Source organism: Dendrobates tinctorius, unplaced genomic scaffold, assembly GCF_039654945.1.
Source record: "Dendrobates tinctorius isolate UK_male_01 unplaced genomic scaffold, ASM3965494v1 ptg000010l, whole genome shotgun sequence".
Taxonomy (NCBI): Eukaryota; Metazoa; Chordata; class Amphibia; order Anura; family Dendrobatidae; genus Dendrobates; species Dendrobates tinctorius.
The window spans coordinates 11,820,050-11,891,922 of NW_027361678.1; the positions used below are offsets into that span (position 1 = coordinate 11,820,050).

At 47.1% G+C, this 71,873-nt stretch overlaps 1 protein-coding gene across 1 annotated transcript; it reads left to right on the forward strand.

Annotated features, from left to right (window-relative positions):
• Positions 1-51,545: 51,545 nt before the first annotated feature.
• LOC141098943 (uncharacterized) lies at positions 51,546-58,480 on the forward strand. The gene is made up of 2 exons (XM_073586970.1): positions 51,546-51,874; positions 52,603-58,480. The coding sequence occupies exon 2, from the start codon at positions 52,615-52,617 to the stop codon at positions 53,686-53,688; it is 1,074 nt and encodes a 357-aa protein (XP_073443071.1). The 5' UTR covers positions 51,546-51,874; positions 52,603-52,614; the 3' UTR covers positions 53,689-58,480.
• The last annotated feature ends 13,393 nt before the right edge of the window (positions 58,481-71,873 follow it).

Below are 71,873 nucleotides of genomic sequence, written 5' to 3' on the forward strand. Positions count from 1 at the left end.
GCATCCAAAATATCCCCCTGCGGTAAATTGTTAGCGCAAGATTAGCTTGCTGTATTTTTGTCACATGGTGCCGGTGGTGGGATAACTAAGATAAGCCCCCACTGTGCCAGTGATAGCCGTGTGGCGGCAGTGCGTCACGTCCCGTCCGCTGACAAACCCGTGTCGGTGGTGGGATCGTGACCTATTGGTGGCACAGGGTCCGCTGTCCGTCACAATTTGGCGACAGCGGTCCGCCGTTCGTCACATATTGGTGGCAGCGGTGGGCTGTTAGTCACATATTGGTGGCAGCGGTGGGATGTTCGTCACACTCTATCTATCTCTATCTCTCTATCTGTCTATCTATATCTATCTATCTCTATCTCTCTATTTCTACATCTAACTCTATATCTATATATCTATATAGCATTATACAGTTGTGGCCAAAAGTATTGACACCCCTGCAATTATGTCAGATAATACTCAGTTTCTTCCTGAAAATGATTGCAAACACAAATTCTTTGGTATTATTATCTTCATTTAATTTGTCTTAAAAAAAAACACAAAAGAGAATGAAGCAAAACCTTGATTATTTCACACAAAACTCCAAAAATGGGCCAGACAAAAGTATTGGCACCCTCAGCCTAATATTTGGTTGCACAACCTTTAGCCAAAATAACTGCGACCAACTGCTTCCGGTAACCATCAATGAGTTTCTTACAATGCTCTGCTGGAATTTTAGACCATTCTTCTTTGGCAAACTGCTCCAGGTCCCTGATATTTGAAGGGTGCCTTCTCCAAACTGCCATTTTTAGATCTCTCCACAGGTGTTCTATGGGATTCAGGTCTGGACTCATTGCTGGCCACCTTAGAAGTCTCTAGTGCTTTCTCTCAAACCATTTTCTAGTGCTTTTTGAAGTGTGTTTTGGGTCATTGTCCTCCTGGAAGACCCATGACCTCTGAGGGAGACCCAGCTTTCTCACACTGGGCCCTACATTATGCTGCAAAATTTGTTGGCAGTCTTCAGACTTCATAATGCCATGCACACGGTCAAGCAGTCCAGTGCCAGAGGCAGCAAAGCAACCCCAAAACATCAGGGAACCTCCGCCATGTTTGACTGCAGGGACCGTGTTCTTTTCTTTGAATGCCTCTTTTTTTCTCCTGTAAACTCTATGTTGATGATTTGCCCAAAAAGCTCTACTTTTGTCTCATCTGACCAGAGAACATTCTTCCAAAACGTTTTAGGCTTTTTCAGGTAAGTTTTGGCAAACTCCAGCCTGGCTTTTTTATGTCTCGGGGTAAGAAGTGGGGTCTTCCTGGGTCTCCTACCATACAATCCCTTTTTATTCAGATGTCGACGGATAGTACGGGTTGACACTGTTGTACCCTCGGTCTGCAGGGCAGCTTGAACTTGTTTGGATGTTAGTCGAGGTTCTTTATCCAACATCCGCACAATCTTGCGTTGAAATCTCTTGTCAATTTTTCTTTTCTGTTCACATCTAGGGAGGTTAGCCACAGTGCCATGGGCTTTAAACTTCTTGATGACACTGCGCACGGTAGACACAGGAACATTCAGGTCTTTGGAGATGGACTTGTAGCCTTGAGATTGCTCATGCTTCCTCACAATTTGGTTTCTCAAGTCCTCAGACAGTTCTTTGGTCTTCTTTCTTTTCTCCATGCTCAATGTGGTACACACAAGGACACAGGACAGAGGTTGAGTCAACTTTAATCCATGTCAACTGGCTGCATGTGTGATTTAGTTATTGCCAACACCTGTTAGGTGCCACAGGTAAGTTACAGGTGCTGTTAATTACACAAATTAGAGAAGCATCACATGATTTTTCAAACAGTGCCAATACTTTTGTCCACCCTCTTTTTTATGTTTGGTGTGGAATTATATCCAATTTGGCTTTAGGACAACTCTTTTTGTGTTTTTTCATTTAAGACAAATTAAATGAAGATAATAATACCAAAGAATTTGTGTTTGCAATCATTTTCAGGAAGAAACTGAGTATTATCTGACAGAATTGCAGGGGTGTCAATACTTTTGGCCACAACTGTACCCTATGAAGGGGGCAGCATTATACCCTATGAGGGGGCAGCATTATACCCTATGAGAGGGCTATAGTCTATGAGGGGGCTGCATTATATTCTATGAGGGGGCTGCATTATATTCTATGAGGAGGCTGCATTATATTCTATGAGGAGGCTGCATTATACTATATGAGGGGGCTGCTTTATATTCTATGAGGGAGGCTACCCCAACTCCTGCTACATAATTAAGATTTGTACTACCTTATATTATACCCTGATATTAGTGTGTTTTACCACACAATTGGCGGTCTTGTATTTATCTCTATGTAGCTACAAAGTGGGCCCCAAGAATGATTTTCTCTGGTGGGCCCAAGGTGTTCCAGTCCGACGCTGGGTGAAACTGTTGGGGGTGGGAAGAAAAAGGCTATCTAATTCAATCAGTCATGATGGCGGCACCCACTCCGTTGACGCTGGCAACCATTAATGTTGCCAGTATAAAGTCAGAAGCGGCAAGGTACATGGCCTTTCATTTTCTCGGCCAACTTGATGCCGACATTTTGTTTTTGCAGGAGACCAGGTTGACTGACCTATCAACCATGCGTAAAGCAAGGCGGGAGTGGAGGCATGGGCCGTCCTACTGGTCTCTTGCGGCCGAGCCATATAGCGGGGTGGAGGTCCTTTTTAAGACTGCAGTGGTTGAATGCACACGATTAATCGAATTAAAAATGGGGAGATGCTTGATCCTAGATGTCTCCATGGGGGGACAGGAGCTTCGGCTCATTAACATCTACGGTCCCCAATCCAAGTGGGACCGGAAATGTCTCTTCATGAAGATCAAACCTTTCTTATTTTCGAGTCGGCAGGTGGTCTTTGGAGGGGATTTCAACAATGTCACGAGACCCTGTGATAGAGGAGGTTCTGGGGACCGGCTGGCTTACGATTGCGTCGTGCTAAACAGAATAGTAAGTGAGGGACGCCTGGTGGATGTCCACATCCGGCACAACACAGGCAACACGGGATTCACCTTTTTTAGAGGTAGTCAGTGCAGGTCTAGGATAGATAGGTTTTACTTGAAGGAGGAGGCCATCTCCTCGCCGTTGTCGGTTGTGGAGGTGGAGTTCTCTGATCACTGTTTGATTATGTTTTCTCTGAACGTTACAGAGACTCCTAGGATGGCAAGAGGTTATTGGAAGCTGAATTCGTCACTCCTTGAGGAAGAAGCTGTAAGACGGTCCTTTGAAGATTTTCTTCAGAGCCAGGTACCGCTGCTGGGTCTAAGTAACACTAAGTCAGAGTGGTGGGAGATGTTCAAACATCGGGTGGCGAGATTCTTCCGGCAACTCTCGAACCTCAGAAGCCAGAACAGGGATCGTCTGTATCAGAGCCTGAGGAGGAGACTCGAGCTTCTTGTCTCGACTGGAGGTAGCCGCAAGGAGATCTCCGGTGTGAAGTCCTTGCTGAAGAGGTGTCAGTACGATAGGCACGCATCTTTGGTTTTTGAGAGGGACTGCGGGAAGTACTACTCGCCCGACCCTTACAGAAGCTGCAAGATGTCAGTGAATAGTAAGATAGTGATGGGGCTGATAGACAGTACGGGATCCCTGAAGAGGTCCAGATCAGGGATCTTTTAGGTCGTCAGTTCATACTACTCGCACCTCTTGGGAAGGAGGGAACTGGATTGTGACAGGATGTCGGCTTTCCTGGCTGAAGCTGTTCCTGAGTCAGTGGCTGACTTCTCGCTGGATGTTTTGGCAGAAGCGATCAAAGAAGAGGAAGTGAGACTGGTGATCAATGGGCTCAGGCCCAAAAAATCACCAGGTCCGGACAGCTTAACATCCGAGTTCTTTAGGACCTTTAGGGACTCCTTGGTCACCCTCTTGACTCAGGTGTTTAATGAGTGTCTCTCCTCGGGAACTCTGCCGAGATCATTAAGGAGGTCAGCTTTGATCATTTTGTCAAAGGGTAAGGATCCGTCATGCATTGAGAATTGGCGTCCCACAACACTTCTCAATGTGGACAGGAAGGTTTTGGCTAAGATACTTTTCAACAGGTTGGTGAAGTTTGCACCGCGGCTCCTTTCGGAGGCTCAGAACTGTTGCGTTCCTGGCCGTAGCACTTTCAGTGCTGTTCTAGGTGTCCAAGAGGCCGTGGAGCAAGGCAGAGCGGGCCTTTGGAAGGGGTTCCTGCTGACCCTGGATCAGGCAAAGGCTTTTGATCGGGTCGACCACGAGTACCTCTGGTACACTCTTTTGAGGTACAGTCTGCCTGGGGGATTTGTGGACTGGCTTAAGACCTTGTACGCTGGGGCTGAGACTTTCCCTCTGGTAAACGGGTGGATTGGACAACCTTTCGAGGTAGGATCTGGTGTCCGCCAGGGCTGCCCTCTTAGCCCTTTGCTTTACGCGTTTGCGATCGATCCCTTTCTCAGAAGGGTCGATTGTGGACCGTTGGCGGGGGTGAGGATGGGCATGGTGGCTCCAGAGGCTATCCTGAAGGTAGTGGCCTATGCGGACGATGTCACCATTATTGTTTCTTCGCGAGAGGAGGCGATGGTGGTGATATCAGAAATGGAGAGCTACTCGGAGGCTTCCGGGTCCAAGGTCAACTAGAACAAGTGTGAGAGTCTCTGGCTGGGAGGCGGGGATCCCAAATTTGATCTTCCAGACACCCTCCCCGAATCCCAAGAACATGTCAAAGTCATAGGCATCGAATTTGGCCAGAGTGATTACCCCACGAAAAACTGGGAAGGCAGAATCAAAGGTGTCGCTCAAAGAGTGGACCAATGGAAGGGTTGGTCTTTGACCCTGAGGGAAAGGGTTGGCCTGTGCAAAGCTTTCCTGCTCCCCTTGCTAATCTACCTGGGCAGCGTCTGTGTCTTGCCAGAGCCTCTCTGGACTCAGGTCTACAGTCAGTTCTTTCAGATGTTATGGGGGAATAGACTGAACCTAGTCAAGCGGCAGGTCACTTACTGCACAAGGAGACTAGGGGGGTTGAATATGGTGAACCCCGTGGCGTTCCTAGTGAACACCTTTTTGAAGGTCAACGTTGCAAACCTCTGGAAAGAGAGGGCTCCTCCGTGAGTATTCTCCTGCAAGGGATGGTTTCAGCCTTTCTTCCAGGAATGGGAGATGGGGAAGATTGAAGGATCTTTGCAAACCGCACGGACATCTCCCGGCTTATGTTACCCCGGTTCTGAAGATGATGCGCCGGTGGGGTCTGGGAATGTGTGAGGTGAGGTCCCTCCTGAGGAAACTCCTCGATATGTGGGTCTTGCTTTCGCATTTTCAGAGTCCATTGGTCCTCATGGACTGCCCAAGTCGGGATCTAGAGGCTGGGTTGAGTTTGCTAAATTCTAATAGGATCCCCAAGAAGTACTGGGACTTGACTTGGCGCTGCTTCCAAGGTAAGTTGTATGTGAGGGACAATCTGAAGTACAGGAGTTCTGAGCACAGGAATTGCCCCCGTGAGGCTTGTGCTAACATGCTGGAAAGCATGGAGCACGTCCTGCTGCATTGTCCCTTTAAAGCAGAGGTGTACAACAGGGTGGGAGCTTCCATTGGTTGGCCGCAGCTGGCTACTCTGTCCTATGCCGAGTGAGTCTATGGAGCGTTCGGACACCTTGGGAGAAGAGACCGAGTCACTTAATTTATAGTCAGCGCAGTGGTCAGGTACTTTACGTGGAACGCATGAGTTTTAGTTTTGACGCAGAGTAAAATCCTTCATGCAGACGAAGTTTATAGCAGCATCCTAGGTGCCCTGGTGAAGGTCCGTTCTCTGGAGTATAAAGGACTGGGTGCCCAGAGGGCGGGCCCATCTCTGGAGGGGTTTCTCCTTCGGGGTGCCTTAGTCTGTTAGTACTCCTATATCCTGGTGGTGGGCTGATATCTTTTCACTCTAGTGTTTTGTTTTGAATTTCTGTCTCCTGAATAGAAGGTTTGCAGGCATCGAACTTGAGCCTTAAGCGGTGAGTATGTAGGTTATGTTCTGTAATGTTGTTTTTTGTATATATTGTATATAGCGTAATGTATGTCTTGTATATATTGTATATATTGTGTATAATAGAGGGTCTTAGTTAGGTTGGGTGGGGGATTTGGGGGGATGGGGGTGTTTCAACAGCGGTGATAAGAGACTGATCTGGCCTGGCGAAAAACTTTGGAGCCTGATCCTAGCTCGGAGAATTCCTGAACTTTGTGGCCATAGCTGGATCAGGGGTGGCGAGATAGAGTAGATGTGTGTTTATATATAGTTAAAAAAAATCCCCCAAAAAATACAAAAAAACACAAAAAAACATAAAAAAATAAAAAATAATAAATTTTGTTAATTTTTGTATATTATGTTGGTAATTAGGTTTGTTGTAGTGTGAATGTGGTGGTGTAAGGGGGAGGCTGTGAGGTAACCAGTGGGTATTACCGTATTTTTCCGACCATAAGACGCACCTTTTTTCCCAAAAAATTTTGGGGGAAGGTGGGGTGTGCGTCTTATGGTCGCAATACACGGTCTAACCTGGTGGCTGGTGGCAGCGGGCGGGGCTCTGCGGTGCGGTGGTGGCAGCGGGCGGCGCTCTGGGGTGCGGTGGTGGCAACGGGCTGTGCTCCGGTGCAGGGGCGGCAGCTCCGCCGGCATTTCTTCGCAGCCCGGAGGCCCCCGCAGTTCCCTTGCTGGCCGCCGCCATGTTGCGGTGGCCTCCGGGAGCATGGACGCAGGGAAGATGGCCGCCGGTCCGGGGACGGCGCATGCTCAGCTTCAGATCTCGTCCCGAGATCTCGGGGGACGAGATCTCGTTGCCGAGATTTGAATCTCGTCCCCCGAGATCTCGGGACGAGATCTGATCCCGCGCATGCTCCGTCCCCAGACCGGCGGCCATCTTTCCGGCGTCCATGCTCCCGGAGGCCACCGCAACATGGCGGCGGCCAGCAAGGGAACTGTGGGGGACTCCGGGCTGCGAAGAAATGCCGGCGAAGCCGCGGTCCCTACACCGGAGCACAGCCCGCTGCCACCACCGCACCGCAGAGCGCCGCCCGCTGCCACCACCGCAGAGCCCACCTGCCCCAGCACTGCTGCCCCTGCCCCAGCGCAGCTGCCCCTGCCCCAGCACAACTGCCCCTGCCTCAGCACAGCTGCCACCACCGCAGAGCCCACCTGCCCCAGCACAGCTGCCCCTGCCTCAGCACTGCTGCCCCAGCACAGCTGCCCCTGCCCCAGCACTGCTGCCCCTGCCCCATCACAGCGGCCACCACCGCAGAGCCCACCTGCCCCAGCACAGCTGCCCCTGCCTCAGCACTGCTGCCCCAGCCCCAGCACAGCTGCCCCTGCCTCAGCACTGCTGCCCCTGCCCCAGCACAGCTGCCCCTGCCCCAGCACAGCTGCCCCTGCCTCAGCACAGCTGCCCCAGCACTGCTGCCCCTGCCCCAGCACAGCTGCCCCTGCCTCAGCACAGCTGCCCCAGCCCCAGCACAGCTGCCCCTACACAACCAACCTGCCCCAGCACAGAGCCGCCACCGCACGAGCCTGGACCACTGAATTACCCCTGTGACTACTTCTCCACCTGTGCCGGATCCCTTCTCAGGTAAGCTGAATTCGGACTGTAAGACGGACCCCCATTTGACACATTATTTTTTTTTCCCTATTTTCCTACTGAAAATTGGGGTGCGTCTTATGGGCCGGTGCGTCTTATAGTCCGAAAAATACGGCAGTTGTGTTTTGATGTCATGTATAATATTTGGGTTAGTGTCATATGTTTATATTGTATATAGTGTATATAATATTGTATATAGGATGGGTAAATGTAGTTTGGGGTTGTATATAATAGTATGAATGAAGCTGGGTCAGGGGTTTTACATGATTTTATATTTATTATTTTAAGGGGGTGCTTAATTATGGTAATTTTGTTCCATTTTCATTTTTAGTTTTAATTTCTTGTTTCTTTAATTTTATTTTCATTTTTCCTGTTTTGTAGGTCGAAAACTTTCCTAAATATTGTTTCCATTTCTGGTTTATTTCTTTGTGTTTTGTGTCTGATTTTGTCATATTGTTTTCTGATTGGAGTTTTGTTCTTATGTTTGTTCTGTTGTGTTTTATTTTGTAATGTCGTGAAGGATTTTATAATAATAAAAAAGACCTACAATCTAATACTCCCCTGTTATCAGCCATTACTGAGGAGAGGTGACTGTAGGACAGGAGACTACAATCTAAGGGCCTCATCACACATAGCGAGATCGCTGCTGAGTCACAAGTTTTGTGACGCAACAGCGATCAGCGACCGGCCCCCCTGCCGGTATCGCTGATCGCTCTTGGAAAACCCTGGACATTTCTTTGATCGCTGGTCTCCCACTGGCCCTCACGCATCGCTACGTGTGACAGGCGGGAGACCAGCGATCAGCTGGTAAATAAGGTAAACGCAGGGTTTCTAAGCACCGTGCGGTGCTTAGAAACCCTCTGTGTACCTTAGTTACCAGCGCGCTGATGCAGGGAGCTGGTAACTAAGGTACACATCGGGTTTCTAAGTGACGCACACCCCTTAAAAACTCGATGTGTACCTTAGTTACCAGCTCCCTGCATCAGCGCGCTGGTAACGTACACAGCAATGCCGCACGCTCGATCCTGACACATTGATTCCTTGTCGGGATCGCTGGTGAGTCGCTATGTGTGACGGTACCCTTATACTCCCTGTTATCAGTCATTACTGAGGAGAGGCAGTCTGTAGGACAGGTGACTAGACCAATATGGGATGAGAAATTTATGGCCAGGAAGAAATATGCTGCTAATGAATTATTTTGAGAACCCTGCTATTAGAAATGGAAAGGAATAATAAAAACAACAAACTCTGAATGAAAATAGAGGAGCAAGAGCAGCCAACTACAAACTAAAATGTGTCTATACAAGCTGTGGAACACAGCATCCAGGAGGACCAGGCTTGCGCTTTCCCTGCCAGACAGATAAGACTTAACTGCGCTCCAGCAGCACACTGACATTTGGCTTTACAGGGACTTACAAAAAGCGCCCTCCAATCTAAGTACAGACAATCTTTGAGCACGTAACTGATGAAGGTCTGCACTGACCGAAACGTTTTGTTTGGTACTAATAATAATAATAATTATAATAATAATAATAATCTTTATTTATATAGCGCCAACATATTCCGCAGCGCTTTACAGTTTAACAGTTTCAAAACACAAGTCATAAGTAACAACGCTAACAATACAATAATTAAAGCAAAATAAGACGAAATAAGACGACCCTGCTCGTGAGAGCGTACAATCTACAATGAGGTGAGGGAGATACAGAGTACAGGTGTGTATTTACAATGGTGTATTTACAATGAAGGTCCAGCCATCTTGCAGGAGTGAAGGATGGATGGAGATAGTGAATGGGCTACGCATGCACACTTACACAGAGAATGACTTTGATTAGTGAATGTGATAGGCCGCTCTGAACAGGTGTGTTTTGAGGGAGCGCCTAAAACTATGCAAATTGTGGATAGTCCTGATTTCTTGGAGTAGAGCATTCCAGAGGATAGGAGCAGCACGGGAGAAGTCTTGGAGTCGGGAGTGGGAGGTACGGATTAGTGGAGAGGTTAGTCGAAAGTCGTTTGCAGAGCGCAGCGATCGGCTAGGCCGATAGACAGAAATGAGAGAAGAGATGTAAGGGGGTGCCGCACTGTGGAGAGCTTTGTGGGTGAGAACAAGTACTTTGAATTGGATCCTATAATGAATGGGCAGCCAATGTAAGGACTGGCGAAGAGCGGACACGTCCGAGTACCGATTACCCAGATGGACGATCCTGGCTGCTGCATTGAGTATGGACTGGAGAGGGGATAGTCGAGTGACGGGGAGGTCAATTAATAGAGCGTTGCAGTAATCCAGGCGAGAGTGGATCAATGCAACAGTGAGGGTTTTTGTTGTTTCCATAGTGAGAAAAGGGCAGATTCTAGAGATGTTCTTTAGGTGTAAGCGGCAAGAGCGGGCAAGGGATTGTATATGGGATGTAAAGGAGAGATTGGTGTCAAACATAACACCCAGACAGCGCACCTGCTGCCGGGGTGTTATTGTGGTACCACCCACGGAGAAGGAAATGTCAGATTTAGGGAGGTTAGTAGACGGCGGGAGCAGAAGAAGTTCAGTTTTGGAGAGGTTGAGTTTCAGATAGAGAGCGGACATGATATTGGAGACTGCGGACAGACAGTCACTGGCGTTCTGTAGTACAGCGGGGGTAAGGTCGGGGGAAGACGTGTATAGTTGTGTGTCATCAGCATAAAGATGGTACTGAAAGCCAAATCTGCTGATGGTCTGTCCAATTGGGGCCGTGTAGAGAGAGAAAAGAAGGGGGCCAAGGACTGAGCCCTGAGGTACCCCGACAGCAAGAGGAAGAGGAGATGACGTGGAGCCAGAGAACAAAACACTGAAGGAGCAGTCAGAGAGATAGGAAGAGAACCAGGAGAGTGCAGTGTCCTTAATGCCTAGTGACTGGAGCCTAGAGAGTAGGAGATGGTAGTCAACAGTATCGAAAGCTGCAGATAGGTCAAGAAGAATGAGCAGAGAGTGGTCACCGTTACGTTTTGCTGTCAGAAGGTCATTGGTCACTTTGATGAGTGCAGTTTCAGTCGAATGTAGGGGGCGGAAGCCGGACTGTGAAGGGTCTAGAAGGGAGTGAATGGAGAGGTAACGGGTAAGGCGGGAGTAAACTAGGCATTCCAAAAGTTTAGAGATGAAGGGGAGATTGGAGACTGGTCTGTAGTTGTTTGTGCAGGATGGGTCGAGAGCAGGTTTCTTTAGTAGTGGAGTAACGATGGCGTGTTTGAAGGAGGATGGGAAAATGCCCGAGGAGAGGGAGAGATTAAAGATTGTAGTTAGGTGGGTTGTGACGACTGGAGAGAGAGACTGGAGGAGATGTGAGGGAATGGGGTCGGTAGTGCATGTAGTCGGACGAGAAGAAGAGAGGAGTCTGGAGACTTCTTCTTCTGTTATGGGATCAAATGTGGAGAGTGAGCCAGGGGAGATGTAGGAAGGGATGGGAGTCACAGCACTTGGTGGTTGGGAGCAGATTTCTTGACGGATATTATCTATTTTTTCTGTAAAGTGGGAGGCCAGGTCATCAGCACAAATGTCTGTGATAGGGGCTTGTGCTTTTGGCCTGAGGAGGGAGTGAAAAGTGTCAAAAAGTTTCTTGGGGTTGTTGGCTAGTGAGGAGATCAGGGTGGTGAAGTACGTCTGTTTGGCAAGGTGAAGGGCAGCGTTAAAGGTTCTTAACATAAATTTGAAGTGGATGAAGTCTTCTGGTGTGCGGGTTTTTCTCCATAGGCGTTCAGCACTCCTGGAGCATCACTGGAGAAGTTGAGTTTGCGATGTGAGCCAGGGCTCTTTTACTCTGTGTTTGGAGGTTCTGAGGGTGAGGGGAGCTACTTGGTCAAGGGTGCTTCTAAGAGTGTCATTGTAGTGATGAACAGCCAGATTAGGACAGGAAAGAGAGGAGATTGGGGACAGAGATGAGTGTAGGGAATCTGAACGTGTCTGAGGGTTAATAGCTTGTAGATTTCTGACTGTGTGGTAGGTAGGAATGAGCTGGGGTGGGCGAGGATTTGTGAGCGTGAAGGAGAGAATGTTGTGGTCAGAGAGTGGAAGCGGTGAGTTGTTTAGGTGGGAGATTGAACAGAGCCGGCAGAAGACCAGATCAAGGGTGTTACCGTCCTTATGTGTCTCAGAGGTTGAAAGCTGTGAGAGGCCTAGAGAGGTGGTTAGTGATAGAAGCTGGGATGCAGATGTGGAATTAGGGCTGTTAATGGGGATGTTGAAGTCTCCCAGGATGAGGGTTGATAGTTCTGAGGACATGAAGTGTGGCAGCCAGGCTGAAAAGTGGTCAAGGAAGAGGGTGGGTGAGCCTGGGGGCCGGTATATGACCGCTACCCTGAGGGAGAGGGGACGGAAGAGCCTGATGGTGTGGACCTCAAAAGAAGGGAATAAGAGTGATGGGACTGGGGGGATGACCTGGAAAGTGCATTGTGGGGACAGGAGTATGCCAACTCCACCACCAGGTCTGTTTGTGGGTCTCGGGGAGTGAGAGAATTGTAAGCCACCGTAGGAAATGGCAGCAGGAGAGACAGTGTCAGAATCCTGAATCCAGGTTTCAGTGAGGGCCAACAGATTAAGAGAGTTGTTCAGAAAGTAGTTGTGTAGGAAAGGAAGCTTGTTACAAGCAGACCGTGGATTCCAGAGGGCACAATTAAAAGATTGAGATGAGGGAGTGCAAGTAATGTTAATCAGATTATTGTGGTTTCGATATGAGGTAGGGTAGGGGTCGAGGTTGGGGGATGGTGGACCAGGGTTGGGGGAGATGTCCCCTGAAATCAGTACTACAAATGGTACTACAAATAAACTGTTCCATTTAAGCATTTAAGTTGAGTGCCAGGTTTTCATTATACTATACAAATGCACAGAGCATGGTAAACAAGGAGAATTGGAGTTACTAACACAGGAAGAGAGATATGGTGTCATAAGCATCACTGAAACTTGATGGGATGATACACGTGACTGAAGGCTACATCTTATTTATTAGAAACAGGATTAACCAGAGGGGAGAAGGTGTTCCGTTGTATGTTAGGAAAACATATATATCTCCACAGATCTCCAAGCTTCAGAGACTGGTAGCTCTATAGAAATTGGGTAAGAATACAAGGAGAGAAGAACAGAAAGGACACTATTGTAGGTGTTTACTATAGGCCACTTGGACAGAGTGAAGATATGGATGAAATCTACATCAGATGTCTCTGTTTTCAAAAAAGTTTGAAATAGTGATCATGGGAGATTTTAACTATCCAGATATTTGTTGGGAATCTCTCTTAGGCAAAGGTACTGGGTCCAGAAAATTCTTATCTTCTCTTGCTGACAAGTTTACCTTTCAAAAGGTAGCAAACAAAAGGAAAAAAGGGGGGAAAATACAGCAGCTAAACAGATTATTCTCTCAGACCAAGTGGTATATATTCAGCCGAGATCCCCACAGACTATTTAATACTTCTTTAGGACAGTCAAAAAACTGAACAAAGCATACCACAAAAAACATATGACCATAAGTCCTGTTGTGAAATTGTATATTTTATTAATAATTAATAAAAACAAAGTTTTTATAAAAAGCAAAGCAGCAATGTCAACATAATGTTATAATCACTACATAAGCAGAGGGGGCAGTGCTGTCCACTAATAATGGACCATGCCTAATACAATGAACACTTAGCTGGAATTAAAGTGCAACACAGGTGTGTACAATATTAAAAGTGAAAAAAGTAAATAATTATTGCCACAAAAAATATATTTGCCATTATTTACTTGAAAAAATTAAGCCGATAAAGTGCAATTATAAGTGCAGTAAACATCAAAGACCAGCAGGTGTCTCAGTATGGGGTATATCAATCAAACTACCCGCAAACAGCAATCTGTATACATGTATAGGCTGGACCTTTCTAGGCTCAGGATTAGTATAAAAACCCACAGCATAAAATTCAGAGTATCATTAATATATAGAGTTATAACTTACAGGTTACAAAAACTCCTGGACGCCTGGGCAGCTATCCTGTATGGGCGCACCTTCACGGTGGTAACGGACCACAACCCTCTGAGCTGGTTGCACACAGTGTCCGGAACCAATGGAAGGTTGCTTCGCTGGAGCCTTGCCCTTCAACAGTATGACTTTACTGTACAACACAAAAAGGGCAGTGAACATGGAAATGCCGATGGGTTGTCCCGCCGCGGCGAACCCGCTGAGGTGCGCATGGCCGATTACCGAGAGGTAATGCCTCCATAGCGCCCTCTAAAAGGGAGGTGTAATGTAAAATGTCTATAAAGTATGATGTTTCTAGAACCTTCTAGAATTCTCCCATTTCACACTACTGAGGACATTGTCCACTGTCAGTTGGCAGCACTTCCCCCCTCCCTTACAGCCCCCTCCTTTTGCCCCCCTTAGCAGCTGTCTGTGTGTGTGCTTTCTGACGGCATCTGAAACCTGATACCGGGCATTTCCTCTCGAAGCACAGCTAGGGGGAAAAGATCTTTGTTCTGGCCGAGGCTGGATGCCAGTATATGGGAAGTATTAAAACAAGTCATATTACAAAAACCATACAACGCAGAGATATAATAACCATATCACTGCATAGGCAACGAAAGCAGCTTACCAATCTCTAATTTTCCTAATCCTATTCCCTCCAGAAACTGAGATATGGATTGCTCCCAAACGGAGTGTCCTAAGTATGGCATGCTTGGTGTCTTCGGATTCTATTCGGTAAATCACAAACAATGATGCCCTATGTGTGTTCATACGGGTTTTTCTCATTTAGATATAGTTATTCTAAGTTTTGTAGCCAAATCATAACTTGGAGAGAGGGAGGTTGGACCTCTCCAAACCGCCCATTTTGTGAGGTCACAGACTCTAGGCTATAGGTATTCCCTACCAAATTCCAGTCAGCTCAGCTGGAGTCCTCCTGCCAGAGAGACATGCTGATGAGTGGGGATGTTTGGTTAAGCGCCCCTCCCCCAGCCACATGGTCTGTCTAACACCAACTACGCACATGTGAGTGTTACTTTCTGTTCTTTCATCCACTTTGTTTTATTTTTGTATTTGTACATATGTAATGTCTCAATTTATTACAACTTTTGTATTTGTAATCACTGCCCAACTTTGGGGAATAAATCGTAAAATTATCAGTTTGACTCCATGCTCTAAGAAACGAACTATGCGCCTTTTTTAGATAATCGCTACTAATTTGGGGTTTGCCGCGGACCCTCTTAATTAACTCTTTAAGTAAAGTGTGGCTGGTGGCAGCGTGGTGTGCGCGGCTGGCGAGGCTAGCTGGCAGTACAGAAGGGTCTTATATTCCTGAATGAGTGGTTGAGGCCACAGCATTGATAATTCCCTTACTGCTGTAGTCTAGTTGCCCGTGCACAACAAGCAGCCTGTCCGGCGACTAATTATCCTAGGTGCAGTTCCCTGACTGACCTGAGGGTAAGGGGGCGCCGGAGAGCTGCGATTTCCAAAGTGGAACTGAGAAAGTGGGATATACATAAATCCCCGCAGTTCTTGGAAGGTTGTTAGCAGTGGAGGGGGCAACCAAAATACCCCCCTGCGACAAATTGTTAGAGCAAGATTAGCTTGCTGTATTTTTGTCACATGGTGCCAGTGGTGGGATAACTAAGATAAGCCCCCACTGTGCCTGTGATAACCGTGTGCCGGCAGTGCGTCGCATCCCTCCGTCCGCTGACCTACTGGTGCCAGTGGTGGGATCGTGACCTATTGGTGGCACAGTGTCCTCTGTCCGTCACAAGTTGGCGACAGCGGTCCGCCGTTTCTCACATATTGGTGGCAGCGGTGGGCTGTTCCTCACAGGTATCAATAAAAACATCAGCTTGGTGCACAAAAAATAAGTCCTTACCCAGTCCCAGATCATAAAAAATGGATATGCTACGGGTCTTGGAAAATGGCGCCATTTTTGACGGGGGACAAATTTTGAATTTATTTTTCACCTCTTAAATGAAAAAAAGAGCCTATACATGTGTGGTATTTACAAACTCATAATGACCTGGAGAATCATAATGGTAGGTCAGTTTTAGCATTTAGTGAACATGTAAAAAAAGAAAAAAAACACACCTAAAAAACAAATGTGGAATTACACTTTTTCTTGCAATTTCACCACCCTTTCAAATTTTTTCCTGATTTCCAGTACATTATATGGTAAACTTAATGGTGTTGTTCAAAAGTACATCTTGTCCCGCTAAAAAACAAGCCTTAACATCGCCATATTGATGGAAAGATAAAAAAGAAACAAGAATGAGGAGAAAGCCGGCACAATTCAAACTGTGTGTGTTACAGAGAGTCCTCGGATGGGAAGGTTATTGGAATAAGCTGTAAGATGGTCCTTTGAAGAATCTCTTCAGAGCCAAGTACTGTTGCTGAGCCTAAGGCCTCTTTCACACTTCAGTTTTTTACAAACAGTCACAATCCGCCAGGTTTTGAAAAAAACGGATCCGCAATTTTCTTTTGAGGATCCGTTTTTTTCCCCCATTGACTTCCATTAATGGCTGATTGTGACGGATTGCCGTCCGTTGCATCCGTTTTTTTTGAGGATCCGCCAAAAGTTGCTGTCCGTCACCATCCTCAAAGATTTCAAAACGGAGCTTGCAATGTTTTTTTCTCTGGCGGATCCTCCAGACACTGATTTAACCCGAAATTCTTTCTGGGTGCCGGCCAAAAAAAAATATTCTCTCTCTCTCTCTCTCTCTCCTTTTCCAGGCTGCGATTCCTTTAAAATTCTTCATTTGTCGGATCCGTCAAAAAAACGGACGGGTGGCATCCATTGTCATCAGTACTAAAACGGATCAGCCATCCGTTCTTTTGGCAGATTTTGACTGATGCAAAAAACTGAAGTGTGAAAGAGGCCTTAGTAACACTAAGTCAGAGTGGTGGGAGATGTTCAAACATCGGGTGGCGAGATTATTCCGGCAACTCTCGAACCTCAGAAGCCTGAACAGCGATCGCTTGTATGAGAGCCTGAGAGCATCTTGTCTCGACTGGAGGTAGCCAGTGTGAAGTCCTTGCTGAAGAGGTGTCAGTATGATAGGCCCACATCATGCATCTTTGTTTTTTGAGAGGGACTATGGGAAGTACAACTCACTCCACACTTAAAGAAGCTGTAAAATGTCAGTGACAGTGCAGATAGACAGTACAGGATGCCTGAGAAGGTCCAGATCAGGGATCTTGGAGGTCGTCAGTTCATACTATTTGCCCAAGGGAGCGCCACATGTCACACCCCGACCACACTGAAGTGCAGCACGTCACACCCCGACCACATGAGCATCATAGCCAACAAATAAAGCAGCCCTCTGTAGCACTATAGCATGCAAATATGAAATATATGAAATTTGAATTGCATTACTGCTCTAGAAAATATGAAAAATTGAGAATACTTAGAGCACAAATTGACCAGTTCATGTGTCCCCAACAGCCAAAATTAGGCACACCAGAGGCTGAATCGCTTTAACAGTGGAAAACCCCCCACAAGTGACCCCATTTTGGAAACAAGACCCCTCAAGGAATATATGTAGGCAGGTGATGAACACCTTGTACCCCCAGGTGCTTCACAGAATTGTACAACGTTGATCTTTTGAAAATGAAAAAAAAAAATCCTACAAAACTTTTATTTTAGCCCCAATTTTTTTAAATTTTCACAAGTATAGCAAGAGAAATGGGACCCAAAATTTGTTCAATTTCTCCTGAGTACAACATTACCCCATATGTGGTGGAAAACTGCTTTTGAGGCACAGTGTACAGCTCAGAAGTGCCATATTTAAGTTCAGATTTTGCTGGAATGGTTTGAGGGTGCCATGTCATATTGGCAAAGCCCCTGAGGCGCTAGAACAGCAGAACCTCCCATATATGACCTCATTTTACCAACTACACTACCCAATGAATTAATCTAGGGGTACAGTGATCATATTAATACCATGTGTGCCTCACAGATTTTTATACTGGCGATGAATAAAGAATAATAACATTTATGAACCGGGGTGTTCGGTCCCCCCCTCCCCCCGATTCTTCTCAGCAGGGATTTATGTAAATCCCGCTTTCCAATTTCCAGTTTGGACTTTGCAGCTCTCCTGCACCCCCTTACCCTCGGGTCAGTCAGGGTACTGCAACTAGGAAAAGTAGTCGCCGGACGGGCCGCCTCATCGTTTTGGGCTAATGGGAAGGTTGCAGTGAGGGAGATGACTAATCCCAGTCCTAGGCGGGATGTACACTTCTCAAACTCCATCCATCACTGCCAGGGTCTCCCCCAAAAACCCCGAACACCCTTCGCAGCCACCAGCTCCTGCTCCTAGTATATGGGGCAGTAGTCAACTCAATCAGTAGCGAATTTAGCCTCAGAGGATGTTAACATACGTTATAGAACAAGGAGAAACGAAGCTAGTAATTTTATAGATTTTACTCCAAAAGGTAGGCAGTGTTTATAATATCTTTTTATACCTTTTGTAAAGGGAGACAATGGAAATATGTACAAACGATTACAAAATAACAGGGATTAAAAGGAGAAAAACACTTACAGTTGCTTAAGTCATTTCATAGCAGACCATGCGGTGCGGGGGAGGGGCCATATATCACAGTGCATCACAGAGCCTCTCTGTATCAGGGTTCCAGGGCAAAGACAGCTGCAAAATGAGCTCCCACTATCTTTTACCCCCTGGTCGAGACATCACTGAGGGGGCGGAGTTATGGAAGCACTCCTCTTTTCAGAAATGCCTAATAAAGTCATCGTGGGGAGGGAACCTCGTATAGCGACGAACCAAGTATCATCTTACTCAGCATGACGTTGGCGTTCATCTAAGTCCAAACACGAAGTGCCTGTATGAACTGACTAAATAGGAATCCATTTCTTGGATTCCGCTGAAGCAGGAGTCTAGAAAAATACAGGGTGGGTAGCTCTACCGGATATACATATTTGGAATGTGCTATCATACTTATAACACCAACTAGGGTCAAGATATGCCCTAATATTTAGATCTTAAATCAACTCTTTCTTAGACAAAAGAGCATGTTTCCCCAACTGCCTTGAGCCAGCTTAGGGCCAAAAACTAGTATCACTTTACACAGAATGTGGAGCTAAAAGGAGCTGGGAGGGGAGGTGGTCAAAAATCCCACAGCGTGTGTCTTGCACAGACCTAATGGATGTAGCAGAGCTCAGTGTGTGTGAAAATGGAAAGTTCTAGAAGAGTACTTTGAATGTGAGCATATTCGTAGTGTCATTACACCACTAAAATGTTGTTTTAGCCCCAAGTTTTTAATTTTTTTAAGAGCTACTAGGACAAATGAACCTTAGTTTGTTGTAAAAATTTCACATTTCACCAATAGCATCATATCATAGTGCAGATTTTACTGTTATGGTTTGAGGGTGCCATGACCCACTTGGCGAGCAACTTAGGTGCCAGAACAGCAAAACTCGTCATAAGTTACCCCACTTTACAACATTCACCAATTGATTAATTAATCTAGGGTTGCAATGATGATATTGACACTACAAGTGTGTCACAGAATTTTATACCATTTGCCAGTAAAGAAAAAATAATTACTGTATTTTTCGGACTACACAACACACTTTTTCCTCCATAATTTTGGAGGAAAAAGGGGGGTGTCTTACTGTCCAGATGTACCTTATATATATATGTCCCCTGTGACTGTGGATGAGAGAGGAGCTGGCTCCAGGAGGCAGGCACACCTGTGCCCGCTGTTAAAGAAAATTAATATTCACTACTCCCCACGCCCATAGTCCCTCCCACCTGTATGCCCTGAAGCCAGCGCCGAGAGGTGGAAGGGACTATGGGAGTTGAGAGCAGTGCATATTTATTATCTATAAGGCCGGGATCACACTACCGTGTGTGATGTGAAAAACTCGCATCAATACCCGGCACTGCCGCCGGCACTCGGGACCGGAGCTGCGGCTGCATGTATTTCTATGCAGCCGCTGCTCCGGTCCTGAGTGCTTGCGGCAGTGCTGGGTATTGATGCGAGAGACTCGCGCGAGTTTTTCGCATCACGCACGGTAGTGTGGTCCCGGCCTAATAGTGGGCACATGTGATCGCCCACCAGCTGCATTAGCCGGCAGCTGCAGCTAACAGTGTGCCAGCTATTAAAGAAAATGAATATTCACTCTTGTCCATGCCCATAATCCCAGGCGTGGAGAGTTGTGAATATTATGGCAGCTGACCTCAGCGTGTGAGGGCGCATGGCAATGATGTCATGCGCCGCTTACACGCTGCAGAAAGCTGCCGGCATCAGAACAGTATGCCGCTGTGATGGAAGGTGAGTAGAATTGTTGTTTTTATGTGTGCAGTGTGATGGGGCCATGTATATCAGGATGGGGGCCACGAATACCAGGATGGGCATGGTGGCAATGTTTACCAGGATGGAGATGGTGGCCATGTATATCAGGATGGAGATGGTGGCCACGTATACCAGGATGGAGATGGGAGTCTAGGGCTATGTATACCAGAATGGTGGATGGAGGCCATGTATACAGGATGGTGGCCATGTATACCAGTATGGTGGATGAGGGCCACGTATACCTGGATGGTGGTTGAGTGCCATGTATACCTGGATGGGGATGGGGGCCATTTATACAAGAATGGGAGATGTGGGCCATGTGTACCAGGATGGGGGATTGGGGGCCATGTATACCAGCATGAGGATGGGGTCATGTATTCCAGCATGGTGGATGAGGGCCATGTATACCAGGATGGTGGATGAGGGCCATGTATACCTGGATGGGGATGGGGGCCATTTATACAAGGATGGGGATGGTGGCAAGACAATGTATCCCAGGATAAGGGACCATGTATACTAGGATGGGGAACCATTTATACCAGGAAGGGAGGGCAGTATACCTGGATGGGTACATATATATCAGCATAGGGGGCATATACATACCAGGATGGGGGATATTACCCCAATAGCAGAGACATCAGCAGCTCTCCCCCTCTTAAGTGTGTATTGACCACATTTTTTGCTTCAATTTTTTTTCTATTTTCCTCCTCTAAAACCTATGTGCATCTTATGGTCTGGTGCATCTAATAGTCCTAAAAATATGGTACATTTTTACCACAAAAAAAATTTAGCCCCAGATTTTACATTTTCACAAGAATGGGTAAAAATAGCTCCAAAATTTGTCTCACAATTTCTGCTGAATATAGAAATACCCCATATGGGGATGTACAGTATATTGCTTAGCCACACGGCGAGACTTTGGAGAGATGTGGTGCTATTTGCCTCCTGGAGCATGCAGATTTTCCTAGAATTTGCTGACTCCATATACAGAGACCCAAAATGCTAGAAGAGCAAAATCCTCCCTCAAGTGATCCCATTTTGGAAATTATACCCCTTTGGGAATACATATACAGGTGTAGTGATGATTTTGACTCCATGTGTGTTTTCCATAGACAAGCAGCTGTGGATGTTACTGAGTAAATTGCAAACTGCCATTGTAGTGCCCAGTACGTTGTAGTCACCAGTATAGTGTGCCCAGGTCAGGCTTTTAGAGACACGCACCCGTAAATTAGGCTGGCTCTCATCGCTACAGAAATGCCAAACATGTGTTTTCTGTCTCCAACATTTGATTCATAATCCTGATTATCTGCTTGTTAATGTTTACAGTGCTTTTTGGCTCCATCTAGTGACCAGAGTCATAACCACAGTGTTATTTTACTTTCACTTTGCTTACTTTTCCCTCCACTGCAGTGCATTCTGGTAAGGTTGCAATGCATCCTGGTAGCCCTTGCAAAGGATTATGGTTAGTTCAGTACTCCATTTTTCTTCTGCCTGCATTCAGGAAGCATCTCATTTCTCTTCTCCCCTTGTGATAGCATCGCTGGTATGTATTTATGCTTCCTGTATCTAATTCCTGTCTCATATTAGCCTGGTTAATTAGTTCTTCCCCTGGTTAGCTATTAGTGCAGATGTTGATTTATAATGTATTATGTATATATGAATCCCTGATGAACCCAGTATTGATTGTATGCATATATGTTTTTTTATTGTAGTTTCACAGCACCAATATACAACCACATTCAATAAATCAATAAAGCACATATTCAACCTACAGTCTCCTTATTGGACCCCGGTATAGCGGTTTAGCTGCATGTATAAGCTACATGAATTCGGCTTCATTTAGTGAGGACAGAACAGTGAAACAGCGACCATCCAGCTAGTGGGAACTCAGAGAAAGGACAGCCTTCCATCCTACAGGGGCCAGTGAAACAGCGACCATCCAGCTAGTGGGAATTCAGAGAGAAGAGTCTTCCATCCTGCAGGGGCCAGTGAAACAGTGGCCATCCAGCTCGTGGAATTCAGGGAAAAGACAGCCTTCCATCCAGCTTGCAGAACTAGTGAAACTGCAGTCATCCACCTAGTGAGATTTGTCACCGGCTACACAGAGACTAACACAACACAGCTACAGCAATCTCTGCACAGACAAGCATCTCCCCAAGACACAATGTCTCACAAATCGCACAGGACAAAATCTGTTACTTGCTTCTCCTCAAAGCCTGTATCCATTAGCAGCGCGGTCGCCATTGCCCGCGCAAATGCTGAAGCCGCCAAAATGCGAGTAAGCTTTGCTGTAGAAGAGGTGGAACTTAAATTAGAGAAAGCACGCTTAGAAGACCAAGAGAGAAAGTCTTGCATAGAGAGAGAGAAGTCACAAACAGAGTTAGAGAAGTCATGTTTAGAGAGAGATGAGCAAGAGAGAAAGACGCAGTTAGAGAGGGCACGTGTGGATGCCGCTGTGGAGAGTCTAGCAGTAAAAAGAGAAGTTGCCGCAGCCCTAGCTGAAGCAGAATCGCTAGAAGCCGCGCACAACCATGAGCCGAATAGCCGAAGCAGTATGTCAAGTCTGAAGTTGCCACTGCAAGACTCGCCACAACACACATCTCAGTACTGTATGTTAATGAACTTCCTGATCCAAACTATAACCAAGAACACGACACATCCAGTGAAGCGAGTGAAAGTCATCATGAGGCTCAGCTCCAGGAAAACGTGGAGAAAAACAAATCTGCTAATGACTACCTTGCCCCTCACTGGGTAACCAACGTGAATCACCTTGCTGACACACCTCACGTCAGACCGAAGCAATATGACACCGGCTGGCGGCACCCTGAGGATACTAACATGTATGAACGCAGCTCACATCACTATCAGGGTGACCCATCACCAGTATACTCTGCTGACAAATGGTTCACAACAGAATTTGCTAAGTTCTTCACACAACGTGATCTGGTTGCCAAGGGACTGATAAAATTCACTGACCACACTGAAGGTTACAGAGCTTGGAAAGCTTCCTTCCAAAATGTCGCTAGAGACTTTGGGCTACAACACAGGGAAGAGATAGACCTCTTAGTCAAATACCTAGGAGAAGAGTCAGTCAAACACGCAGTAAGGATCAGAGACATTAATATAAACCATCCTCAAACTGGCCTCAAAGAGATCTGGAAGAGGCTGGATGAGTGTTACGGCTCAACAGAGGTAATAGAGAGAGCCTTGTTCAAAAGAATCAATGACTTTCCTAAAATATCTAACAAAGGTCTCCAGAAACTTGCTGAACTAAGTGACCTGCTAAAGGAAGTCCTATTTGCCAAATGTGAAGGTGACCTGCAAGGACTTACATTCCTTGACACAGCCAGAGATGTTAACCCTATAGTCCTAAAGTTGCTCTACAATCTACAGGAGAGGTGGCTCACACATGGTTCCACGTACAAATACAAACACAGAGTTCCATTCCCTCCCTTCTCCGTTTTTGTAGACTTTATACACGAACAAGTGACAATGAGAAATGATCCCAGCTTTGACTTTGCAATGTCATACGCCGCACCGCCACCAGCTGCAAATACACGCAGAACATTTGTGGCAGTGCACAAGACTTGTTTCTTCTCCAAGTTCCAATTACAGGTCTGCTGGCTGCTCCCAATCAGAGACAAAGGTACAAGAACCTGACAAGTAGTGCCCGCTCCATCAGAAGCCTCTTCCCCCTTGAAATGCAGAGTTTTCATGGGAAAATCTATGCCAGATCGCAGAAGCTTCCTGAAAGAGAGCGGTATCTGCTACAAGTGCTGCTCATCCACCACTCATCTCGCCAAGGATTGTAAAGGTACCGTCACATTTAGCGATGCACCAGCGATCCCGACCACGATATGACCAGGTCAGGATCGCTGGTGCATCGCTAAATAGTCGCTAGTGAGCTGCCAAACAGGCAGATCTCACCAGCGATGCAGCAGCGGTCGGCGGTCGTTACTTACCTGTCAGACGCAGCGATGAAGACGTCCTCCCGCCCGCGTCCACACGTCGCTCGTCGGCGCGAGCAGGAAGTCCAGCAGGAAGTGGCTGATGAAAAAACGGCCCTGGACGATCTCGCGCGATCAGCGATAGCCAGCGGGGGAGCCGGTCGGAGGTAAGTATCACACTTTGCGATATCGCTAGCAATATCGCTGCTGCGTCACAAAATCGGTGACGCTTAAGCGATATCGCTAGCGATCTCGCTTAGTGTGACGGGGCCTTTAGGTCAGTGTAAAATGCACAGAGTGTGGCACCACAGATCATAACACTGCTCTATACCCTGGCCCAGCTCCATGGAGTGCACAAAACACGCCAGCTGATAGCATGGCGGGGAGGATAGGAACACTGATGCAGCTATGCCAGAGATCAGTTCACAATGTACTGAAGTCTGTAAAGGGACAATAGACAGTAGGTCCGGTTCAAAAATATGCATCGTCAGAGTGTACCCAAAGGGTCATAGAAACAAAGCTGTAAGACTATATGCTATCTTGGATGATCAAAGTAATCGATCCTTGGCTAGATCAACATTCTTTGACATATTCAACATCAAAAGGCCAAGCACCGCCTACTCATTAAAGACGTGCAGGTACTGTGACAATAGCAGGTAGGAAAGCCATCGACTACCAAATTGAGTCCTTAGACAATTCTGCCTACCACTACCTACAATCATCAAGTGTAATTAGATCCCAGACAATAGATCTGAAATACCTACGCCAGATGTGGCAGTCCATCACGCTCACTTGAAACACATAGCACACCTTATACCGGAACTCGACCATCAGGCACAGATGATACTGCTGTTGGGAAGAGATATCCTACAGGTTCATAAAGTGAGAAGCCATATCAATGGACTCCACAATGCTCCCTATGCCCAAAAGCTAGACCTAGGATGGGTCATAATAGGAAACGTATGCTTGGGACGTATGCACGCCCCATCTTCTGTGACAAGTATGCTAACAAATACATTGGAGAAAGGTTGCCCATCTCTGTTTCAACCTTGCAACGAGTTCCCATGTTAAGGAACTACCACACAGCATCCAACTGCCCAATCATTTAATAGACTTTCCTCACATCAGCAGTATGGTGTCAGGAAGCTATGAGGATCAGTTGGGGTGCACAGTCTTCCAGAGAACTATGCAAGACAACCAAGTGGCAATGTCGGTAGGGGACAAGTTGTTCTTAAAGGTAATGGACAAGAGACTTGTAAAGGATGAGACCAACAGCTGGGTCGCACCTCTTCCCTTCAGAACCCACAGACTACGTCTACCGAACAATAGAAATCAAGCATTAAAACATTTCTCCTCTCTCAAACATAATCTACATAGGAAACTAGCTCCCACTCTCAAAGACTCTGAAGAATGCTGGTTCCTACCCATGATTGGAGTATACCATGCTAAGAAACCGGGCGAAGTTAGAGTGGTGTTTGACTCTAGTGCTAAGTTTGATGATCTCTCCCTGAATGATGCTTTACTGACAGAACCAGACCTCAATAACAAACTGCTGGGAGTACTTATGTGCTTCCGTAAGGATTCCATTGCCTTCATCGCTAACATCCAGCAAATGTTCCCTTGTTTCCTAGTGAAAGAGAGACAGGAACTTCCTAAGATTCTTCTGGTACAGAGACAATGATCCTACTAAAGAGGTCACAGAGTAACGCATGAGTGCACATCTTTGGCAATAGTCCTTCACCTGCAGTCGCCATTTATGAACTCAAAAGGTCAGCTCAAGAAGGAGAAACAGAATATGGATCAGATATAGGACAATTCATAGAAAAGGACTTTTATGTTGATGACTGTCTGAAAGCCATGCCTTCAAATGAGACTGCCATCAGTCTTCTCAAGAGAGCCCAAGAGATGCTTGCTTGCTCTAAACTCAGGCTTCACAAAATAGCCTCAAACAGCCAAGAACTTATGAAAGCATTCCCTTCACAAGACTTGTGTAACGGTCTCAGAGACTTGGACCTAGAGTCAGACCTCACACCAATGCAACGCAGCCTCGGGCTTCTCTGGAATCTACAGTCAGACACTTTTACCTTTCAGGTCAGCCAGGAAGAAAAGCCTTTCACACGCAGAGGTGTCCTGTCTACCATCAACAGCCTGTATGATCCCTTGGGTTTTGCAGCTCCTGTTACTATACAAGGCAAGACGTCGCGTTAGCAGAGTTCATCGCATCCAAGATGGATATCGACCTGACACAGGCCAAGTTCTACTCAGACAGCAAAGTAGTCTTGGGATACATCCACAATGAAACTAGACGATTCTACATTTATGTCAACCACAGAGTGCTACGAATTAGGAGATCACTTCATCCAAAACAGTGGCATTACATTCCCACGGACCAAAATCCTGCAGATCATGCAACTAGAGCAGTTGACGCAAGTTGACTGGGAAGCACAACATGGCTCTCAGGACCAAAACTATTATACACTGAGGAACGTTGACCAGACACCTTTGAACTAGTGGGAGAGGACTCAGATGCTGAAATCCACCCTTAGGTGTCTACACTTCATACATTGACTCCAGCTACTCTCCTCACCCAGAAAACAGGACTATCCAGTGCCACTCCAGGAGGATTCAATGCTAAGGACCTCTACAAGCGCCAATGGAGACAGGTACAAAGTCTTGCAAACACATTCTGGGACAGGTGGCGCAAACAGTACTTTTCTACCCTGCAACCACAGACGAAGTGGCAATCTACCAGACCTAATTTAGGCAATCGAGACCTTGTCCTTGTGAAAGACTGTCAAGCCCATCGGAACCAGTGGCCACTTGGTCTAGTAACCGCAACATTCCCGAGTAAGAATGGCAACGTCCACAAAGTTGAACTGAGGATGGCCAAAGGGAATGAATTTAAGACATTCTCCAGACCAGTAACTGAGCTAGTCCTTTTGTTGTTTTCGGAGAAAAAGAATAGTGACATCCGTTTGATGCCAGACGGGGAGTGTTCTATCTCCAACATTTGATTCATAATCCTGATTATCTGCTTGTTAATGTTTACAGTGTTTTTTGGCTCCATCTAGTGACCAGAGTCACAACCACAGTGTTATTTTACATTTTTCACCCCGCTGCAGTGAATTCAGGTAAGGTTGCAATGCATCCTGGTAGCTCTTGCAAAGGATTATGGTTAGTTCAGCCCCCATTTCCTTCCAGTTCTCCATTTTCCTTCTACCTGCATTCAGGAAGCATCTCATTTTTCTTCTTCCCTTGTGATAGCATCGCTGTTATTTATTTATGCTTCCTGTATCTAATTCCTGTCTCATATTAGCCTGGTTAATTAGTTCTTCCCCTGGTTAGCTATTAGTGCAGATGTTGATTTATAATGTATTATGTATATATGAATCCCTGATGAACCCAGTATTGATTGTATGCATATATGTTTTTGTTTATAGTTTCACTGCGCCAATATACCACCACGCTCAATAAAGCACAGATTCAACCTACAGTCTCCTTATTGTACCCCGGTATAGTGGTTTAGCTACATGAATTCTGCCTAATTTAGTGAGGACAGAACAATGTAGATGCTAAATGTGGTTTAGGCACACTGGGGAGGGAGGGTGCGTTTCGATTTTGGAGCAAAATTTTCTGGATTTCTTTTGAGGTGCAAGGAGTCATAGCGCTTTTCCAAAGCCTTTGCGCTACTAGCAATGGGGGTGCCCTTGCTTTTTTTGTGGATTGAGTTGAAGCTTTTATTGGAAACATTTAACATAACATTTGGGATCACATTTATGCTGACCTCTATGCCAAGCACTTACAGGTGCTTCTCACAAAATTAGATTATCATCAAAAAGTTAGTTTATTTCAGTTCCTCAATACAAAAAGTGAAACTCATATATTATATAGTCATTGAACAGAGTGATCTGTTTCAGGTGTTTATTTCTGTTACTGTTGATGATGACTTACAGTGAATGAAAACCCAAAAGTCATTATCTCAGTAATTTAGAATACTTTTTAACACCTGCTTGAAAAATGATTTTAAAATCTGAAATGTTGGTCTACTGAAATGTATGTTCAGTAAATGCAATCAGTACTTGGTTGGGGCTCCTTTTCCATCAGTTACTGCATCAATGCGGCGTGGCATGGAGGCGATCAGCCTGTTGGCACTGCTGAGGTGTTATGGAAGCCCAGGTTGCTTTGAAAGCAGCCTTCAGATCGTCTGCATTGTTGGGTCTCATGTCTCATCTTCCTCTTGTGATATACTGCTGTAAAAGAGAAATAGCGCAATAGTGCATTATCAGGTGTGCAGATAACAACTGCAAGTAATACACTCACCAAATGGAGTTTTGTAACAGGCAATGGAGGATTCGCTGCTGCAGAACCACAGATCCACAAGGGACCAACATAGAAGATTCAGAATAGGAAAAATGTGGTCAGACAATCCGCACTGTGAATCACTAAAAGCTCGGATTATTAATACAGTGGTCTTTATTCTACGCATTTCAGAGTCTCACAGAACTCCTTCCTCAGGAAAAAAAAACCTGGTGTTTTTTTTCCTGAGGAAGGAGTTCTGTGAGACTCTGAAACGCGTAGAATAAAGACCACTGTATTAATAATCCAAATTTTTAGTGATTTGCAGCGCGGATTGTCTGACCACATTTTTCCTATTCTGAATCTTCCACTTGACAATACCCCATAGATTCTCCAGCACAGTGATACTGTTATTAGTGGCTGGCTGGCACTTTTCAGCCTGGGGGGCAATCACAAGGCAGTGGCCCTCCAGTTGCGGTGCTTTTGCCCTGCTTATCTCTGGCCGCTGCATTAAAGCAGCAGAGATAACAGGCTTTAATAACAGGCTGGTACATAGATATGGGAACAGAACGGAGCTTGCTGCATATATATATGGGAGCAGAACCAAGCTTGCTTCCTACATAGATACTGTAACAGAAGCAAGCTGACTACATAGACACAAGACCAAAACCAAGATTGCTATGTAGACAAGGAAACTGACTGGAGCTTACTACAGAGATATGGGAGCAGAACCAAGCTTACTACAGAGATATGGGAACAGAACGGAGCTTACTACAGGGATATGGGAGCAGAGCTGAGCTTACTACAGAGCTATGGGAGCAGAGCCGAGCTTACTACAGAGAGATGGAAGCAGAACAGAGCTTACTACAGAGATATGGGAGCAGAACCAAGCTTACTACAGAGATATGGGAACAGAACGGAACTTAGTACAGAGATATGGGAGCAGAGCTGAGTTTACTACAGAGCTATGGGAGCAGAGCCGAGCTTACTACAGAGATATGGGAGCAGAACAGAGCTTACTACTGAGATAAGGGAGCAGAACCGAGCTTACTGCAGAGATAAGGGAGCAGAATCAAGCTTGTGCCTACATAGATACTGTCACAGAAGCAAGCTGACTACAGAGATATGGAAGCAGAACCGAGCTTACTACAGAGATATGGGAAAAGAACAGAGCTTACTACAGACTTATGGGAAAAGAACGGAGCTTACTACAGAGCTATGGAAGCAGAACCAAGCTTACTACAGAAATAAAGGAGTAGAACCGAGCTTACTACAGAGATATGGGAGGAGAACAGAGCTTACTGCAGAGATAAGGGAGCAGAGCCAAGCTTACTGCAGAGATAAGGGAGCAGAACCGAGCTTACTACAGAGATATGGGAGCAGAACCGAGCTTACTACAGAGATATGGGAGCAGAACAGAGCTTACAACAGAAATATTGGAGCAGAACAGAGATTACTACAGAGATATTGGAGCAGAACTGAGCTTACTACAGAGATAGGGGAGCAGAACCGAGCTTACTACAGAATAGGGGAGCAGAACCGAGCTTACTACAGAGATATTGGAGCAGAACTGAGCTTACTAGAGATAAAAGAAAGCAGAACAGAGCTTACTATGTCTACAAGATACAGAAACAGAACCAAGCTTATGGCATACATATTGTACCAGACTCTAGATTACTACATCAATACAGTACCAGAACCAAGGTTACTGCTTAGATATGGTACTATAACTGAGCTTACTTACAAACAGACATACAACTCCTGAAACACAGACATGTAAACACAGTGCGGCAGGAGCATTGCCAGGGTCCTTAACCCCTTCCTGACATGAGACGTACTATCCCGTCCATGGGACCCGGACCCCTATGCCCCTATGCCCAAGTAAAAAATAAATAAATAAAAGTGTTAAAATAAATTTAAAAAAATCGCCAAATAAATTAGAAAAAAAAAAAAATATTCCCCCAAATAAATCCATTTTTTAGAAATAAAAAAACCCAAAACAATAAAAGTACACATATTAGGTATCGCCACGTCCGTAACGACCCGCCCTATAAAACTGTCCCATTAGTTAACCCCTTTAGTGAACCCCTTTAAAAATAAAAATAAAAAACGAAGCAAAAAATAATGATTTATTATCATACTGCCAAACAAAAAGTGTAATAACGCGCGATCAAAAAGACGAATATAAATATCCATAGTACCGCTGAAAACGGCATCTTGTCCCACAAAAAACGAGCTGCCACACAGCATCATCCGCAAAAAATAAAAAAGTTATAGCTCGCAGAATAAAGCGATGCAGAAATAATTATTTTTTATATAAAATAGTTTTCATTGCATAAAAGCGCCAAAACATAAAAAAATGACCTAAATGAGGTATCGCTGTAACCGTACTGACCCGAAGAATAAAACTGCTTTATCAATTTGATTGCACGCGGAACGGTGTAAACGCACCCCCCCAAAAGAAATTCATGAAACGCTGGTTTTTGTTCATTCTGCGTCCCAAAAATCGGAATAAAAAGCGATCAAAAAATGTCACGTGCCCGAAAATGGTACCAATAAAAACGTCAACTCGTCCCGCAAAAAATAAGACCTCACATGACTCAGTGGGTCAAAATACGGAAAAATTAGAGCTCTCAATATGTGGTGATGCAAAAACTATTTTTACAATAAAAAGCGTCTTTTAGCGTGTGACAGCCGCCAAACATAAAAACCGCCATAAATAGTAAATCAAACCCCCCGTTATCACCCCCTTAGTTAGGGAAAAATAATAAAATAAAAAAAATGTATTTATTTCCATTTTTCCATTAGGGTTAGGGTTAGGGCTAGGGTTAGGGTTAGGGCTAGGGCTGAGACTAGGGTTAGGGGTGTGTTGGGGTTCGGGTTGGAGTTAGAATTGGGGGTTTCCACTGTTTGGGCACAACAGGGGCTCTCCAAATGCAACATGGTGTCTGATCTCAATTCCAGCCAATTCTGAGTTGAAAAAGTCAAATGGTGCTCCTTCCCTTCCAAGCTCTGCCATGCGCCCAAACAGTGTTTTACCCCCACATGTAGGGTATCAGCCTACTCAGGTCAAATTGCAAAGCAATTTTTGGGGTCCAATTTCTCCTGTTACCCTTAGGAAAATAAAAAATTGGGGGCAAAAATATCATTTTTGTGGAAAAAAATGATTTTTTTATTTTCACGCCCGAGCGTTATAAACTTCTGTGAAGCACTTGGGGGTTCAAAGTGCTCACCACACATCTAGATAAGTTCCGTGGGGGGCCTAGTGTCGAAAACGGGGTCACTTGTGGGGAGTTTCAATAGATTAGGTACATCAGGGGCTCTCCAAACGCACATGACACCCGCAGACCATTCCATCAAAGTCTGCATTCCAAAATGTCACTGCTTCCCTTCCGAGCTCCGACGTGTGTCCATACAGTAGTTTTCTCCCACATATGGGGTGTCAACATACTCATGACAAATTGGACAACAACTTTTGGGGTCCAATTTCTCCTGTTACCCTTGGGAAAATGAAAAAATTGGGGACTAATTGATCATGTTTGTGGAAAAAATACGATTTTTTTATTTTCATGCCCGGGCATTATAAACTTCTGTGAAGCCCTTGGGGGTTCAAAGTGCTCACCTCACATCTAGATAAGTTCCTCAGGGGGTCTAGTTTTCAAAATGGGGTCATTTGTGGGGGGTTTCCACTGTTTAGGTACATTAGGGGCTCTCCAAAGGCAACATGACACCCGCAGCCCATTCCATCAAAGTCTGCATTCCAAAACGTCACTACTTCCCTTCCAAGCCCCGACGTGTGCCCATACAGTAGTTTTCTCCCACATATGGGGTATCAGCATACTCAGGACAAATTGGACAACAACTTTTGGGGTCCGATTTCTCCTGGTACCCTTGGGAAAATAAAAAAATGGTGACTAAAAGATCATGTTTGTGGAAAAAATACGAATTTTTTATTTTCACGCTCGGGCGTTATAAACTTCTGTGAAGCACTGGGGGGTTCAAAGTGCTCACCACACATCTAGATAAGTTCCTTGGGGGGTCTAGTTTACAAAATGGTGTCATTTGTGGGGGGTTTCCACTGTTTTCAGGGGTTTTCCAATCGCGACATGGTGTCCGATCTCAATTCCAGCCAAAAACGTCAAATGGCGTTGCTTCCCTTCCGAGCTCTGCCATGCGCCCAAATAGTGGTTTACCCCCACATGTGGGGTATCAGCGTACTCAGGACAAATTGCACAATAACTTTTAGGGTCCTGTTACCCTTGGAAAAATAAGAATTGAGGGTGAAAAGATCATTTTCATGGAAAAAATATGATTTTTTAATTGTACAGCTTTATGTTATAAACTTCTGTGAAGCCCTTGGGGGTTCAGTTTCCAAAATGGTGTCATTTGTGGGGGGTTTCCACTGTTTTGGTGCATCAGGGGTTTTCCAATCGCGACATGGTGTCCGATCTCAATTCCAGCCAAAAACGTCAAATGGCGCTGCTTCCCTTCCGAGCTCTGCCATGCGCCCAAATAGTGGTTTACCCCCACATGTGGAGTATCAGCATACTCAGGACAAATTGCACAATAACTTTTAGGGTCCTGTTACCCTTGGAAAAATAAGAATTGAGGGTGAAAAGATCATTTTTGTGGAAAAAATATGATTTTTTAATTGTACGGCTGTACTTCATAAACTTCTGTGAAGCCCTTGGGGGTTCAAAGTTCTCACCACACATCTAGATAAGTTCCTTAGGGGGTCTAGTTTCCAAAATGGTGTAATTTGTGGGGGGTTTCCACTGTTTTGGTACATCAGGGGTTTTCCAATCGCGACATGATGTCCGATCTCAATTCCAGCCAAAAACGTCAAATGGCGCTGCTTCCCTTCCGAGCTCTGCCATGCGCCCAAATAGTGGTTTACCCCCACATGTGGGGTATCAGCGTACTCAGGACAAATTGCACAATAACTTTTAGGGTCCTGTTACCCTTGGGAAAATAAAAATTGGGGTGAAAAGATCATTTTTGTGGAAAAAATATGATTTTTTAATTGTACCGCTGTACGTTATAAACTTCTGTAAAGCCCTTGTGGGTTCAAAGTTCTCACCACATATCTAGATAAGTTCCTTGGGGGGTCTAGTTTCCAAAATGGGGTCACTTGTAGGGGGTTTCCACTGTTTAGGTACATCAGGGACTCTCCAAACGTGACATGGCGTCCGATCTGAATTCCAGCCAATTTTGCATTGAAAAAGTCAAACGGCGCTCCTTCCATTCTGAGCTCTGCCATGCGCCGAAACAGTCGTTCCCCCCACATATCAGGTATCAGCGTACTCAGGACAAATTGCACAATAACTTTTGCAGTCCAATTTCTCCTGTTTCCCTTGGTAAAATAAAAAAAATGAATCTGAAGTATTTTTTTTGTGAAAAAAAGTTAGATGTTCATTTTTTTTTTAAATATTCAAAAAAATTCCTGTGACGCACCTAAAGGGTTAATAAACTTCTTGAATGTGGTTTTGAGCACCGTAAGGGGTGCAGTTTTTAGAATGGTGTCACTTTTGGGTATTTTCATATAGACCCCTCAAAGTGACCTCAAATGTGATGTGGTCCTAAAAATAAAATGGTGTTGTAAAAATGAGAAATCGCTGGTCAACTTTTAACCCTTATAGCTTCCTAACAAAAAAAAATTTTGGTTCCAAAATTGTGCTGATGTAAAGTAAACATGTGGGAAATGTTAGTTATCAAGTTTTTTGTGTGCTGTATCTCTGTGATTTAAGGGCATAAAAATTCAAAGTTGGAAAATTGTGAAATTTTCAAAATTTTCGCCAAATTTCTGTTTTTCTCGCAAATAAACGCAAGTTATTTGAATGAAATTTTAACACTAGCCTGAAATACAATATGTCATGAGAAAACAATGTCAGAATCACTGGGATCCATCGAAGCGTTCCAGAGTTATGACCTCATAAAGGTACAGTGGTCAGAATTGTAAAAATTGGCCCGGTCATGAACGTGCAAACCACCCTTGGGGGTGAAGGGGTTAAAAATCAAGGGCCCAAGCCCCAAAGTGCATGTCTCCCCATAAGACCAACCTTTAGCCATTTAAAATAGCATTTATATATAATTACAGTATACCACTGTTGCTACCCAAAAACACACAATGCAAAGGCCAATATGTTCAATATTACTACTATAAAAGGCCAAAACAATAAGGCTGCACAATGCCCACGACTATCATCACCACACCGCGAATACATAATATAATATGACCATTACCTCTACATAACATACATAATGACCGAAACACATTAAGCTGTTACTAAATAAATTAAAAAAAAAGCTACTAAAAAGTGCACTAGTCCCACCTTACAGGAACCGTATATTGGTAGATACCAGTCCTGCAGAACACACACATGATTACAGTCAGGGCTGCCACTAGGAATTTCGGGGCCCCATACTGGCAACATTTTCGAGCCCCCTTGATACTCCACCCAGGCTCCAACCCAGTTCCGCCTCCACACCTCAAGCCTTCCACAGTCCCACTGCCCGCTGTTGGAAAAACTCATCTTTTACACCACGTCCTCACCAATCTGATATTAACAGTTCCCAGAAAACATCAGATTACATACATAACCAGCAGTTTTTGTTTTGGCCAAAAGAATTTTTAAGCCACCACCACAACAGGGTAGGCTCTTTTGGCCAGGCCATATTGTACCCTTACCTATTAAACATTTCCTAAAATATCCAATACTCTTTTTAGGTTTATTTTTTATTTATTTTTCTTTAAGGGAATGAGTCACATATATTTTTTAGATTGACCATTAATACCACATACAAGGGACAACAACCATCACACCATGACCAGACCATATATTACCACCACATAGCGACCGAATAATATCACATACAGGGAGAAAAACTGCCACACCATAACCAGATCACATACTACCACCACATAGTGACCGAATGCTACAATACAGATCATTAATAAAAAAAAAACACAACACTAATGCCATTATACAAAGGAGCTTTGTATATAGTGTATAGTGTACAGGTAATACAGAGATCATCAGTGACATTATACACAGGAACTCTGTATATAGTGTCAGTGTACAGGTAATACAGTGCTCACCAGTGACTTTATACACAGGAGCTCTGTATATAGTGTATAGTGTACAGGTAATACAGCGATCACAAGTGACATTATACACAGGAGCTCTGTATATAGTGTCAGTATACAGGTACTCAGAGGTGTATCTAGGCTTTCTGGCACCCGAGGCAAGAATTTGGTTCGGCACCCCCCCCAAGTACATATGCGACTTGCACACTTAGCCATGTACCCACGAGCTGCTCTCCCTTGCTTTCAATGTTCAGTAAAAAACTGAAAGCAGGATGAGAAGCTCGTTGTCACAAGACCATAAGTATGAAAATCGCATATGAGTGAAGTGTCCGTGTGATGACTACTGGAACCTGCAGAGCTGAATCCTGACATTGCAGCTTCTGAATTCTCACAATGAATGCACCTGCACACTTTTAGGATCCTCCCTTGCCGATGTACAGTCATGTCAGCACAAGTAATGTGATTTATATACTTCTGGCCACATTCCGACTAGACGTGCCCGGCCTCGCTCAGTTCATTTTCATTGAGTGAGGCCACACACGTCTAGTCAGCATGTGACCGCATGTATGTAAATTACCGGCACGAGAGAATCCTAACAGCGTTCAGTGCGCACTGTGAGAATTCGGATGTCTGCAGTCAGTACAAACCTGGACAACCCCTTTAATATTCCTAACAAATAAAAACATGAGAATTAGTATCACAAATAACATTTACATCCAGGTACCTTATGGATGACGTTGTCTCTGGAGTCGTTCTCCTTTTCTTCTTCTTGTCCAGACCCCATGATGAGTTTTCTCATCCACAGCCGTCTCTGCAGACTTCCATCTTCTCCGCTCTTCTGCAGCAAATCTCCACACGATGCCCTTAAACACAGAAGTGTCATTATAATGCTCCTAAATAAAAAATACCTGCAATATACTGTGGCCTCACACTATTCCCCTCCCTCTTCATACTGTCTCCTCCAACATCCCTCTGTTCACCATACTGTCTCCTCATCTAGTTACCCCCTCACTCTCTATACTGTCTGTTCACACATACCCCCGACTCCCCATACTGTGTCTGCACACATTCACCCGTTCGCACCCCTTACTGTCTGCACCCATCCCCCATACTGTTTCCTCATATATACTCTTCATTTTGTGTCCTCAAATCTCCCCACACATTATGTACCCCCCATCCCCACTCCAAATCCCCCCACACATTATGTACCCCCACTCCAAATCCCCCCACACATTAACCTCCATCCCCACTCATTAACCCCTATCCCTACCCATTAACCTCATCCCCACACATTAACCCCCCCACACATTAACCCCCCCACACATAAACCCCATCCCCACTCATTAATCCCCCATACATTAACGCTCCTACACATTAACCCCCATCTCCACTCATTAACCCCCATCCCCACTCATTAACCCCCATCCCCACTCATTAACCCCCCCCACACATTAACCCCCCCACTCATTAACACCCGTCCCCACATTAACTCCCATCTCCACTCATTAACACCCATCCCCACATTAACCCCCATCTCCACTCATTAACACCCATCCCCACATTAACCCCCATCTCCACTCATTAACCCCCAAACATTAACCCCCCCACTCATTAACACCCATCCCCACATTAACCCCCATCTCCACTCATTAACCCCCCCCACTCATTACCACCCATCCCCACATTAAATCCCATCTCCCATCTTCGGTTGTTCTTCAGCTCCACAGTGGAGCAAACTTACCACCAGCGTTTTCTCTGGGCGCCGGGGAGTGACGTCAGCAGCATGATCACATGACATGATCACGCTGCTGACGTTGCTCTGACCCGGCAGTCAGAGCTTCAGTTGTACTGGCATCTGTATAGACGCCAAGTACAATTGCTGCCTGGGAGCCGGCGCGGCCTCCTTCTCTGCACCGGCTGTCAGCTTGACAGCCGTCACAGTGAACAGCCGACTCTCAGGCCGGGGGGCGACAAAACGCAGCCGCCGGGGGAGACACTGCGGACCGCTGCATTAGGCGGCCCGACTGCGCCCCCTGATGGCGGCGCCCGGGGCAACTGCCCCGGCTGCTCCCCCCTGGATACGCCTCTGCAGGTACTACAGTGATCACCAGTGACATTATACACAGGAACTCTTTATATAGTGTCAGTGTACAGGTAATACAGTGATCACCAGTGACATTATACACAGAAACTCTGTATATAGTGTATAGTGTACAGGTAATACAGCGATAACCAGTGACATTATTCACAGGAGCTCTGTATATAGTGTCAGTATACAGGTAATACAGTGATCACCAGTGACATTATACACAGGAGCTCTGTATATAGTGTACAGGTAATACAACGATCACCAGTGACATTATACACAGGAGCTCTGTATATAGTGTACAGGTAATACAACGATCACCAGTGACATTATACACAGGAGCTCTGAATATAGCGTACAGTATACAGGTAATACAGAGATCACCAGTGACATTATACACAGGAGCGCTGTCATTTTCAGCCCCACTCCAGCATTTTCAGCCCCGCTCCATCATTTGCAGGCCCCCTCCATCATTTCCAGCACCCCCTCCATAATTTGCAGCCCCCGCCATCATTATCAGCACCCCCTCCATCATTTGCAGCCCCCTCCATTATTTGCAGCCCTCTCCATCATTTCCAGCACCCCCTCCATCATTTGCAGGCCCCCTCCATCATTTCCAGCACCCAACCATCATTTGCAGCCCCCCTCCATCATTTCCAGTACCCCTTCCATCATTTGCAGCCCCCTCCATCATTTCCAGCACCCCCTCCATCATTTGCAGCCTCCCCTCCATCATTTCCAGCACCCCTCCATCATTTCCAGCACCCCCTCCATCATTTCCAGCACACCCTCCATCATTTCCAGGCCCCCTCCATCATTTCCAGCACCCCGTCCATCATTTGCAGGCCCCCCTCCACCATTTGCAGCCCCCCTCCACCATTTGCATCCCCCCTCCACCATATGCATCCCCCTCCACCATTTGCAGCCCCCCTCCATCATTTCTAGCACCCCCTCCATCATTTGCAGGCCCCCCTCCACCATTTGCAGCCCCCCTCCATCATTTTCAGCACCCTCTCCATCATTTCCAGCACCCCTCCATCATTGGCAGCCCCCTCCATCATTTGCAGCCCCCTCCATCATTTGCAGCCCCTCCATCATTTGCAGCCCCCTCCACCATTTGCATCCCCCCTCCACCATTTGCAGCCCCCCTCCATCATTTCCAGCACCCCCTCCATCATTTGCAGGCCCCCCTCCACCATTTGCAGCCCCCCTCCATCATTTTCAGCACCCTCTCCATCATTTCCAGCACCCCTCCATCATTGGCAGCCCTCTCCATAATTTGCAGCCCCCTCCATCATTTGCAGCCCCTCCATGATTTGCAGGCCCCCCTCCATCATTTGCAGCCCCTCCATCATTTGCAGGCCCCCCTCCATCATTGGCAGCCACTCCATCATTTGCAGGCCCCCCTCCATCATTTGCAGCCCCCCTTCACCATTTGCAGCCCCCGCCATCATTTTCAGCACCCCCTCCATCATTTCCAGCACCCCCTCCATCATTTGCAACCCCTCTCCATCATTTCCAGCACCCCTCCATCATTGGCAGCCCCCTCCATCATTTGCAGCCCCCTCCATTATTGGCAGCCCCTCCATCGTTTGCAGGCCCCCTCCATCATTTGCAGCCTCCCCTCCATCATTTCCAGCACCCCCTCCATCATTTGCAGCCCCCCTCCATCATTTCCAGCACCCTCTCCATCACTGGCAGCCCCGCTTTCATCATTTGCAGGCCCCCCTCCATCATTTGCAGCCCCCCTCCACCATTTGCATCCCCCTCCACCATTTGCAGCCCCCCTCCATCATTTCCAGCACCCCTCCATCATTTGCAGGCCCCCCTCCACCATTTGCAGCCCCCTCCATCATTTTCAGCACCCTCTCCATCATTTCCAGCACCCCCTCCATCATTGGCAGCCCCCTCCATCATTTGCAGCCCCTCCATCATTTGCAGGCCCCCCTCCATCATTTGCAGCCCCTCCATCATTTGCAGCCTCCCCTCCATCATTTCCAGCACCCCCTCCATCATTTGCAGGCCCCCGCCATCATTTCCAGCACCCTCTCCATCACTGGCAGCCCCGCTTTCATCATTTGCAGGCCCCCCTCCATCATTTCCAGCACCCCCTCCATCATTTGCAGCCCCCCTCCACCATTTGCATCCCCCCTCCACCATTTGCAGCCCCCTCCATCATTTTCAGCACCCTCTCCATCATTTCCAGCACCCCCTCCATCATTGGCAGCCCCCTCCATCATTTGCAGCCCCTCCATCATTTGCAGGCCCCCCTCCATCATTTGCAGCCCCTCCATCATTTGCAGCCTCCCCTCCATCATTTCCAGCACCCCCTCCATCATTTGCAGGCCCCCGCCATCATTTCCAGCACCCTCTCCATCACTGGCAGCCCCGCTTTCATCATTTGCAGGCCCCCCTCCATCATTTCCAGCACCCCCTCCATCATTTGCAGGCCCCCCTCCACCATTTGCAGCCCGCTCCATCATTTTCAGCACCCTCTCCATCATTTCCAGCACCCCTCCATCATTGGCAGCCCCCTCCATCATTTGCAGCCCCTCCATCATTTGCAGGCCCCCCTCCATCATTTGCAGCCCCTCCATCATTTGCAGGCCCCCCTCCATCATTTGCAGCCCTCTCCATCATTGGCAGCCTCCCCTCCATCATTTCCAGCACCCCCTCCATCATTTGCAGGCCCCCGCCATCATTTCCAGCACCCTCTCCATCACTGGCAGCCCCGCTTTCATCATTTGCAGGCCCCCCTCCATCATTTCCAGCACCCCCTCCATCATTTGCAGCCCCCCTCCACCATTTGCATCCCCCCTCCACCATTTGCAGCCCCCTCCATCATTTTCAGCACCCTCTCCATCATTTCCAGCACCCCCTCCATCATTGGCAGCCCCCTCCATCATTTGCAGCCCCTCCATCATTTGCAGGCCCCCCTCCATCATTTGCAGCCCCTCCATCATTTGCAGCCTCCCCTCCATCATTTCCAGCACCCCCTCCATCATTTGCAGGCCCCCGCCATCATTTCCAGCACCCTCTCCATCACTGGCAGCCCCGCTTTCATCATTTGCAGGCCCCCCTCCATCATTTCCAGCACCCCCTCCATCATTTGCAGGCCCCCCTCCACCATTTGCAGCCCGCTCCATCATTTTCAGCACCCTCTCCATCATTTCCAGCACCCCTCCATCATTGGCAGCCCCCTCCATCATTTGCAGCCCCTCCATCATTTGCAGGCCCCCCTCCATCATTTGCAGCCCCTCCATCATTTGCAGGCCCCCCTCCATCATTTGCAGCCCTCTCCATCATTGGCAGCCCCTCCATCATTTGCAGGCCCCCCTCCATCATTTGCAGCCCCCCTTCACCATTTGCAGCCCCCGCCATCATTTTCAGCACCCCTCCATCATTTCCAGCACTCCCTCCATCATTGGCAGCCCCCTCCATCATTTGCAGCCCCCTCCATCATTGGCAGCCCCTCCATCGTTTGCAGGCCCCCCTCCATCATTTGCAGCCTCCCCTCCATCATTTCCAGCACCCGCTCCATCATTTGCAGCCTCCCCTCCATCATTTCCAGCACCCTCTCCATCACTGGCAGCCCCGCTTTCATCATTTGCAGGCCCCCCTCCATCATTTGCAGGCCCCCTCCATCATTTCCTATAACCTGCAGTAACCACCGATCGACCAAACCGCTGCACGACCAGCTCTACCCTCGCCTACTGTATTATCACCCATCCCTTGAAGATTGTGAGCCCTCGCGGGCAGGGTCCTCTCTCCTCCTGTACCAGTTATGACTTGTATTGTTTAAGATTATTGTACTTGTTTTTATGTATACCCCTCCTCACATGTAAAGCGCCATGGAATAAATGGCGCTATAACAATAAATAATAATAATAATAATAATAATAATAATAATAATAATAATAATAATTTCCAGCACCCCCTCCATCCTTGGCAGCCCCCTCCATCATTTGCAGGCCCCCTCCATCATTTGCAGGCCCCCTCCATCATTTGCAGCCCCTCTCCATCCATCTTTGGCAATCCGCTCCATCATTTGCAGCCCCCTCCATCATTGGCAGCCCCTCCATCGTTTGCAGGCCCCCCTCCATCATTGGCAGCCCCCTCCATCATTTGCGGGCCCCCTCCATCATTTCCAGCACCCCCTCCATTATTGGCAGCCCCACTTTCATCATTTACAGGCCCCCCTCCATCATTTCCAGCCCCCCTCTGCCATTTGCAGCCCCCCTCCATCATTTGCAGCCCCCCTCACCCATTTAATTCATTTTATAAAGAAAAAAAAAATGTTTTTCATGCATAATAATAATCTTTATTTTTATATAGCGCTAACATATTCTGCAGTGCTTTACAGTTTTGCACACATTTTTTCATCACTGTCCCTGATGGGGGTCACAATCTAAATTCCCTATCACTATGTCTTTGGAGTGTGGGAGGAAACCGGAGTACCCAGAGGAAACCCACGCAAACACGGGGAGAACATACAAACTCCTTGCAGATGTTGTCCTTGGTGGGATTCGAACCCAGGACTCCAGCGCTGCAAGGCTAACCACTGAGCCACCGTGCTGCCCATATACTTACTTCACAAGTGATCCCCAGCAGGCACAGCTTCTCTTGTCATGGTAGACGCTGTACCTGGAAGGCGCCCATACATTGTATCATTTTCAGCAGGTAATCAGCTAGGCTGTATGGGCTGCTGAGAGGAACTGAAAAGAGCCTATACAGTCTAGCACAGTGGTCCCCAACCTTTTTTGCACCAGGGACCGGTTTCAAGCAAGACCATTCTTCCATGGCCCGGCAGGGCGGGGATGGAGGTGTGACAGGGGCGGGGCTTTGGTCATAAGGGGGCGGGGCTATGGACGCGGTTGTAGTGTAGCAGTGCATACTTATAATTAAATAACATAGGTTTTGAATGAGTGCTCCATCACCCCCATCCTTGCCTGCTCCATCACCCCATTCTTGCCTGCTCCATCACCCCATCACTGCCTTCTCCCCATAACTGCCATCTCTCCATCATTGCCTTCACCCCATCACTGCCGTCTCTCCATATTGCCTTCACCCCATCACTCCCTTCTCCCCATCATTGCCTTCACCCCATCACTGACGTCTCTCCATCACTCCCATCAATGCCTTCTCTCCATCAGCCCCATCATGGCCTTCTCCCATCACAGGCAATGAGAAAAAACTTTGTCCAGCTCCACGATGTAGTGAAAAATATTCTTTATTCACTCAATAGAAATGAGGTTTAAAAGCCAGCATGAGTTACAAGGCATGCGATCGATCTACGCGTTTCGAGTGGCTAGGCACTCTTAATCATGATACGCAGCTTTGTCCATGGGTAGATCTTATATACTCTATCCGGTCTACATCGTGGAGCTGGACAAAGTTTTTTCTCATTGCCTTGGATTGTGCGCTTTGACACAGTGGTCTCGTGCTCCGATGTTGGAATGCCGTATCTGGTGAGCTGGATTTGTATCCTGATTTATTCCTTCTCCCATCACCCCAGGCATCATGGCCTTCTCTCCCCATCACGGTCTTCTCCTCATGTCCCCATCTCCTCCAGGGCCAGGCTCCACCTACACAAACACAGACAAACACACACACACAGACATACATGTACACACACAGACAGACATACATACACACACCACCTCTCTCCTCTCACCTGTCCGCAGCATCGCCCGCGCTTCCTCGCTCTGACACAGCAGCGGCTGCTGAATGATGATGTCATTCAGCGGCGCGCTCCTCTCTGTGTCAGTCAGAGACAGGAAGCGCGGGCGGCGGGCAGGAAGCTGGACGGGTCCTTGCAGCTCCGCTCCTGCTATTCCCTATTGCAGGCAGCGGAGCTGCTTGGATCGCTCGCTGGCCGCCGCTACACATGAGGGCAGTTTAAGAATTGCTGCACGCCGCCCCAGTCCCCGCTACGCCACTGACCGCCCCTGGCTCCCCTTGTGTCCGCGGACCAGCTAGGGCACTGCAGCGGCCCGGTACTGGGCCGCGGACCGGCGGTTGGGGACCCCTGGTCTAGCACATTCACTACTGAGACAGCTAGAATGTATGGGCTGTAGTCAGGACCTGCAAGGAGCCCATACATTCTAGCTACAGCCATGTCACCTGACCAGAAGTCCAGGGAGGGCGGAGGGAGAGAGTCGGAGCTGCGCAGCTGTCAAGGTAAGACAGCTATGCACAGCTCAGAGAAAGCTGCCGGCCCCGGCGCCGACATGTGCGCCTGGGGGGAGCGGCCCGGGGGGCATTTGCCCCCCTGCTATCCGGCCCAGCCCGCACCTGACTGTTATTTTTACACCAGGTATTGGTACTTTTGGCAGTGTGGACAGGTACCAAGTCCTGCTGGAGAATGAAATTTCCATCACTGTTTCATGCCACTCATGACCAATAGACAAAGCCAGAAGCGTCTTACCTGGGCCAAGGAGAAAAAGAACTGGACTGTTGCTCAGTGGTCCAAGGTGTTGTTTTCAGATGAAAGTAAGTTTTGCATTTCATTTGGAAATCAAGGTCCCAGAGTCTGGAGGAAGAGTGGAGAGGCACACAATCACTGTCGTCACCAGGGTCCTCCTGTATCCTCTCACAGTACTGCTGTCACCAGTGCCCTCCTGTGTCCTGTCACAGTGTAGGAAGATTGCTCAAGCTTGTGTTGCTCCTTGTGTCTCCGGGACGGAACTGCGGGCCTGTCACCAGTGTATCCTGGGGAAGGACTTTCTGTCCAGAGCAAACCTGAGCACCTGACTGAAGGGGGTGGGTCAGAGATAAATAGAGGCAAGTGCACGAGGTCGGGGCTCTTGGCGGGAAGACCGCTTACCCAGAGGGAGAAGGTTGACTCCGTCTCCGCTGACCCTGACCAAGGATTCAGCCCGCTCTGCAGCCTATCCTCTGCACGCACTGACTGTGCTGCTCCAGACGCTAGGACCCTTCCGGCGTGTAACCGTGAGGGTCCAGATACACCAGTGCCCCTGACTATACCGGGCACGTGACGCAGTGCAAGGCCCCCTCACTACGCGGCTTCAGAAGGTGCAGCCATGGTTGTTGCTCCAGGACTCCGTACTCCATACTCTGTGTCACAGAGCTCCTCCTCCACGCTGTATACCAGGACCGAGTGATCTCGCCGGGGAAAACTAGTAACCGCCGCTTCAGTTCAGAGACTGTGTTACAACTTTATCCAGGACCGCTTCAACTACGTCTCGCGCCACCTTTGGCACCATTGTTAGATCTTCCATCCTCCTCCTTCCAGGACCCCCAGACTGATAAGTTAACTTGTTTAATACTGTTCATAATCTGCACCATATTTTGTTTACAATTTGTGTACCTCTTAACTGGTCAAACTCTTGTGCTCCTTGCGCAGAGTGTTTACTGTTGATTTCCTTTTTCTGCATAAAATACCGGTTAAATTTTGCTCTGCCTCCTGCTCGTCACTGCATCCCACGTTGCTGCTAAACCCTTACACTAGCATAGCGGTCACCAGTGCCCTCCTGTGATCTCTCACAGCACTGCTGTAACCAATGCCCTCATGTGTCCTCTCATAAGCACTGCTGTCACCAGTGCCCTCCTGTGTTCTCCTACAACACCGTTATTACTTTGCAACAGCTGTTGAAAAACATGAACGCTGATCTCGGATTGGCTGCTGTGGGCAATAACAGGCTTTCGGTCGCTGTACGTCTGTCATCGTCATTGGTCGTCGGCTGCCATTATATCAACTATGGACAGAAACATTAGCAGAGAATGAGTGGATCTGAGACACACGTGCTGAATGCCACTCCATTCAGATGAACTTTGACCCACTGTCATGATGGTCTGGGATACTGGGCGGACCCCAATAATCAGTATGTTAGCTCTTATCCTATGGGATAACTCCTGAAGTCACTGATCTATGATTCATATTGTCAGAATATGCCTTTAAGAGCAATGCTCCTGGCTACCTGACTGGATGTGCAAAAATGGGGCCCTGGCAGCAGACTTAGCTTATCACGAGGGCCACTAATCCCTGGAGTGCGACGACACAAGGGATTGGCAGAACACGAGAGCAACAGGACGCCCGCAGGGCACAGTCCTGGGGTGGTGTAATCATAGTGTATTCATACAGTATGAGCCCCCCGCAGTGAACAGTCCTGGGGTGGTGTAATCATAGTGTATCCGTACAGTGTGAACCCTCCGCAGTGCACAGTGAGGGCCAGGGCTGTAGTCATGGCCGAGGACATCGGGGCTTCTAGGCCCTGTCCTCCCATCATATGAAAATAATATGCATTAGTCAGCACACCTGTGACTTCAGCTCCAGCATCATCAGGTTCTCTTCTGTGCTACTGAAGGCTATCTACAAACAATTTCACATGAATTTAGACACAGTCCATTTGAACTTGAAACTGAACAACTTTACAGTTTTAATTTCTCAGCACATCCAAGTAATTCACAGCATCAGTCACATGCTCAACATTACACATTTCTTTCTCTTTCCCTGTACTTCTCTGTCACACAGCACGTTCCCGGGTCGGACCATACCATATGGTTCTTCAGTGTCCTTCCTGTATGGCTCTGCCACGGCTAGACACTCCTCTGTCTGTTTCACCCCAGACATCAGATCATCTGTTCCCGGAGTCAGTTGCCACATGGCGAGTGACCTGCCATTCTGTACCATCATAACTTCTCCCGTGGTACTTCCTATGGCCTCCAGTACATTACGGGGACCTACTGCCTTTAACGGTAACGGCAGCATCTTCTCTGCTTACACTCACTGTGGTTGAGGATTCCCTCAGTCGTTTCATCCCGGATCTGAGGGCATCAGCCCATGCGATAAACTGCCACATCATGGAGTCTCCTGCGTCCCTGTACTCTCTTGGCCTTTACTTCAGTTTTTGCACCACACTGCTATAGCCCACTGTTATGAGCTCATTTTCTGCTCCACCAGCTGGGAGTTCTCCTTCCGTTCTCCCTCTGGTGGTGACAGGAGGTAGTGATGTTGGCTTAATTGGTAATGGTCTGCCACCTGACGAGGAGGATAATGATTGGATCTCTGGAGTATCAGACTGGATATAAGACAGCCGACGCCCTATCCTGGTGCTGGTGATTCAGTCTGCTTCTCAGGTCTTGGACTTCTGCTCTGCTCCAGTCTTCTCAAGTTAAGTTTGTTTTTGCTAATGTTCACACTTGCTCTTGTTGGTCAAGTCAGTTTTTGTGTGGTCAGCCAGCCCGGCTGGGCTGTGCTGAATTTCAACTCTTATTTATCTGTATTTGCCAATTTGCCTTTTTGTCCTTTATTGGATTGGCCTCTTTTTTGCTCTGTCTAAGAATGTTTCAGAGTGCTGATATAGTGGGAGAAGTCTAGTGACTTCAGGGTTAATTTTGTTATCAGAAGTGTTGGACATTATTTTGGGTAGGGTTTTTTTGGCAGATTGCAGACAGTATCTTTCCTTTCCTGTCCTTTCAAGTTAGTTTGGCCTCATCGTTTGCTCAGCCTATTTTTCTGCCTTTGTTTGTATTTTCATCTTGCTTCACTGTCAATACATGTGGGGGGCTGTCTTTCCTTTGGGGTCTGCTCTGGGGGAGTTAGTTTTCCTCTTTTCTTACTTTAGGCTTATTTAGCTCTCCGGTTGTGATGAGGCGTCCAGGACCATTGTAGGCATGCTCCACGACTGCTGCTAGTTGTGTGTTAAGATCAGGGATCTGCAATCTGCATAGTTACCAACCTCTCAGGTTTTCTGAGACTTAGCGTGTGTTGCTTTTTTTCTCCTCAGTGACCCATTCATAACAGAATCACCAACCATACCGCAGATTCTAGGGTACTCAAAAGCAGGAAAAAAGAAAAAATTATTTAAAAAAAAAAAGGAGAATGAAAAAAAAAAAAAGTGTCAGAATTTTTTTTTATATATTTTTTCCTCTTTTTCTCTGGGGCCGTAGGAGGATTTTTTTTTCCCTCTCCTAATGGAGATTAAGCAACTGTCTGATCGTGTGGAGCAACTTGCTGCTGAAGTGCAGGGAATTTCTACCTACCTCATTCAGTCACATGTTGCTGAACCCAAGATCCCTACTCCTGATGTGTTTTCTGGGGATCGGTCTAAATTTCTGAATTTTAAGAATAATTGTAAATTATTTCTTGCCTTGAAGCCTAACTCATCGGGGAACTCTGTGCAGCAGGTTAAAATTGTCATCTCCTTGCTGCGCGGTGATCCCCAGGATTGGGCTTTTTCTCTGACACCTGAAAATCCTATTCTGACTAATGTGGATGCATTTTTTCAAGCCTTGGGGTTGTTGTATGATGAACCTAATGCCGTTGATCAAGCTGAGAGAAACCTGTTGGCATTAAACCAGGGTCAGGATCCTGCAGAGTTATACTGTCAAAAATTCTGAAAGTGGGCGGTCCTTACTACATGGAATGATGGTGCATTGGCAGCTCTTTCGGAAGGGTTTATCAGAGACTGTAAAAGATGTTATGGTGGGATTTCCTGCTCCCTCTGGTCTGGATGGCTCTATGTCATTAGCCATTCAAGTTGATCGGCGTTTACGTGAACGTAAAACTACACGGGAGGCACTGCCACCTTCTGAACAAATGTCTGAACCTATGCAATGTGATAGAGTTTTGTCTAGGGCGCAACGTCAGGAGTTTAGAAGGTGTAATAAGCTGTGTTTTTTCTGTGGAGACGCCTCTCATACTATTTCTGTCTGCCCTAAACGAGAGAAACGTTTTGCACACACATTTGCTGTGGGCAGTGTACAACCTAAGTTCCTTTTGGCAATTACTTTGATCTGCTCCTTGTCCACATTTTCCACTGAGGCTTTTGTGGATTCAGGAGCAGCTCTGAATCTGATGGATTTGGACTTTGCTAAACGCTGTGGTTTGTCCATGATGCCTCTGCAAATGCCTATTCCTTTGAGGGGTATTGATGCCACTCCTTTGGCAGAGAATAAACCTCAGTTTTGGACCCAGGTGATAATGCGAGTTGCCCCAGACCACCAAGAAAATTGTAAATTTTTGGTGCTGCATAATTTGCATGATACTATTGTTCTGGGTTTCCCCTGGTTGCAATCTCATAACCCAGTTTTGGATTGGAAATCTGTGTCTGTGGTGAGTTGGGGTTGTCAGTGTTTTCTTAGGGACGCTCCTGTTTTCTCCACCTCTCCTCAGTCTCATGATGTTCCTGATTATCTGGCTGATTTCTCTGATGTATTTAGTGAGAGTAAGTCTGCGTCTTTGCCTCCTCATAGGAGTTATGACTGTGCAATTGAGTTGATGCCTGGGTGTAAATTTCCCAAGGGTCGGCTTTTCAACTTATCTGTACCTGAACATGATGCTATGCGATCCTACTGTATATTAAGGAGTCGTTGGAGAAGGGTCATATTAGACTATCCTCGCCACCTTTAGGCGCTGGGTTTTTTTTGTGGCCAAGAAAAATGGTTCATTAACCCCTTAACGACCGCCGATATGCCTTTTAACGGCGGTAATTAAGGGTACTAAAACCACAGCGCCGTTAATTCACGGCGCTGTGATTTAAGTGAATAGCGCCCCCCAGTGTCGTATTTTCTCCGGGGTCTCGGCTGCCAGGGGTAGCCGAGACCCCAGAGAACATGAATCGGTCGGTTTTTACCGACCCCCGCTTTTGCGATCGCCGTTATTAACCCTATAACGGCGACCGCAAAAAAAAAAAGCATTTAATTTCTCTCTCCTCTGATGTGATCGCACATCAGAGGAGAGAGAAATAGGGTCCCCGATCCCCCCCGGTACCTCTCCGTGGCCCTCCGTCCCCTCCCGGTGGTCCCACGTCCTGCCGGCATCCTCTGATGGGCGCCGCCATCTTGAAAATGGCGGGCGCATGCGCAGTGCGCCCGCCGGGAATCTGCCGGCTCCGGCTGGCAGATTCCATTCATTATTTTGATCACTATGATAAACGATCATAGTGATCAAAATAAAAAAAATAGTACATAACCCCCCCGTTTATCACTCCCTTATACAGGCCAAAATAATGAAATAAAGAAAATATTTTTTTTTTCAGTTTTCCATTAGGGTTAGGGTTAGGATTAGGGTAGGGTTAGGGCTAGGGTTAGGGTAGGGTTAGGGCTAGGGTTAGGGTAGGGTTAGGACTAGGGTTAGGGTTAGGGTAGGGTTAGGGTTGGGCTAGGGTTAGGGTTAGGGTTGGGCTAGGGTTAGGGTTGGGCTAGGGTTAGGGCTAGGGTTAGGCCAGGGTTAGGGTTAGGGTTGTGCTAGGGCTAGGGTTAGGGCTCGGGTCACAACTAGGGTTAGAATTAGGGTTAGGGCGAACTAGAATTAGGGTTAGAATTAGGATTAGGGATTAGGGTTGGGATTAGGGTTAGGGTTGGGATTAGGGTTAGGGGTGTGTTGGGGTTAGGGTTGGAGCAAGAATTGAGGGGTTTCCACTATTTGCCAACTTTGGGGGTCTAAAAATTGGGGTCTAAAAAATCACTTTTGTGGAAATAAAAAAAGACTTTTTATTTTCACGGCTCTGCGTTTATAAACTTTTGTGAAGCGCTTGGGGGTTCAATGTGCTCACCACACATCTAGATAAGTTCATTAGGGGGTCTAATTTCCAAAATGGGGTCACTTGTGGGGGGTTTCCACTGTTTAGGCCCATCAGGGGCTCTGCAAGCGCATCATGATGCCCGCAGACCATTCCATCAAATCTGCATTCCAAAATGGCACTCCTTCCCTTCCGAGCTCTCCCATGCGCCCAAACAGTGGTTCCCCCCCACATATGGGGTATCGGCGTACTCAGGACAAATCGCATAACAACTGTGCGGGTTTGATTTCTCCTGTTACCCTTGTAAAAATAAAAATTTGGGGGCGAAAAGATCATTTTTGTGGAAAAAAAATGGATTTTTTATTTTCACGGCTCTACGTTATAAACTTCTGTGAAGCACTTGAAGGTTCAAAGTGCTCACCACACATCTAGTTAAGTTCCTTAATGGGTCTAGTTTCCAAAATGGTGTCACTTGTGGGGGGTTTCCACTGTTTAGGCCCATCAGGGGCTCTGCAAGCGCAACATGATGTCCGCAGACCATTCCATCAAAGTCTGCATTCCAAAATGGCACTCCTTCCCTTCTGAGCTCTCCCATGCGCCCAAACAGTGGTTCCCCCCCACATATGGGGTATCGGCGTACTCAGGACAAATCGCATAACAACTGTGCGGGTATGATTTCTCCTGTTACCCTTGTAAAAAATAAAATTTTGGGGGCGAAAAGATCATCTTTGTGGAAAAAAATAGATTTCTTATTTTCACGGCTCTACGTTATAAACTTCTGTGAAGCCCTTGGGGGTTCAAAGTGCTCACCACACATCTAGATAAGTTCCTTAATGGGTCTAGTTTCCAAAATGGGGTCACTTGTTGGAGGTTTCCACTGTTTAGGCACATTAAGGGCTCTCTGAACGCAACATGGCATCCGATCTCAATTCCAGCCAATTCTGCGTTGAAAAAGTCAAACGGCGCTCCATCCCTTGCGAGCTCTGCCGTGTGCTGAAATAGTGGTTTACCCCCACATATAGGGTATCGGCGTATTCAGGAGAAATTGTACAACAAATTTTGTGGTTGATTTTCTCTTTTAACACTTGTGAAAATAAAAAAAATTGGTTCTGAAGTAAATTTTTTGCAAAAAAAAGTTAAATATTAATTTTTTCCTTCCACATTGCTTTAGTTCCTGTGAAGCACTTAAAGGGTTAATAAACTTCTTGAATGTGGTTTTGAGCACCTTGAGGGGTCTAGTGTTTAGAATGGTGCCACTTTTGGGTATTTTCTGTCATGTACACCCCTCAAAATGACTTTAAATATGATGTGGTCCCTTAAAAAAAATTGTTTTGTAAATTTTGTTGTAAAAATGAGAAATCGCTGGTCAACTTTTAACCCTTATAACTTCCTAACAAAAAAAAATGTTGCTTCCAAAATTGTGCTGATGTAAAGTAGACATGTGGGAAATGTTATTTATTAAGAAATTTGTGTGACACATCTCTCTGATTTGAGGGCATAAAAATTTAAAGTTTTAAAATTGCAAAATTTTCAAAATTTTCGCCATATTTCCATTTTTTTCATAAATAAACACAAGACTTATCGAAGAAATTTTACCACTAATATGAAGTACAATATGTCACGAAAAAACAATCTTAGAATCAGCGGGATCCATTAAAGCGTTCCAGAGTTATAACCTCATAAAGGGACAGTGGTCAGAATTGTAAAAATTGGCCTGGTCATTAAGCTGCAAACTGGCTCTGTCGCTAAGGGGTTAAGACCGTGTATTGATGGGGGGCGGAGCCTGAACGTTGGTGGAGCAAGAAGCAGGAAACCTGAGCTCCCGGACAAATGCACCAAAAGGGGCTCTAATATCACCAGAGCCTTCTTTTTATACCATCCCCGCATTACAACCCAAACCAGGACCCCACTGGATCGCATAGACCCTGGGTGGCGAGTCACGTTCGGGATAAAGAAGGGATTCATCTAACTGAGGCCCTGCAGGCGGGAGATTGCCGGAGTGGCGGAAGGATATACTGCTAACAGCACCATCGCCTCGGGCAGAAGACTTCACCCCTGACCTAAGGCTGTCAGATAAGAGAGACCCCGGAGCTGACCCTCCCCTGCAGATAAGGTACCATTGCGAAATCCCCAGATCAGGACACACAAAATCGCTACTGTTCTCATAGCTGGGGGACGGCTACAGAGAGTGTGTATCACGCCGCAGCATTGAAAATAGTCCCGTCGGGCTTGCAGAAGACACGCGGCCCGGGACCTAGAATAGACGTGCAGCGGCGCGCTTCAGCCTCCTCCCCTCTCTGCAATCAGTGAGAGAGATCTGAGGGAATCAAGCGTCTCCGGGAGCTGAGGTAACGCTGAAATAACAGAAGCAAGGTGACGGAGTGTCTTGAGCAGGGGGGTCTGATTCAGGGGACAGAGGATCAGGAGAGCATGGTCATTCTCCCTAACTCCGTAGCAATAAAGGAGATAATCAATTAATCAAGTGGGGGCCTGAGACTGTCTGACCCGAGGGGTGCGAGGAGAGAAGGGAGTAATATAAGGAGCCTTAGATCTGTATTAAGCGCTCCCCCCCCACCAGTGCTGTCCCTACACCTTTCCTCCCCCCCTTATCTGCTTTCTAATTAACCCATGTTATACCTAGCTGAACGGATATAAGAGAGGATTTTCTGGAAAACCAGCAGAAAGTGGTTATAGACTGCCATCTAGTGACCAGAGCTAGAACGACATCTCTTTCCATTGTTTACCACTTATAAGATTAGGCATAAAATGGAACATTAGCTAAATTCATAGCCAGCGAGAGGAATTCTAATCTTCAAACTGCTCTATTCTTCTCTGCTTTAGATAACTGCAAAAATGGGGAGATCTAGCGTAAAAACGCAAAAGAGCATGCCCAAACCTACAAAATCCACTACGCAAACAGACATGGATGACTTTCTTAAAAAACAAACGGTTCCGTCAGATTCTCTTAAACCACCCAAGCTTCGTGATTTGACCTCATTAGAAGATTCAGATTCTGAACCGGAGAGTGACTCTGACACGGGCAGCACAGCGAGAGAGGCCTTAGTCACTCGTTCGTTCATCAAACGTATATTGTCTAAAGCTCTTGAGCCAATAGGACAAGAACTTGCAGAGATAAAACACGACCTAAAACTTCAAGGCCACAGACTTGAGACATTGGAAAATTCGCAAGTTGCCATGACACAAAGTTCCAACGCTGTACTAGACTCTTTAAAAGTCCATGAACTCCAACTACATACAATTCACACGGTGCTAGAAGATCATGAAAACAGAGAACGTCGTAACAACATAAGAGTTAAAGGCCTTTCTGAAACGGTGGCCTTTGAGGCGCTATGGAAAGCAACACAAGAGATATTCAAAGATCTACTTAATGAATCAGATCCACAGGAAATCGAACTGGTGAGAGTACACAGAGCATTGCGTCCGAGGCCTTCTCAAGGGGAAACTCCACGAGATGTGATCTGTCGCTTCCTCGATTATCGAGCAAAAGACTTAGTTCTTCGCAGAGCGCGGGAGGCGCAGGAGATCTCGTATGAAGGCTCACAAATTAAACTTTTCCAGGATTTATCGGCTAGCACTCTCAGGAAGCGGAGGATCTTGAAACCGTTCACTGAAGCATTGATAAAAAAAGGCATCCGTTTTAGATGGTTGTTCCCGTTTGGAGTACATATCACAAATGGAGACAAAGGTATCTCAGCAAGAACATCACAAGACATCAAAGAGGCATGTGAATCCTTGGGGATTGAGCTGGAGGCCTACCCGGACCTGGAGTCCTTCCATTCGGCGACCCTATTGCACCCGCTACCAGATGACCCGGCGTGGCAGATAGCCCTGACGCCAAAATCACAAAGGCTGAAAAGGAAGCTGACAAAGACCTCGCTTCCTAAGGACTCCAGAGACAATACTTGATCTTTGGGTTAGACCCAGATTTTGCAGTTAAGTTTTCTTGGTGTCTACCCCAGTTGGGGTATTGAGTATGGTTGAAGCAAATCTGATGGGGTTGGCGTGCTTTTCCAAATATGGGTAAGCACTGCTGCCACATCTATCCAATAATTCGTTGTAAGGTTTCAACCTAGATCTAGTTACAGCCCAAACTGGGCATTCTCCTAGAATGGAGCATTTCATATTTCATATTTAGTTTATAAGGTTGATTGGAATTTTCCTCAAGCTGGCACTCTATGAAACAATGTCAGTAGGTAACTATGGTACGTTGGCATATTGGTCAATGATATTGTGCAACATAATAACATGGATAATGTTAATATTGTGCTCTCCCCCTCTTCACCTTTTTGTTTTCTCTACCCTTTTCTTTCTTTCGTCTGGTCTACTTGTCCTAGACCCCCTCCCCACTCCCATAGGCACAGGGATTCGTCTCCGTCGTGAGCTGCAAGGATGCTACTGTGTACAGAAACATGATGGATTCGGATAAGGTACACACATTCATCTCTTTTAACGCACATGGGCTGAATTCTCCAAACACTAGACGCCACACATTACAACTATTCAAAAAACAGCAGGCAGCAGTATTGCTTATTCAGGAAACGCACTTCAAACCGGATAAATTGCCCTCCTTTGAAAGCTCGATATATGATAAATGGTTTCATGCGACAACCACCCAATCCGGTTCCAGAGGAGTGTCAATAGCAGTGGCAAGGGGAGTGCCCTTCCAGCTAAGAGAAACTATGGCGGACCCTCAGGGTCGTTACATCTTTGTCAAAGGTCTACTAAACGGTGCCCTTGTAACTTTGTGCAGTTTATACGCACCAAATAAAAAACTATTGAGATGGGTACTCTCAACACTGAGAAAAATTGATGGCTTTAGAGAGGGTGCATTGATAGTGGGTGGGGACTTGAATGTTGCATTAGAGCCTTTGCTAGACACGACCAAACAGAAAAGTTCGCTCTCACCTAAAGATCTTTACAGAATAAAGTCACAATTGGGATCTCTACAATTGATTGACACATGGAGATATCTAAACCCCTCTGATCGAGACTACACCTTCTACTCCCACCCTCATAAATCTTACCACCGTTTAGACTATATTTTTATATCCAGTAAAATGCTTGCCAATATACAACAGGCGAAAATAATCCCGAATATTTATTCCGATCACTCTTCGGTTTTGTTAAAATTATCATTATCTAAAGCCTTTCCCCGACATAGAGTATGGCGGCTCAATGAGTCAGTACTTGGAAGTACCGAGGTACAGACACGTATAAACAAAGTGCTTTCCCAATATTTTGAGCAAAATGCTTCACCAGAAATTTCCTCACAGATACTATGGGAAGCACATAAGTCAGTTGTCAGAGGGGAGTTGATATCTATCACTTCCTTTCTAAATAAACTTCAACAAAAAGAAATCCAGGATCTTTATGATAGTATATCACAGCTGGAGCTTACACATAAACATAAAATGGATCAACATAGCCTAGAGAAGCTAAAACAAAAAAGACAACAACTTAAAGACATATTAAACTTGAGATCTGCTAAGCTCTATGCAACATGGAAAAACAGAATGTACGTCCATGGAGACAAAGCATCCAAATTAATGTTATCACAACTAAGGAAGCGGCAGTCACGTACGCTGATTAACTCAATCAAGAATGAACAAGGGTTAAGCTCGCAAACTCCTGAACACATGGAGCGGGCATTCCTTGACTACTATAAGAAATTATATAATCTCCGTCCGGAAGATAACGCCGATTCCGCACTTAAAAGAAGCATGGACACTAGGTCCTTCCTAAGCACTTTAGATCTGCCTGTCTTGTCTGATTCCCAAAAACAATATCTCACTAGACCTTTTTCACTAGGGGAGTTGCAGTCCGCCCTGTCAAAGTGCCCGAAGGGGAAAGCGCCCGGTCCAGATGGATTCTCAGCACTTTACTATAAATCCTTCTCTGGCCTCCTACTCCCACATTTATTGAACGTTTGCAACGCAGTTTTACAAGGCCACCCATTGCCAAACCAAATGCTTACAGCCAGAATATCCCTAATACACAAAGAGGGGAAGGATCCTGAGCAATGTAGTAGCTATAGGCCAATCTCTCTCCTTAATGTGGACCTAAAAATCCTAGCAGGGCTGATGGCAAAAAGAATGGCCAAGTCATTGCCAAATTTGATTTCCTTAAATCAGACCGGGTTTGTGGGTGGAAGGGAGGGAAGGGATAATGTCCACAAAGTATTACACCTTCTTCAATACGCAAAAAATCGTAAACTCCCATTGATGCTTCTTGGAACAGATGCAGAGAAGGCCTTTGACAGGGTGGACTGGGTATACCTACGGGAAGTGCTGATCAAGTTTGAGATACCCGAAGCGTTTATAGCAGCCGTAATGGCAATGTACGATAAGCCCAAGGCACATATTAGGATTAACGATTTTACAACAGATGCATTTACTATAAAGAACGGAACAAGACAGGGCTGTCCCCTATCCCCGTTGTTATTTGTGCTAGCAATGGAACCTCTCTTAAAGGCCATACAAATACATGAGGGAATAGAGGGTATTCGTATCAATAAGACACACTATAAAATAGCGGCATTTGCGGACGATCTCTTAGTCTTGATGACTAATCCTTTGCTGGGACTCCCAACATTGATGGATCTCATAGATCAATATAGCAAAATTTCCAATTTTAAAGTAAATATGTCTAAGTCGGAAGCGCTAGACATACATATATCCCCGAATACCTTAGCTAAACTAAAAAGTACATACCCATTCACCTGGCCAAAACAATATATCAAATATTTAGGTGTGAAGATAGGAAGATCGGATAGAGACCTTTTTCAACAGAATATTCCCCCCCTAATTGCCTCAGTAGAAACCATCATGAAATCATGGAGGGACTCGTATGTGTCGTGGATGGGAAGGAAAAATTTACTGAAGAGCCTAATCTTACCCAAGTTCATATATATCTTCCAAATGCTCCCTATAACCATCCCCAAATCGTATCTTCTTAAAATTAATACATTATTCCGCAGATATGTTTGGAAAAAGCAGAAGCCCCGATTAGCATACAGGACATTAACATTAAACAAATCGAGGGGTGGGATGGGTGCACCAGACATAGTAAGGTACTACCAAGCGACAATGCTTACCAGAGTGGTAGACCTGTTGCGGTCTCCTAACAATAAGCAGTGGATTGAGGTGGAGGAAGCCCTAGCACCTTATCCCCTGAGATCCATCCTTTTGGCATATCCTTGTAAAAACATAAACAAAAATTTACCTAATATACACACCAAAGCTACCTTAAAATTATGGAAGGGATTGGTGAAAACTCTAGTTCCCCCTTTGTCCCCCTTACTCAAGTTGGCAGATATAATGCCACACGCATCTTATTCCCGAGACAATGGTCTAATCAAACCCGGTTCCCTGGCAAATGTAGCGGTTGATGAACTCTTAACGGACGGGGCACTCCCCTCCTTTCAGGAACTGAAGAAGCAACCAGGGCTTTCCAACTTGACCTTTATACAATTCGGCTCTATAAGAGACTCCTTGGCACAGTATCTTTTAGGAGCAGACGTTACCCGCCCACTGACTGCATTTGAGACTCTCTGTGCAACAAAGGATAAACCCAAAAAGATAATGTCGTCTATTTACCAGATTTTGAATATAACTGACTGTTGCCTCAAAAGAGCCTATATAACACATTGGGAAAAGGATTTGGGATACAAGTTTACCCCAAATCAAATATCACACATTTATAATTCTTCTCATGGCCCATCACAATGCGTTAGAACACAAGAGAATTCTTTTAAAATAGTCGCCAGATGGTATATTACACCACAGCAGAACACTTATTGGCAGACGGGGTCTTCTACTAGATGCTGGAGATACTGTGACTCGGAGGGAACATACTTACATATGTGGTGGTCCTGTCCACCCCTGCTGCAGTTCTGGCGACTAGTAGAGGATTATATCGGGGAAATTGTGGGCAAAAAGCATACATTGACACCGGAGATAGTGCTCTTAAATTTTCTGTCACCGACTGGACATAAGAATACTGCTCTGTTGACTCAACACATTCTTTCAGCAGCGAAACTTTTGATACCTATGAACTGGAAGACAACTACCACTCCATCTATATCCCAATTGCAAGAGAAGGTAGATATGCTATATCAAGTAGCCAAACTGGCTGCCTTGGTGAATGGCTCACTTTCAGCTTTTGAAAGAGTATGGCACCCATGGACCCGATTCAGATCCATTAGTAGAAGTTGATAAGGCTATAGTGGCCTCCTTGCTTGGCTTTATCAGAGTGGACGAAACCCTTGTTGCCTAGTGTTCCCCTCTCCCCCCCCCTCCCCTTACTTCCCCTATATTCCACCCCTATCTCCCAACTTCTCCCTTTCATTACTTGACCTCCTGTCCCTTTACTCCCTATACTGTTTTTTTTCTTTTCTTCTTTTTTGTTCTTCTTCATCTTTGTTTGAAATCATGGCATATGTGATGTAGCAGGGGCGTGTGGATGGGAAGAACCCAGATTTGAACCCAGATAATCTTGCTACTGAAGTTCCTTTAAGGCTGTTGTTGTCCTTAAACCTCTATATATCAATAGTTTTTGCCATGAATTGATATTTCAAACCATCTGTTTAACTCCCGAAAAGTGGAATTTGTAGGTTATATAATAATTTTGTAAGCTACTTTGTTGATTGCTTTCTTTCGGATGTAACTTGCAGATTTCAATAAATAAAACATTAAAACAAACAAGACCGTGTATTGATTATCGTTCCCTTAACAAGATGACGGTTAAATATCAGTACCCGTTACCTCTGATGTCTGATTTATTCTCCAGAGTTAAGAGTGCCTGCTGGTTTACTAAGCTTGACCACAGGGGGTGTATAATCTTATTCGCATCAGGCACGGGGATGAATGGAAGATGGCGTTTAATACTCCGGAGGGACATTTTGAGTACCTGGTGATGCCTTTTTGGCTCTCTAATGCCCCTTCTGTCTTCCAGTCCTTTATGAATTATATTTTTCGAGACTTTGTAGATAAGTTTTTGATCATCTATCTGGATGATATTTTGATCTTTTCTAGTGATTGGGATTCCCATGTGGAACATGTCCGGACTGTGTTCTGGATTTTGAGGGAGAATTCCCTGTTTGTTAAGGGATCGAAATGCCTCTTTGTTGTACAGAGAATTTCATTTTTGGGATTTATCTTGTCTCCATCGACTATTGAAATGGACCCGGCCAAGGTACAGGCCATTTATGATTGGGTTCAGCCTACTTCTTTGAAGGCTCTCCAGAAGTTTTTGGGTTTTGCTAATTTCTATCGTAAATTTATAGGTAATTTTTCTAGTATTGTCAAACCACTGACTGATCTGACCAAGAAGGGAGCTGATGTGCTGAATTGGTCTCCTGAGGCTGTCTCAGCATTTCAGGAGCTTAAGCGGAGATTTACTTCAGCTAAAGTTCTAGGGCAACCTGATGTCTCACTTCCATTTCAAGTGGAGGTAGACGCTTCTGAGATTGGTGCAGGAGCTGTTTTGTCCTAAAAAGACCCTGTGACTTCTAAGATGAATCCCTGTGCCTTCTTTTCTCGAAAGTTCTCCCCATCTGAATACAACTATGATGTGGGGAATCGGGAATTGTTGGCCATGAAATGGGCATTTGAGGAGTGGAGACATTGGTTGGAGGGAGCTAGACATCAATTTGTGGTCCTCACCGATCACAAGAATCTGATTTATCTGGAGTCGGCTAAACGCTTGAATCCTAGACAGGCTAGATGGGCCTTGTTTTTCACGCGTTTTAATTTTGTGGTCTCTTTTCTTACGGGCACTAAGAATGTTAAGGCAGACGCCCTTTCTAGGAGTTTCTTTGCTGATTCTCTTAATGTGACTGAGCCTACCACTATCCTAGGTGAGGGGGTAGTTCTTTCTGCCATTTCGCCCGATTTGAGACGCACCCTGGAGGAATTTCAGGAGGATAAACCTGAGCGTTGCCCTATGGGAAGATTGTATGTTCCTGACCAGTTGAGAAAGAGAGTGATGTCTGAAGTCCATTGCTCCGCATTGGCTGGTCATCCAGGTATTTTTGGTACCAGAGATTTGGTGAGTCGGTCGTTTTGGTGGCCTGCCTTATCTCGTGATGTCAGGAATTTTGTACAGTCCTGTGGGACTTGTTCTCGGTCTAAACGTTGTTCTCATTCTAGTGTGTTGCTGATGCCCCTCCCAATGCCCAAGAGGCCATGGACCCATATCTCAATGGATTTTATTTCTGATCTTCCTGTCTCTCAGAGAATGACTGTTATCTGGGTGATTTGTGATAGATTTTCGAAGATGGTCCATCTTGTACCACTCCCAAAGTTGCCATCTTCCGCTGAGTTGGTACCCTTGTTTTTACAACAGGTGGTTCGGTTACACGGGATTCCTGAGAACATTGTGCCCGATAGAGGGGTCCAGTTTGTTTCCAGATTTTGGAAAGCCTTTTGTTCCAATCTGGGAATTCAGTTATCCTTCTCCTCCGCGTTTCATCCCCAGACCAATGGGCAGACTGAGAGAACAAACCAGACCCTGGAGTCTTATTTAAGATGTTTTATTTCTGCTGATCAAGATGATTGGGTCTCATTTTTCCCCTTGGCCGAATTTGCGCTGAACAATAGAGCTAGTTCTGCCACTTTGATGTCACCCTTTTTCTGTAATTTTGGGTTTCATCCTCGATTCTCTTCAGGACAAGTGGAATCTTCGTCCTGCCCAGGTGTGGACACTGTGGTTGTGAGAATGCAGCAGATATGGGACCAAGTGGTGGACAAGTTGTCACTCTCTCAGGAAAAGGCCCAGCGTTTTTCCAACCGGCATAGGACCATTGGTCCCTGGTTTAAAGTGGGTGATATGGTTTGGTTGTCGTCTAAGAATATTCCTATGAAGGTTGCATCTCCAAAATTTAAGCAAAGGTTTATTGGACCTTATAAGATTTTGGAGATTCTTAATCCTGTTTCTTTTCGATTGGCTCTTCCAGTTACGTTCAAAATCCATAACGTATTTCACAAATCACTGTTGAAGAGGTTTGTTGAGCCTGTAGTTCCTGTGGCGGCACCTCCTGACCCTGTTTTGGTTAAAGGCAATGTGGAATATGAGGTAGAGAAAATATTGGATTCTCGTTTGGTCAGACGGAGACCCCAGTATTTGGTCAAATGGAAAGGTTATGGCCAGGAGGATAATAATTGGGTCTTCTGCTCCACCAACTGGGAGTTCTCCTTCCGTTCTCCCTCTGGTGGTGACAGGAGGTAGTGAGGTTGGTTTAATTGGTAATGGTCTGCCACCTGACGAGGAGGAAAATGATTGGATCTCTGGAGTATCAGACTGGATATAAGACAGCCGACGCCCTATCCTGGTGCTGGAGATTCAGTCTGCTTCTCAGGTCTTGGACTTCTGCTCTGCTCCAGTCTTCTCAAGTTAAGTTTGTTTTTGCTAATGTTCACACTTGCTCTTGTTGGTCAAGTCAGTTTTTGTGTGGTCAGCCAGCCCGGGCTCAACATTACACATTTCTTTCTCTTTCCCTGTACTTCTCTGTCACACAGCACGTTCCCGGGTCGGACCATACCATATGGTTCTTCAGTGTCCTTCCTGTATGGCTCTGCCACGGCTAGACACTCCTCTGTCTGTTTCACCCCAGACATCAGATCATCTGTTCCCGGAGTCAGTTGCCACATGGCGAGTGACCTGCCATTCTGTACCATCATAATTTCTCCCGTGGTACTTCCTATGGCCTCCAGTACATTACGGGGACCTACTGCCTTTAACGGTAACGGCAGCATCTTCTCTGCTTACACTCACTGTGGTTGAGGATTCCCTCAGCCGTTTCATCCCGGATCTGAGGGCATCAGCCCATGCGATAAACTGCCACATCATGGAATCTCCTGCGTCCCTGTACTCTCTTGGCCTTTACTTCAGTTTTTGCACCACACTGCTATAGCCCACTGTTATGAGCTCATTTTCTGCTCCACCAGCTGGGAGTTCTCCTTCCGTTCTCCCTCTGGTGGTGACGGGAGGTAGTGATGTTGGCTTAATTGGTAATGGTCTGCCACCTGACGAGGAGGATAATGATTGGCTCTCTGGAGTATCAGACTGGATATAAGACAGCCGACGCCCTATCCTGGTGCTGGTGATTCAGTCTGCTTCTCAGGTCTTGGACTTCTGCTCTGCTCCAGTCTTCTCAAGTTAAGTTTGTTTTTGCTAATGTTCACACTTGCTCTTGTTGGTCAAGTCAGTTTTTGTGTGGTCAGCCAGCCCGGCTGGGCTGTGCTGAATTTCAACTCTTATTTATCTGTATTTGCCAATTTGCCTTTTTGTCCTCTATTGGATTGGCCTCTTTTTTGTCTCAGAATGTTTCAGAGTGCTGATATAGTGGGAGAAGTCTAGTGACTTCAGGGTTAATTTTGTTATCAGAAGTGTTGGACATTATTTTGGGTAGGGTTTTTTGGCAGATTGCAGGCAGCATCTTTCCTTTCCTGTCCTTTCAAGTTAGTTTGGCCCCATCGTTTGCTCAGCCTATTTTTCTGCCTTTGTTTGTGTTTTCATCTTGCTTCACTGTCAATACATGTGGGGGCTGTCTTTCCTTTGGGGTCTGCTCTGGGGGAGTTAGTTTTCCTCTTTTCTTACTTTAAGCTTATTTAGCTCTCCGGTTGTGACGAGGCGTCCAGGACCATCGTAGGCACGCTCCACGACTGCTGCTAGATGTGTGTTAAGATCAGGGATCTGCAATCTGCATAGTTACCAACCTCTCAGGTTTTCTGAGATTTAGCGTGTGTTGCTTTTTTTCTCCTCGGTGACCCATTCATAACAGCCCACTATCGTTCCATCTTGCTGCTTTCCTAGCCTGCTACTGCAGGTGGCTGGGCTCCTCATTTCTTATAATGTTGTGGGGTTACTGCCATGATTCTGGAAACTTAAGTCCATGCTATATTCCTGGGCACTGAAGCCAATGCAGGTGGTTTGGGCACTGTGGCCTGTCTTAGTCTAATCAAGAAATCCCTTCCTTCTTAATTGCAGTTGATCCCTCTGTGATGAACAAAGCAGGATTTAGTGCTCCAATGTTGAATAGCAAGGTCTTTTAGTATGTTAATGAGATAAGGAACAAAACAGAACTTCAAAGCATGAGCAGGAGCCACGGGCCTTCAATTAGAATATCCCTGTCAGCTAGACACAGAAATACACATCCATTGTCTCTCCCAGCTGCCCCGACTCCATCCTAGGATCATGGATTATGAGCACATCTTTCGAGTTATGGACTTATGGAAAATATCCGAGCGACCCTGAGGAAATCGCGCATCTGGCAGTGCAACCCCTGAGGCGGTGAGGGTTCAGGGGCCTGAGATACATAGATTGGCCCTCCACAGCGACCCAATGGGGCCATGTTTGCTCTCCACACAACAGGCAAAACAAACCGCATTCACTGGTACCTCTCATGTCCTGATCCGATAATGCTGTTGAAAGTTACCCCCTTTCTTGGATATTGGGAATAAGTTCTGCAGGGAGCTACAGGGTGGAGATTATTAGCCCACCCTCTGACACAGGGGGAGGGACCTAGCATGCTTAAGAACTAGCAGCCCATGGCAGAGAGTCCCTCTCACAGAAGAACCAGACGATGATGATATAAGAAGGAACTGGGGACAGATCTGTCAAGGGGAGCAGCGCCCATGCTTTGGGGTCTGTCTGGCAACTAAGATTCTTGTACCTGTGGACTGCAGAGCTCCCAGCACCCACATGCAACCTACAATCGGGTAAATTGACCTCCAGCTTAATATCTCTAATTCTTGTACCCTTATTGTTATATTTTATTCTGACTGCAAATCCATTGTAATTCCATTGTATAGCTTACTGTATATTTCTGTAATTATCTAGTGCACCCTTAAGGCAATTAAACCATAAAATTAATCTTGGGCTGATGTTTTCACTCTGATTACGAATCTTAGAATACCCAGCGGGTAACAGGACATCCTCCCTGGCGGCCATTTGCTCTAGGTGCAGTTCCCTTACTGAGTTGAACGTATGAAATATATATCTCATAGGAATCAGAAATAGTGCGAACATATAAATACCTTAAAACAAATTATTTATTTAATACATTAAAAAACACCTATCCCAGTGAAAAAATGGTCAATGCCAAAATTAACCAGACCTAGGCTGGGATGCTACATAGCCCTACTATAAGGCTCACTGATACCTTCCTAGCCGTGGAGGTTGGCACCCTAAAAACGAGAGTTGGCGCCCCCACTCAACGTGGACTATCCCTCACTCCCCTACCAGTCCCTATTCAGACAGGAGGGAAAACAATAATCTCCCAGACACTAGAGACTACCAGCAGTAACTTTCACTGCTGGGGTTTTAAGGTCAGCCCAGCACTAGACGGTCAGAGTGCAAATATAATAAGTTGTGTGCAAGGTTAGGGTTGCAGCTGTGTCAGTAACCAGAGGTTCCCAAGATGTCGGAAGGCACCAGGAGTAAGGCAAAGGGGGAGGCCAATGCTATGGTCTATGAGGAGGTGGTGGAGGACAATACCAATGAAGGCGAGGGGGAACTCAGCCAGGGCTCCCCAAGAAGCCAGACCCCCGTGCTCAGTCCCGCAGTGGACTGTCCACCACCTGCACGCCCCAGCCTGTCCTGATCGGAGGCCCTTTTCCAAGCGGCTATGGCACAGCTCGAGGCTGGTAACGACGCCGCCCATGACAGACTCCTGGTGGCAGCAGAGAAAGCAGCGGAGCGTGAGCATGCCGAACGTGTGCTGCAGGCTGCAGAACGTCGTGAAGCTGTGGAGCGCCAGCACCGACTGGAGATGGCTCAGCACGGGCTCCCGCTGGACGCTTCAGCCCCACCGGGGACCAAGGCTTCCAAGGTCCGGGAGGAGGACTTCCCCCTGCTTGAAAAGGATGGAGACCTGGATTCCTTTCTGCTGGCCTTTGAGAGAACCTGCCTCCAACACCATCTGGCTCTGGATCAGTGGGCAAGGTACCTGACCCCCCGTTTGAGGGGTAAGTCCCTGGAAGTTTTGGTGTACTTACCTGCCGGGGAGGAGCAGGACTACAACAGCATCAAGCGGGCAATGATCCAGCACTACAACCTCACCCCGGTGTTGTACCGCAGGATGTTCCGGAGCCTGCAGCGGGGCTCAAAGGACACCTGGACCGACCACATGCGGGCACTGCTGAGAGCTGCGGAGCACTGGACCTCGGGTCTAGAGCTCACCACCCACCAGGAGGTCCAGGAACTGTTCGTCACGGAGCAGTTCTTGTGGAACTGCCCAGAGGACCTCCAGCAGTTCCTCCGTGACCGGAAACCAAAGGGGGCTTCTGCTACAGCCGCCCTGGCAGATGAGTATGCCAACAACAGGGCGTCCGAGCCAAAGAAGCCTGCCAACAGCACCTGGAGAGGGGGTAAGCCCAATCCTGCCCCTGTCCCCCCAACCCCGAGAGTGCAAGGGGTGTACCCCCCTGCTGCCCTCTCCAGGCCAGGAGCAGAACCCAGACGTTGTCATCATTGCAACCAGCCGTGACACTTTAAGGCTGTGTGTCCCCAGCGCCAGAATGCCCCATCCCTGTCCCAGAAACCGTCCACTGTTTTGTGTGTGGGAGGGGGTGGTGAGAGGTCCCTGGACAATTACCAATCCGTCACCATCGGCCACTCAGCGGTCATGGGACTGTGGGACACAGGCGCTGAACGAACCCTGGTACGTCCTGAGGTGGTGTCCCCTCAAGACTTGGTGCCTGGGAAAACCCTTTCCATCTCCAGAATTGGAGGTGTTGAACCGGCGCTGCCCGTCGCCAAGGTGTTTTTCGACTGGGGCGCCGGGAGGGGAATGCGGGAGGTGGGAGTAACGCCAAATATTCCTGCCAATGTGTTGCTTGGGACCGATTTGGGGTGGCTAGTGTCTCAGTATGTGGCCACTGAACCCCCAAGTCCGGTTCCCCAATAATGTCATGACTCTACTGTGAATGCTAATGTTAATGTGTTGAATGTGCCTCCAACAGTGGAGGAGGGAGTGAAACCTGATGGTAAGCCATGCACTGACACTACACACACAGGGCTCACAGTGAGTACAGGTGAGAAGACTGCAGGGAAGAGCTCAGAGGTGGAGGGAGGGGCTGCTATTTGCAGTGTAGGACCCCTAAGTGAATCCAGCCTGCTTAGTCTAGGGCCTCTGCAGAAAGAGGAACAGGCCATGGGGGGAGGGGACGTCCTGGGAGAGGATCCACCAGGTAAGACCCCAGGGCAGGAGTTCCCCGCATCCGGGATGTCAGGAGGCCAGGGAAGTCTGCCTGATCCGGCGACTTGGTCGGGGGCCGAGGGGAAGCAGGCGCTACCTGTGGTCTCAGCGGTCATGGCCGCTGTTACCAGGAGTAGGAGCCCCGGAGCCCAAGGAGCCTCGCTGAGGTCTGACGGTTTCTCCCTCTCCGACCAAGTGGCTGCCGAGTCAGACAGCGGCGAGGAGACAGATCCCGGGGAGCTGACAGAGGATGTGGCAGTTTCGTCAATTCTTGCCACATCGAGTCAGGGATTTCAGGCAGCGTTGGAAGCTGACGCTAGCCTGAAAGCTCTCAAGGAGCAGGCGGCACAGCCTCCCCTGGAGTCCGACCGCGAGCGAGTGGTCTGGGACCAGGGACGGCTGTACCGGGTAACGGTCCAGCAGGGTTCACCGGAGGCGTGGCCCAGGGACCGACAGTTAGTGGTACCCTATCCGTTCAGGGCAGAATTGTTGCGGATCGCACACGAGATTCCCATGGCCGGACACCTAGGGATCGCTAAAACCAGGGCCAGGCTAGCTCAGCATTTCTACTGGCCGGGAATGAGGAGCGAGGTGATTGCCTACTGCCGTTCATGTGACACCTGTCAGAGGGTGGGGAAAGCGGAGCGGCGACCTAAAGCCCCACTGGTAACTCTGCCCATCAACGAAGAGCCTTTCTCGAGGGTGGCTGTGGATCTTATTGGACCTCTGTCCACCCCCAGCTGCTCCGGGAAATGTTTCATACTAACGGTAATGGACTATGCCACCTGGTACCCGGAGGCGGTATCTTTGTCGTCCATTCGAGATGACAAAGTGGCCACTGCCTTATTGAAGATTTTCTACAGAGTGGGGTTTCCCCAGGAAATGCTCACCGACCGAGGGACCCAGTTCATGTCGCAGCTGATGGAGTCTCTCCGTAAGCAGGTACAGGTGCAACATCTGGTAGCCAGCCCGTATCACCCACAGACCAATGGCCTGTGTGAGCGGTTCAATGGCACCTTAAAGCAGATGCTGAAGATGTTGGTCGACTCCCACGGGAGAGACTGGGAGCGGTATCTCCCACACCTGCTATTTGCCTACCGGGAGGTCCCACAGGCCTCAACGGGGTTCTCCCCCTTTGAGCTCCTGTATGGGTGACGTGTACGGGGGCCCCTTGCTCTGGTGAAGGAAGCATGGGAAGGGGATTTGGCCACCCCTGGAGTGTCGGTCATTGAGTATGTCGTGCGCTTCCGGGACAGAATGATGGCCTTGACACGGCTGGTGCATGACAATATGGCCCAAGCCCAGGCTGACCAGAAGTGGTGGTACGACCAGAATGCTTGTGAGTGGACCTACCAGGTGGGTCAAAAGGTGTGGGTACTGGTCCCCGTACCTCAAAACAAGATTCAGGCGGCCTGGGAGGGTCCATACGTCGTGCACCAGTGGCTCAACGCTGTCAAATATCTGGTCACCCTGGACCACGCCCATGGAAGGAATAAGGTCTTCCACGTGAACATGACGAAGGCCCATCATGAGCGGGAGGCTTGTGCCCACCCAGTATGCAACCTTCCCGAGGAAGGAGAGGTAGAAACCCTCCTGGATCTGCTCACCCAAGCCAGGGCAGGTGGATCCATCGAGGATGTGGGGGTTGGTCACCAGCTCTCGGAGGACCAACGTTCCCAGCTGGTGGTCACCCTACACCCCTTTCGGGAGCTGTTCAGCAGCCTGCCCAGAAGGACTGAGACAGACGTCCATGACGTGGACACCGGCAATCACCCCCCGATCTGGCGTTCAGCGTATTGGGTCTCTCTTGAGGTGCAGCAGCACATGCGCCAAGAGATAGATGAGATGCTAAAGCTGGGGGTGATCCAAGTGTCCAACAGCGCGTGGGCTTCACCTGTAGTCCTCGTTCCTAAAAAGGACCGAACTACGCGGTTCTGCATGGACTACCGGGGGCTCAACCCTGTGACGGTCACCGATGCATACCCAATGCTGCGCATCGACGACCTGCTCGATCAGCTGGCCGGGGCCAAGTACCTGACCATCATGGATCTGAGCAGGGGGTATTGGCAGATTCCCCTGACCCCTGGGGCACGGGAACGCTCTGCCTTTATCACCCCATTCGGACTGTACGAGTCCACGGTGATGCCATTCGGCATGAAGAATGCCCCTGCTACTTTTCAGAGGATGGTCAACACGCTGCTCGAGGGACTGGAAGGGTATGCGACCACGTACCTAGATGACATCGCCATCTTCAGTCCCACCTGGGAGGATCACCTAGAGCAGGTGCTCGGGCGGATCCAGCGAGCAGGCTTGACCATTAAGCCGGAAAAATGCCAGCTGGGCATGAGTGAGTTCCACTACCTGGGACACCGGGTAGGTGCAGGAGCTCTGAAGCCAGAGCCCAGGAAGGTGGATGCCATCGCATCCTGGCCCACCCCCAGGACCAAGAAGCAGGTGATGTCCTTCTTGGGGACTTCCGGGTACTATAGGAGGTTTGTTCCACACTATAGTGCCCTGGCCAAGCCCCTGACGGACCTCACCAAGAAGAGGCTGCCCGTCGCAGTCGACTGGACAGTCGCCTGCGAGACAGCTTTCCAGGCGCTCAAGACCGCCCTTTCTAGCTCTCCTGTACTACAGGCAGCCGACTTCACGCGGCCGTTCGTAGTGCAGACCGACGCCAGCAACTTCGGCCTTGGGGCTGTGCTCAGCCAGGTCGACACTACGGGCCATGAACACCCCGTTCTGTACCTGATCCGGAAGCTCCTGCTGAGGGAAGTGGCCTATTCCACGATGGAGAAGGAATGTCTGGCAATTGTGTGGGCCCTGCAGCGTCTGCAGCCATACTTGTACGGACGCCAATTCACCATTGAAACAGACCACAACCCCCTCAGCTGATTACACACGGTGTCTGGGATGAATGGGAGGTTGCTACGCTGGAGCCTCGCTCTCCAGCAGTATCACTTCACCATTCGCCACAAAAGAGGCAGGGACCATGGTAACGCTGATGGTTTGTCCCGGCAAAGAGAGGCTGCGGGAAGGCGCATGGGGGAACACAGGAATGTGATACCCCCTAGCGCCTTCTAAAGCAGGGAGGTGTGATGAACAATGCAGGATTTAGTGCACTAATGTTGAATAGCAAGGTCTTTTAGAATGTTAATGAGATAAGGCCCAAAATAGAACTTCAAAATGTGAGCAGGAGCCACGCCAGCATGGGGCAGGAAGGGGCCTGGAGGCTTCAATTAGAATATCCCTGTCAGCTAGACACAGAAATACACATCCATTGTCTCTCCCAGCCGCCCCGACTCCATCCTAGGATCATGGATTATGAGCAGATCTTTCGAGTTATGGATTTATGGAAAATATCCGAGCGACCCTGAGGAAATCGTGCATCTGGCAGTGCGTCTCCTGAAGCGGTGAGGGTTCTGGGTCCTGAAATACATAGATTGGCCCTCCACAGCAACCCAATGGGGCCATGTTTGCTCTCCACATGACAGGCAAAACAAACCGCATTCACTGGTACCTCTCATGTCCTGATCCGATAATGCTGTTGAAAGTTACCCCCTTTCTTAAATATTGGGAATAAGTTCTGCAGGGAGCTACAGGGTGGAGATTATTAGCCCACCCTCTGACACAGGGGGAGGGACCTAAAGTGCTTAAGAACTAGTAGCCCATGGCAGAGAGTCCCTCTCACAGAAGAACCAGACGATGATGATCTAAGAAGGAACTGGGGACAGATCTGCCAAGGGGAGCAGCGGCCCATGCTTTGGGGTCTGTCCGGCAACCAAGATTCTTGTACCTGTGGACTGCAGAGCTCCCAGCACCCACATGCAACCTACAATCAGGTAAATTGACCTCCAGCTTAATATCTCTAATTCTTGTACCCGTATTGTTATATTTCACTCTCACTGCAAATCCATTGTAATTCCATTGTATAGCTTACTGTATATTTCTGTAATTATCTAGTGCGCCCTTAAGGCAATTAAACCATAAAATTAATCTTGGGCTGATGGTTTTACTCTGATTACGAATCTTAGAATACCCAGCGGGTAACAGGACATCCTCCCTGGCGGCCATTTGCTCTAGGTGCAGTTCCCTTACTGACCTGAGACACAAAGGGGCGCCGGAGAGCTGTGCCTGTGTAGTTATGTCACATTGGTGACGTGGGAGGAACGGGTCCTGTTCCTCCACACCCTCCTATGTTTTTAACTATTAACTATGTACACTATGTGAGATTCCTATCTGAACCAATATAGCTTAAAATTCCCCCATCTAGTGGCCAAATTTGAGTACTTCACTTTCTCTAGGAAAACTAGATACATAACAGCAATACTATAATAAAACATTATACAACATATTTACACCAATATACACGGTAAAGAGGTAAACTTCACATCCCCCTACATAATCATAGTGTATCCGTACAGTGAGCCCTCCGCAGTGTACAGTCCCGGGGTGGTGTAATCATAGTGTTTCCATATAGTGTGAGCCCCCCACAGTGCACAGTCCTGGGGTGGTGTAATCATAGTATTTCCATACAGTGTGAGCCCCCTACAGTGCACAGTCCTGGGGTGGTGTAATCATAGTGTTTCCATACAGTGTGAGCCCCCCACAGTGCACAGTCCTGGGGTGGTGTAATCATAGTGTTTCCATACAGTGTGAGCCCCCCACAGTGCACGTTCTTGGGTGGGGTAATCATAGTGTATCCGTACAGTTTTAGCCCCCCCCCGCAGTGAACAGTCCTGGGGTAGTGTAATTACAGTGTATCCGTACAGTGTGAGTCCCTCATAGTGGGCAGTCCTGGGGTGGTGTAATCAGTGTATCTGTACAGTGTGAGCCCCACGGCAGTGCACAGTCCTGGGGTGGTATTATCGCAGCATATATGTATAGTGTGAGCCCCCCCAGTGCACAGTCCTGGCTGGTGTAATCATAGTGTATCCGTACAGTTTGAGCTATCCCCCCCGTAGTGCACAGTCCTGGGGTGGTGTAATCATAGTGTATCCATTCAGTGTGAGCCCCCGCAGTGCACAGTCCTGTGGTGGTGTAGTCACAGTGTATCTGTGCAGTGTGAGCCCCCGCAGTGCACAGTCCTGGAGTAGTTTAATTACAGTGTATCTGTATAGTGTGAGGCCCCTGCAGTGCACAGTCTACTAGGAATTTCTGGGCTCTGTACTGGCAAAATTTTCGGAGCCCCCTTGAGGCTCCACCCCTGAAACTGTCGACAGTCAAAAGATTTTTTAAGCCGCCACCACGACAAGGTAGACTCTTTTGGCTGGGCCCTACTCTACTCTAACCTATTAAACATTTTTTAAAATATCCAATACAATTTAGGTATACCATTTTTATTTTTCAATTTTTAAAATGACGAATAATATCACATACAGGGGACAAATATCACTGCACCATGACCAGACACCATTTTACCACCACAGCGACCAAATAATACCACATACAAGGACCAAATACCATCACACCATGTCCAGACCACATACTACTACCATATGATGATCAATAATACCATATGCAAGGAACAAATACCGCCACACCATGTCCAGATCACATATTACCACCACAATGACCGAATAATGCCACATACAGGGGACAAATACCACCGCACCATGTCCGGACCACATATTACCACCACAGTGACCGAATAATACCACATAAAAGGAACAAATACCACCACACCATGTCCAGACCACATATTACCACCATATGATGACCAATAATACCATATGCAAGCAACAAATACCGCCACACCATGTCCAGACCACATATTACCACCACAGTGACTGAATAATATCACATACAGGGGACAAATACCACCGCACCATGTCCAGACCACATATTACCACCAAAGTGATCAAATAATACCACATACAAGGAACAAATAATA

What these genes read in the sequence shown, in the direction of transcription:
- LOC141098943 (XM_073586970.1), top strand. Translation starts at nt 52,615, where the DNA reads ATGGGGAGATCTAGCGTAAAAACGCAAAAGAGCATGCCCAAACCTACA.